The 72,089-nt window shown below is 36.2% G+C and overlaps 1 protein-coding gene across 1 annotated transcript; it reads left to right on the top strand.

Annotated features, from left to right (window-relative positions):
* Nucleotides 1–12,918: 12,918 nt before the first annotated feature.
* Nucleotides 12,919–40,322, top strand: LOC149181652 (protein AGENET DOMAIN (AGD)-CONTAINING P1-like). The gene is made up of 2 exons (XM_089414280.1): nt 12,919–12,993; nt 39,894–40,322. The coding sequence occupies exons 1-2, from the start codon at nt 12,919–12,921 to the stop codon at nt 40,320–40,322; spliced, it is 504 nt and encodes a 167-aa protein (XP_089270406.1).
* The last annotated feature ends 31,767 nt before the right edge of the window (nt 40,323–72,089 follow it).

Below are 72,089 nucleotides of genomic sequence, written 5' to 3'. Positions count from 1 at the left end.
AAAATATCATGCACTTAGGATATTTTTCCCTTTCCTGCCCATTTGACTAATTACCAATTTATTTATTAAATCCCTAAACAAAACTCGTTTCCCGTATATATTTAACTCTCGCAATATAAATTAACCCTACCACAGTTTAATCATTAAACTAAGGTTTTCTACCCCAGACCCACTAACTAATCGATCCTAAATTAAGTTAGTTAAAAACCCAATTAAATCATACCTGATACCTTAACCCTCGCCTTAATCTCGCATTAAACCAAAACCACTATGCTTAAATGCCCACTGGACCCCCCATTCCGTGAAACTCCATCGCCTAACCACCACACGGTCTCTCCCCTCCCCATCTGACAGCCTGTGTTGATTTTGGAAGGGCCCAAAATTCAAACATTACTCGCCCGAAAAGGGTTGTTTTCCGCTGGGCCCATGAGGCGGTGCTCAATGTATGGAATCGGGCAGCCTCCCACCAATACCGCCAAGCGCCCAAAAGTTGTGCGAAGCAAACCACTTACTGCCAGTCTGCTACATGCCAAAACAACTACTGTTCACCCCTCTACATGAAAAACGACCATTGTTCACCCGTACCTGCCAAATTGACTTCTACGCATAAAGCCAAAAGGCCCTAAATTATTGGTTTTTATCGTTTTTTAACTGTAAACTTCCATGCACGCACCTGTGAATGTCCAAGCTATCAACCCACGTACAATTGCACCCTGAAGACGCTACAAAGCTCCTAGATCACCTTCTAGCCTACTCATAGCCTTTTCAACCGTTCACAGTTGCCAATCACCTGGTTTAGACCCAGTTTTCTTCAAATTCTAGGTATTTAAACCATAATTCACTGAAAACCCTATCAATTTCAAAGCCAATTGTTGAGTGTTATTAATTGAAATTAAAGAGAAACTCTGATAACTTTCACCCACTCGGAATTGAACTACCATTACCTTAAAAGACTGAAAATTTACTTTCCCCATTCTCAAATCCACAAAAACGGAGAAGGGCTACCCCAATTGCCATGGATGTCAGACCAATTTCCACTCCTCATATGGACCTGGACCACCTCTCCCTCGCTGATAAATATTTCCAAATCAAGGATACCTCTGTCCATGAATCCCCTTTCAAATTATACTGCCGATACAAAGACCAATACCTAAACCATGCTGATAAAATAGGTCTTTGGGAGTCTAATTTTCCCAAGTATCAATTCCCTGAGGTGCACATCTTTCCAGAAATTTTCCATTATTTCCATGTGTTGAACTAATTTATTAACACAAATTAACACAAGTATTCATTATCAATCCAGGTTTGTAAAACTTGGAGGCAAGTCCACAATATATGGATATTAGGTATAGCCAAGCTTAGAAGATGAATTTTCAAGAACTAAAGAAGTACATATTACAAATATAAGCCTATATTAACAATTTCTAACTCACTTTTGCAATGAAAGAAAGATGAAGTGGCTCTTAACTTAAGAGATCCATTTGTGTCATTCTCTCTCAATTATCACTTAATGAATAGAAATTAGAAATCATGAATTAATAATAGCTTAAGATGCATAAATCAACAATGAAGGAGAATATTAACTTAAGATATCTTTGGGCATTTTTCATCACAATTCATTCATCATTATGCTATCATTTGAAAACTGAAAATACATAATAAAAACTGCTTGCATGTAACAAAGGAGAATTCTAGCTTTAATTTATCAATTCAATAGAAGGAGATTTCAACTTGAACACTTTGTTGTCCCATCTTACTAAAGTGATAAACAAACTAAAATTCAATAATATAAATCATCACACATCAATTCATAAGCAAATTTGAAATGAAGAAAGTAAACATATTCTAAAGTAACAAGTTCATGGAAAATTAAGCTAATCTAACAATGAAGTGTACTTAGCTTGGAGTGGGGGCCCTCCACCCTTGATTTGCACACTTGAGGTTGATATCAAATGCTGAAACTTCAGTCACTCATCCACAACAATGAACACAAAAATAAAAGTAGAACATGTTCTTAAAATTAATCTCCAAAATCCAAATGTTTTAGCATAAAATTATACAAAAATTACATATCATAAGCCTTCAAAGTCTTGGCTTAAATAGAACTTTATGAAACAAACTGATCTAAAGTCTCTCTAACAATCATATCTATTCATATACATATATCTAAGTCAAAGTCATTCAATCCATCCCAAGAAATATGGATAATCCCATGAAATCACAAAACTGCCCTATTTCCTAGGGATTTTCTGGGTGACTAGTCATATCTGACTAGCCTTGACTAGGCCTAATAAAGCTTGTTTTGACCGAACCAAGTGGAATTAGTTTAGTTCTAGTTCCCAAGCTTTCCATCCATGCATCTAACTTGAGCCCAAGTTTCCTACAAACATGTCATCCACATAGCTATTATGGGAATTTCTAATTCTGTCAAAATATGCACTTGAAATCAAATTTTCATAAAAACTTTAGAAATTGCAAAATTAAAATTAAATACCTGAATATGCATAAAATACATCAAAATTGGGTGGATATAATGGAAAATATATGGAAAATATAAGGATTAAGTAAGTTTCCTCAAGCAAAAATAGACCAAAATTAAGGGCCAACATCTCCCCCTCGCTGATCATCAAGCATGTCTTCATGCTTGTTGCTTCCTTTGGATGTTCTTACCCCTGCTGTGCATGCTATTCCAGACCCTGATGCCTTTTGCAGTGCTGCTTCTAACAAATAGTCCATCCCTGTGTCATGTTCTTCTCTATACAAAGTGGCCTTAACTTTTTGTTTTTCATATTTACATTTCCACATGTTCTTTTCCTTGACCCATTTGAATGCCTGCTTGCAAATTAGATCATTCTTCCTTTTTAATTTTCCTATTTCTTTAGTTAACTTTTCATTCTCTTTAACCAACTTGGCATTATTATTTTTACTTGCTTTGTTTTCTTCTTTCAAATGCTTTTCCAAAATCTTGTTTATTTCAAGTTGGTCTGTTAATTCTCTAATTTTGCTCGTGTAGTTCCTTTTCAAGCTCCTGTGTGTTTTTCACAAATGATGGTGCTGCCATATCATCAAAATAGTAATCTTTATCTAATGCTTCTTTCTCAATAATATCCTCTGCCTATTTCTCTGTTGAACATGTGTCCACAATTTGCACTTCTTTGTCCCTGCTATCTGTTTCAACTGGACTCTTCTTCCTAAACCTCCTAGGAATGGACATGATGGATGTTTCATTTTCATTCATGACTGTGTTGGTTTTCTTTTTAGCTCTAGTTCTGGGATAAAAAGTTGAAATAATCATACCCCTGGTTTCCGGCTCTACTTTGTTTTGTTCCTCATTGACCTATTCCTTATATTAGTTTTGGTTTCAAAACTCCCTCCAAATCATCCCCTGAGTTTTTACTTAATATTCTACCAAATTTTTTATCAATCCGTGATGATAAACTTATGCTTCTTTTGGCTTGTTTTCATTTTTGACTGATTCCATCATATTTAGGAGGCTTCTAAAGAGGAAATATGGTAGGTTTATCTTAACTTCTCTTTTAATGTGTTGAAGGAGTCTAATATGATATAGATGTGCCACACTGTATCCCCTATCACAAGTGAGGAATTTTTGAATAATCAAAACTAGTTCTCCCCATGGTTCATTGAATCACTCCCTGGGTATACCTTTGACTCTGTCAAAGGTTCCCTTTCTATTTTTCTCGAGGAAGAAAGTCCACGCTTTCTCCTTGAAGTGCAAACTCTTATGATAATTCTCTCCTATCATTGGAAGGTCCAATGCTTGTGAAATGAATTCCTGAGTCACGGGAATTATTATGTTTCCTACTCTTGTTTGCTTTTGAGTGTAATTGTTTACAAATTCTCTTGTTATTCCTTCACTGTGGCCACTAAATATTTGCAAGAAGCCTATGAGCCCTGCCTGATATAAATTCTCTATTATTTCCTTCCTCCAGTTTTCTATTTGGAATCTTGGCTTTATCCTGGTTGTCATAGTCTCTGTAAACCATTGGATATAAGATTATACTGTCATTAACTTCATCTTTAATAATGACAAATAACAAGTATTAATTCATAAAAACCTTTTTTGGTTCAGTTCATAGAAGCTTACCTGCTCTCTTAAAATAATTAAATCATTCTATTTCAGCCTCTGTCTCTTTCTTTGCAGCAATACTGTCTCTATTTCAACACCCTGTTCTGTTCATGCAATCAAACATTATTCTTTATACACCTCTGTAAAAAAAAATTGAACTCTGTTTTGAAATAGAAATATATAAAAAAAAACAAAAATCATGTTACAAATTTTTTTTTTCTTAATATAATCTCAGACTATTTTTTTATTCACTGAGTTTAGATTGAGGCACTATGTATAAATCGACATGCAACACTTCACTGCTCAATAACCAATATTCAGCACTTCACTGTTTATACAATCAACATATGACAATGAATGTAAATTTGGCTTTGCGCACTCAAATATAAGCCCAATACTCTGTTTTTATTGACCCATTCCTTCATGCAATCAAACTGAAACTCAGTTTTTTTTATCATACTGTCTGATCATAAATAAAAATGAACAAGTGTAGTTGCAAACTTGGCTGGCTATGCATTTTTACAACTACATGTTTTCAAAAATTTACTCAAAACTTCTCATTTCATTACTTCAACATGCAGTCAAACCATAATAAACATTCTATTTCATGGAGAACCTAGATCTGTCAGCCATGATTTATTTTGATTTTCTCCATCTTACAGCTAACAACTCATTCATTAACCTGAAGCTATGTCACCGTACACTATTTGTGCAATCAAACCCCCTGTGCAATTAATCTCACTATGCAAACACTTCGTTTCATTTAATAAACTCGACAATTTCATGGAGAAGTGAAATTGATTTACTTGACGTGTTGAAGAAGTGTCGAGATCCCTTGTTTTGTGGCCTAATTATTTGCATTTTATATCGTTTCCCATTATTGAACACCTCCATTTGTTGACTGGTGGCATAAACAAAACTTAAACAAATCATAGACAATCCATAATCTCGACGAAGAATCCTGATTTTTCCTCTAAACTATCCATTGCATTAAGGGAAATAGATTGGGTTTCTTTCTTATCTTGGATCTTCGCAGGATTTTTGTTAACTGATTCCACCTTCTCCCTTAATCTTCCCAGCTCACCCTACTTATCTCTCCACTTTCTCGGTGTTATATCTCTTTCTCCTTCCTCTGTTTGTTTCCTCTGTCAAACCATTTTTTTTTACTTCCTTTGATTGTATGCTAATGGCTTACAGTGGTTCCCTCGCCCATCGAGTTTTTTAGAAGAAAACTCATACGGAGCGGTATCTTCATGCCAGTTCCCACCATTTCCCGGCTCAAAAGATGGGTGTTCTCAATACCCTTGCTACTCGGGCCCTAAGGATCTCGGACAAGAAGAGCTTTGAGAAAGAAAAATACCATCTGCTTGATGTCTTTGTTGAGAATGGTTATAGGAGATACATGGGTTAGAGGGCTTTCCTTAAAGCTTCCAAGAATTCTCTGACTAAAAGGGAACCGAAGGAACGAATTCCAAGTGTCCATCTTCCATATGTTCAGGGGACCACTGATAGAATTGGAAGGATTCTCAAGAAGCATAGTATCCCTGTGACCTTTAGGCCCCTGAACACCATTCATATGTCCCTCAGGTCGGTGAAGGATCCTATCGACCCTAAGGATGTGAAAGGTGTTTATATGATCCCCTGTTCTTGTGGGACCCCTTATATTGGGGAGACTGGTCGCTCCATTAATCAAAGGATTAGCGAGCACGTAGTGGACCTTAAGCATAGGAGATCTAAGTCTTCCGCTTTAGCTGAACATGTTGAGAAAACCAATCATCATGTTTTTATTGAGGAGGCTAGTGTTATTGCTAAGGTTTTGAATTTCCATCATCAAAGATTTAGGGAAATGCTTGAGATTGAAAAGAGGCCAAGCAATCTCAATAGGGAGGATGGCTGGAAGATCAGTAGGTGTTGGGTCCCAGCACTCTCTTCCTAGTCGTTTTTCCGCCCCCTCTTTAGGTTATTTTTATTTTATTTATTTTTATTTTTATCTATCTATCTATCTATCTATCTATCTATCTATCTATCTATATATATATATATATATATCTTTTATTATTATTATTATTATTATTATAGAGTGTTAATTTTCTCATTTCTTATATTTATTCTAACAACTTATTACTTCAAGTATTATAAGGTCCTTTGTGACTATTTTCCATTTGAATACCTATTAGCTTATAATTTTAATAATACTTCTAAATAAACACCCATTTCAATTATTTTTATATATTTTATATTACTTCATATATTTATATTTATGCATATAATTTATTCTTATATTATAAGGTCCTTTATATAACTAATTTCCTTTTAAATTCTAATCAACTTATACTTTTTAAATAATTTTCTAACTAGCCTAACATCCTTTTGATATTATTTTATTTTATTCAGATATTATAAGGTCCCTTATGTAACTAATTTTCCTTTTAATTATTAATTAACTTATAATTTTTAATAATACTTTTAAATAAAATTATTTTATATATTACTTTATATATTTGTATTTAGGCATTTATTTTATTCATATATTATAAGGTCCTTTATTTAACTAAATTTCCTTTTAAATACTAATTAACTTATAATTTTTATAATATTTTTTGAACTGAATACCCATTAAAAATATTTTTTATATTTTTTATATTTTTAAGATATTGGTCCTAGGTATTACTAATTATATTAATAAAATAATTTTGACCCCGGTCCTAGAGTCAAAACTAGCCATTGGTCAAGTTATTCGTTGGAGGCTCTACTCAGACTATTTAACATGCTAAGCTAGATATGTTTCTTCAACTTGTCCTAACGATGAACCACACTAGTTGGTTCGAAACGCATCGAAAAATGGTATTCCATGTGATTTTCGCCGAAAAATTCTCACAAACTTGATATGGATCACAGAAGCCTGAACTTTAACTTCTACCATTCTCGCTGAGCCTCCAATGGCTGTGATGGCATGAGGTTTTGAGGTCTGTGGCTATGGCGGAGCTCTTTACTGATAAACACACATGGTTTTCTTTGTTTTTTCAAATGCATATTTGACTGTTTTTTATTTGATTGTCGTCCTCTGACCGGAATGCAACATGGCTTATTTCCTTTGACTTTTCCGTATTACATAGCATCAAATGTTCATTGCATTATAACTCAGGTTGATTCATTATGTCGCTGCCGATATACCTTATGATTCATGGTTGTCCTCTAATCCGTTGTGGGTGTCTTGCAACCAACCCGCAATACCATCGTGGCTTGACCTTGACTAGCATATATACTATGTTTTGATTTCCACGTTGGTTGCATGAATCATGGTTTTGTTTTTCACTTTCGCCATTACCTACGGCTGTTTGCATTCATCATTCATCACTTTGCATTGTATTTCCACCATATGAACCATACACCCCATCGTATTGCGCTTTTGATAACCTTACACCCCATATAACATAAATCATTTTGATTTGATTTGTTTAATGGCTTTTCATAATGCGCATGTTTTCTATTTATTGCAATGTATTTCCTTAATTTTAAAATGACCATTTTTTAGGTCATGTTTAAAATTGTTTCCATAGGACTAATGTTTATATGGTTGTGTAGGTTTCAACTTATCCCATTTGATCCCTTTTGCTTTGAGGAAAATTACTTAGGGTTATGGACTGTATATAGATGGAATGTAAATTGTAAATGTAGAATGTACATAGAGTTAGGTATATAAACATAGGATGTATATAGGATTAGGTATGGGGTAAATGTAGAATATAAACGTAGTATATACATAGGATAATGGGTATAAAATAATGGGTATAGGATGAAGGTAATGTAATGAATATGCATTCAGGTACTAATCTTAATTTTAACAAGCTCTAAAAATTTCTAAAAAAAAAATCGAATTTGCAAGAGAAAAATTTTGTACTCACAATACTTTACTTCCTTGACAATATTGGATGATGTCTTCAGCTCCTTGACAATATTGGATGAGGTCTTCTGATCAAATTTCTTAGATAGATTGAATCATAGATTTTATTTCTGCCTTATGTTCTAGCATTCTTCATTGATTCTGGTTTTTTGATTGCCGATGTCGTTCAGGTCCCTCTGCAATTGATTCATAATAACTCAGCTCCCAACTGTCATGCACATTTTTATGCAATATGTACATGTTTTTGCTAACATTTCAGGTCCCTCTGCAATTAATTCATAATAACTCAGGTTCCTACTGTCATGCAATATATACATGCTTTTTTAATATTTCAGGTTCATGCAATATATACATGTTGTTTTCTAACATTTCAGGTCCCCAGCTGTCATCAATTTCAAAAATATTTCAGGTCCCAACTAACATTGGTTTCAAAAATATTTTAGGTCCCAACTGTGAACAATACAAGTTCCGTCGTCAATTCAGCTGCACAACTAAGTTTCTTGTGCGACCTTCCCCCTTGCTTATCTGAAGACTTGTCCTCAAGTCATGTTTTTGTGGAAGATTTTCTGCAAAACAAAGCTGTTATATAAGTAGAACAAGAAGTTGTGAATTCATACAGTCTAAAACGAGTTGGTTTTCTTCTATGAATTCTTGTTTGCTTGGTGCCAGTTGCCTGGTTTTCACTAGCAAACTTTTTATTTTTGTTTTTTGTTTTTTTGTATAATTTTTTTTATTTTTATTTTCTATTTTTTTAAATTTTTTTTTACTCTTCTGGAGTACTAGAAGGTTCATGGCTGTGTTGTTCCATTACTTCCAGATCTCTCTCTTGTATCAGTTGTTTCATAAATTCGTCTTTGTTGATAGGCTTATTGTAAACTTTAAGCCTATGTCCATTTACCAAAAATGATGTAGATTCTTGATCAATTGTTTTGATTTGAACAACTCCATTGTCAAATATTTCCTCTATCTCATATGGCCCTAACCAATGTGTTGTGAACTTGGCCTTGAAATCTTTGAATTTGGAGTCAAACAGTAATGCCCAGTCTCCTTTGTTGAATGTTTTTTTCTTGATGAATCTGTCGTGCCATTTCATTCTTTACTGTTGTACCAATGTTGTGTGTTCTATTGCCTGTTGTCGATATTCACCCAGTTGGTTTAATTCCATTATTTGCTGTTGTTGTGCTTCAGACAGTTCTAGTCCTAGTTCTGCTGCCAATTTAAATGTGTGTATCTCAAATTCTATGGGCAGTAAGACTTATTTTCTATACACTAACTGGTATGGACTAAATCCAGTTGTGTTTTTCCATGTTATTCTATGTGCCCATAGTGCATCTCTTAAATTTTCTGACCAATCCTTCCTATTCAGCTGTACTATTTTTTGTCATTATGTTTTCTAGGACTTTATTTGTTGCTTCGACTTGTCCGTTTGCCTGAGGATGATATGGTGTTGATTTCCGGTGCTTTATATTATACTTTTCCGTAAGATCCCGAACAAGTTTTGAAGTAAACTATGCTCCCTGATTAGTTACAATCTGTCTAGGCACACCAAATCTCACAAATATTTCCTCAAAGAGGAAGGTGACCACTGTATTTTCTGTTGCCTTTGTGACTGCTTTTGCTTCCACCCATTTAGTTACATAATCTGTACATACCAAGATGTACTTCTTTCCATTTGATGGTGGATTTATTGGTCCCACAAAATCTAGAGCCCATTGCTCAAATGGTTCTATGAGAACTTGTGGTTTAAGTGGCATCTCATATGATACTATTGGTCTCCCTACTCTTTGGCAATTGTCACATCTCTTGACATAAGCCTTTGAGTCTTTAAAGATTGTTGGCCAGTAGTAGCCCAATTGCATCACCTTATAGGCTATTCACTTGTCTGGAAAATGACCACCACACGGTTCATCATGACATGCTTTCAAGATTTCTAATATCTCATCTTCTCTCACACATTTTCTTATTATTAAATCAGGATTAGTATAAAACAGATCACCATTTACCCAACTATATCTAGAGCTTTCTCTAATGATTTTTCGTTTTTGTTTCTTTGAAAATTGAGCTGGAAATTTTCTAGAGGTTAGATAGTTTGCTATGTCTACAAACCATGGTGTTTTTACCGTTATTACAAACAAATGTTCATCTAGAAAGTTATCTGCAACATGATTTGTATCATTGGGTGTATGTAATCTTGAAAGAAAATTAGCCACTTGATTGTCTTTCCCTGGTCGATCTTGAATTGTAATGTTAAATTCTTGCATTAATAGTAACCATCTTATTATTCTTCCATTTGTGATTGATTTTTTCATTAAGTATTTGATTGCTGAATGGTCTGTATGAATGAATACTTGGTATCCTATTATGTAATGCCTAAATTTGTTCACTGCATGTACTACAACTAACATTTCTTTTTCTGTGACTGTGTAGTTCAATTCTGCAGGTGTTAAGTTTTTGCTTATGAAGTATATAGCATAATTGAACAGGTTTTCCTTTTGTCCAAGTGATGCACCTATAGCAGTATCAGATGCATCCATTGAAATATGAAATGGCAAAGACCAGTTTGGTCCTCGAAGGATGGGTGCAATTGATAGTTTTTCTTTCAATATCTGAAATGCATTTTGACAATGATTTGTCCATTGGAATTCAACATCCTTTGCTAACAACTTGAATAGAGGTTGGGCTATTTTACTAAAGTTTTCTATGAACCTCCTATAGTAGCCTGCATAACCCAAGAAACTTCTTACCTCTTTTTGAGTTGTAGGTGGCATTAAATTCACAATGACTTCTATTTTAGCTGGATCCACCTTAATTCCTGATGAGGAAATATGGTGTCCCAAGACTATCCCTTCTGTTAACATCATGTAGCATTTTTCATTACGCAGGGACAAATTTGTCTCTATGCATCATTTTAAAACTTTCTCAAGATTATTTAAGCAATCATCATATGTGTTTCCATATACCGTGAAATCATCCATATAGACTTCTACACATTCATGGATTAGATCAACAAATATTGCAAGCACTGCTTTTTGGAAAGTTGCAGGTGCATTACATAGTCCAAATGGCAAAAAATTATATGCATAAGTTCGCCATGAGTAGGTAAATGTTGTTTTGTTCTGGTCTTCTGTTGCTATTCTAATTTGATTATATCCACTAAACCCATCTAGGAAAGAGAAAAATTTCTTCCCAGCTAATAAGTCTAGAACCTAGTCAATGAATGGTAGCAAAAAATGATCTTTTAATGTTGCTTTTTTTAATTCCTAGTAATCCACACATATTCTCCACTTCCTATTTTTCTTTGGTACAATTACCAATGGAGAAACCCATTGACTATCTGAAATAGGATAGATGAACCCAACTTTAAGTAGTTTCTGCAGCTCTTCCTTCACTATTTCTTTCATCATGGGATTCATTCATCTTTGAGGTTGTCTTACTGGTTTAAACTGTTCATCTGTATGATTGTGGTCCATACATGTGTTGGGATGAATTCCTTTCATATTTGTATAATCCCAAGCAAAAGTTTTTGAATATTTTTGTAGTAATGCTATTACCTCTTGTTCTTGTGACGATTGTAAATGGTTACCAATGTTCAAATGTTTTCCTGGATATATCTCAATTGTTTTTGTTGTTGAATTGGTAATTGTGTTTACAGGAAAAATGTTTGTAAAGGATTCTTGCAAGGATTGTATTGTACAAGTTTCGTGAAAACACTGATTCAAAAGATTACTTGCAGATTCATATTGAATCTCTCTAAGTTGCTCTCAAATATTTGGTTCTGAGATGAAAAGATCCATTAAATCTTCATTCTCTTCTTCTTCTCTAAGATCAAAGACTTGATTGATACTTAGAACTGATTTAGTTTGCTGTTGTTATTATTCCTCAAGCATTGACTCTAAAGAAGGTGATTGTGCAGGAGAATAAAGTGTAATGTGTTTCCTTTCATCTCCATGTGCAATAATCATACTTCCAGATCTGCATCCTATAAAGGCATCAGCAGTGGCTAACCATGGTCTGCCTAAGATTAGAGGATGTCCTCCCAAATTTGTTTTTGGCTGCAAGATGAGGAAGTCAATAGGATACTCCCATGAATCCAAAGAGACTATAATATCTTCTAGTATTCCTTCTGGTACGACTTTAGATCTATCTGCTAACTTTAGGATTGTAGAAGTAGATCTAATGTTGTTTAAATGTAGATACTTCATTGTCTCCATAGTCATTACATTTATAGCAGCTCCCAAATCTATCAATGTGTTTGGAACTGAGAAATTATTTATTGAAATAGTAACCATAGGGATACCAGGATCGATAAATTTTTCTACTGCTGTTTTTGTAGACATGAGACTTGCTAATTTGCCAATGAATTGGATTGTAGTAGGATCCTTATTCTTTTTACCAGTTTTCTTGATGCATAATTCCTTTATTGTTTTAGCATATATTGGTATCTCTTTAATTGCTTTCAATAAGGGAATTTTTACATAATCATTTTTCAATTCATCCAAAATGTCAAGTTCAGGAAGGTTCATTTCAATTTGTTGCTCTACAAACCTCTCAGGATAGGGTGGTGTTTGAGTTATAATAGTTTTTCCTTTCTGAATTTGTTTTTCTGAATGTGATGTTTTAGGTTGTTCTACTTTCTCATTTGGCTCTTCTATGATCAGAGGAGAATCCTTTTTAAGCACCTTTCCAGACCTTAAATGGACATCATTTATGGGAAGAATAGAATATGTTGAAAAATACGCTGCTTCTTCAACATTGTATGCAGGTTTATCCATTTTATTGCTTGGATTTGCCACTGGATAAGATGGTAATTGAGTTGGTCTGGGCTGGTTTGAAGGTAGTTGTAACTGCTGTGGTTGTGTTAGTAGTGGTGGAGAATTCTGTTGTGGAAATGGCATGGATAATGGATATGCAGAATTATGTTGCGGAAATGGCATGGATTGCGGATATTGTTGGTATTGTTGGTATGGAAATGGCCGTTGATATTGTTGTTGGTATTGTTGAGGTAGCTAATTTCCATAACCATAGCCCCTCCAACCTTGTGTAGGTTGGTTTTGATATTGTTGTGGAGGTCAAGCTTGCCATGGCATTGGAGTATTCCAAGAATTTTGAGGTGGATATTGATAGTTTTGTTGAGGGAATTGTTGTAGATTTTGTTGAGGAATCCTTGGTTGCCAAGGTATTATTGGTGCCACATAATAGAAACCTTTTGTTCCTTGCACTTCTTCCATTGGATTCATTTGCAATTCCTTCAACCTTAGACAATTTTCTGTTGAATGATTTTCTGTACAAAGACCACACACTTGAACACTATCCAAAGGACATTCTCTTAATGCATGTTTTTTGGGACAAATGATTGCTAAAATTTGTTCTTGTTCTTATTTCTTTTCGTTTTCTTTTAGAACATATACTTGTGTCCCTAATGTACTTAGAAGATCAATTTTGAAGTTTTCTAGCAAGCTTCCTATCTCTGCTCTTGTTACTCCTCCTACTGCTGATTTTGCTGCTTTTGAACTAACATCTCTCCTTCCAGTTTTTGATCTTCCTCTAGAATATTTTTGACATAAATCTACAATTTCATTAAATGGAAAGTTTGAAATATCACCCTTGCCCATTACATTCAGAATGTCAAGGTATTCATCCCTTATACCTTTGAGAAAGATTGTTCGAATGGTGTCTTGGTTTAGAGAGTGTTGTTTAGATTTTTGTAGATTATATGCAAATATTTCTAAGTATTCTTCTAGACTCTCGTCTTCTTGTTGTGTCATTCTGAAAACATCATCTTTTGAGTCCCTAGGCCTACAATAGGCTTGATATTTTTTAAGAAAGATTGATTTCATTTCATCCCAAGAAGATATTGTTTGCTCTCCTAAACCCATGAACCATTTTATAGTTGTTGCTTTCAATGTAGCAGGAAAGAGACGAAGTTTGTGTATGTCATCGGTGTATCCATAAGTTCTACACAAGATATCAAATTCAAACATAAAGGAATCAGGATCTTCCATTGACATTCCATAAAAATTTGGCAATACAGAAGGTGGAATATTTTTCATTTTCACATCTTCTCCTAATACTGCACTTGTATTCAATATTGGAAAGCCAAAAGTAGTTTCCTGATCACCACCATGTTCTTGTCTTTTCCTATCCTCTTCTGCTTTCCTATCATTTTCTCGTTTTTCCTCTTCCTCTCTTTGTCTTCTCCACTCTCTTTATTGTCTTTCATATTCAAGTCTTTGTTCAGGAGTAAGAATAATAGATCCATGTCCCTCTTCTGCCATAGCTTCAATTGTTTCAATGTCAACTTGAGGCTCAAGTTGTTAAAAAATGGATTGATCTATGGATTCAAAAATGCGCTATTTTTCTTTAACAATTTCTTTTTGTTTTCCTGAAGTAGGTGCTGTTGTTGAAGGTTGTTTTCTTTTCACCTCTCAGGCTAACAAAGTTTGCCTTTCAATTAAAGTTAATCTTTGTCCTGTTCTTTGTTTTTCTTCCAATTCCTCAATTGTTGGTTTACCAACAACTGGTGTTGTTAGCTTTGATGGTCCTACTTCTATTGATGGGGGGTTTTGTTTAATAAATCTACCTTGAGGATCTCTATTTCTAGGCATAAAGAAACATAACCAAAGGAAATATATCTTAACTAATTTTTTTTATTTTGTTTTATCAAAATTTTTAGTTTTTTTGTTTATCTTTCTATTTGACTATGCCGATAATTGCCTTCCCGGCAATGGCACCAAAATGTTGAGCTAATTTATTAACACAAATTAACACAAGTATTCATTATCAATCCAGGTTTGTAAAACTTGGAGGCAAGTCCACAGTATATGGATATCAGGTATAGCCAAGCTTAGAAGATGAATTTTCAAGAACTAAAGAAGATATGAGCCTATATTAACAATTTCTAACTCACTTTTGTAATGAAAGAAAGATGAAGTTGCTCTTAACTTAAGAGATCCATTTGTGTCCTTCTCTCTCAACTATCACTTAATGAATAGAAATTAGAAATCATGAATTAACAATAGCTTAAGATGCATAAATCAACAATGAAGGAGACTCTTAACTTAAGAGATCTTTGGGAATTTTTCATTACAATTCATTCATCATTATGCTATCATTTGAAAACTGAAAATACATAAGAAAAATTGCTTGTATGTAACAAAGGAAAATTCTAGCTTTAATCTATCAATTCAGTAGAAGGAGAATTCAACTTGAACACTTTGTTGTCCCATCTTATTAAAGTGATAAACAAACTAAAATTCAATAATATAAATCATCACACATCAATTCATAAGAAAATCTGAAATGAAGCAAGTAAACATATTCTAAAGTAACTAGTTCATGGAAAATTAAGCTAATCTAACAATGAAGTGTACTTAGCTTAGAGTGGGGACCCTCCACCCTTGCTTTGCACACTTGAGGTTGATATCAAATGCTGAAACTTCAGTCACTCATCCACATCAATGAACAACAAAATGAAAGTAGAACAGGTTCTTCAAATTAATCTCCAAAATCCAAATGTCTCAGCATAAAATTATACAAAAATTACATATCATAAGCCTTCAAAGTCTTGGCTTAAATAGAAGTTTATGAAACAAACTGATCTAAAGTCTCTCTAACAATCATATCTATTCATATCCATCTATCTAAGTCAAATTCATTCAATCCATCCCAAGAAATATGGACAATCCCATGAAATCACAAAACTGCCCTATTTCCTAGGGATTTTCTGGGTGACTAGTCATGTTTGACCAGCCTTGACCAGGCCTAATAAAGCTTGTTTTGACCAAACCAAGTGGAATTAGTTCATTCATAGTTCCCTACCTTTCCATACATGCATCTAACTCGATCCCAAGTGTCTTGCAAACATGTCATCCACATAGCTATTACGAGAATTTCTGATTCTGTCAAAATTTGCACTTGAAATCAAATTTTCATAAAATCTTTAGAAATTGCAAAATTAAAATTAAATACCTGAATATGCATGAAATAAATCAAAATGGGATGGATATAATGGAAATATATGGAAAATATAAGGATTAAGTAAGTTTCCTCAAGCAAAAATAGACCAAAATTGAGGTCCAACACCATGCAAACTACATACCCAGTCAAAGAGTAGTGATGTCCCCTGACCAAACCATACTTTTCACCGTCACTGCTGAATCAATCAATGAAACGCTGCAACTTCAACTAGGGAAAAACCTAACCCCTATTTATATTGGAGACCTTTTGGATCGATTCCCCAAGCTCACCATTGCAAAGCTTGTTGAGATGTTCCAAACCTTTATTGTAGAATTGAAGCATATTTCAAAAGATCCTCCCCCATATGTGTATACCATATTTTCTAAATTTGGCCAGGACATTGTAGTAATGATATCCAGTATCCTAGGATATACCACCAATGAGTATATAGATGAAATCATCTTGGCTTTCATGTACATCTTCACTCCAGGACAACCTCCTGCTATCATGTATGATTTTGCCAAGTTTATAGTTGATAGAATGCACGACTAGTTTCTTAGGATGAGTAATGAGAGAGTCTTCAATGTTGCATGTGGAGCATGATTTTTCAGAGGTCTTTGTTTTAGACAGATGTATATCCTAGGAAGTTTGTACACCCCGGGGGTCCAGGGGCCAGCGGTCCCCCGGCGAAGGCTCGGGGGCAGCGCCCCCCAAGCTAAAACAGATGTAAAATTGCTTTGTAAAAGTATAGTAATTTCTAGTCAATCTGGGCCATTCATTAGGTGGATGATCGGACGGTAGAACTTATGTTTAGTTTAGGGTTTTTGCCCTAGAAGCCAACCCCTCTCTTTGTATGAGGGCATTGTATTTGAGGCTGTGTAATAGATGTGTATTCTTTGAGTGAGAGGCAGAGAGGTGAGACTGTGAGAGAAAACAGAGGATATTACAACGGATCTGCTGTAGGTTGTGTCTCTTCATTTTGTTGGATAATAGAAATGAAGGACTGGCTGTTCGGGTGGACGTAGCCGAAACTGGGTGAACCACGTATATCTGTGTCTCTCTTGTTTTATGCGTTTTCTGTGTTTATATTTCTGCAATATTTTATGTGTTCCATTGCTCCATAATATATAATATTTTAACATTCAAGTATTCTTCTGTGTTATGTCACCTTTTTCTGTATTACCAAGCTGATAAATTCCCCTTTACTCTCCAAAAGCTTGATACAAAAGGTCACCCTAGGTCAGTGATTTTCTGGACTCCTTTGATACATAAGTATGACTCCCCATATCCATATACAGACTTCATAGATATTTTTGTACATCCTATTGTAACAATGCTGATAGGCAACCCTCCTCCAAGAATTAGTTCAGATATCAGGAGGATCCTGCAGATTTCAAAACAACACAAAGTGGGAGATTGATACTTGTACAAAAATCACAATGAAATTAGGATTTATGGCTGTGAGTTGGCCCCATATAAACTACCCAAATACCTCCCAATGAGGTTATTTTCTCTAGAGTACTACAAGCAGATAATCAATTCAGATGTGGCACATTTTGTCAAATCCAAAATGAAGGCCCAACTTAGAATCAAAGATCAACTAGGTCCCTTTGTGTGTAATAGCCGAGAAGCTGGAAAGGAAGCAGAGAAAATCCTTCAGAGACTAAATCTAAAACATAGTTTCATATGGAGATATGATCCCTTATACTTCATTTGCAACAAAAGATAGAAAAACAAGATGGATCCTTATATCCATCACAGAATCCCTGAAATAGAAAAAATGCCAACCAATTGGAGTGGGTGGAAAACACTTTAGAGGACAGAGATAGTACTGAACTTGCTGTGGAAAACACACTGATTGATCTAGAGAAATAGCTTGATGAAAATTCTTTCCTGCAGGCACCAAGTGAATCATAGGCACAAAGTGAATCATAGGCACAAAGTGAATCACATGTAGAAGAAGAATCCCAGTTCTAAGAAGAGTCAGAACAACCAGACCTATTAGAGGAGCTAACTCAAACAGGTATACCAAAGCCCACCATGAGTACTCCACTAGTCTTACAAACTCCCTTAAATGAGGAGCAAAAACTCAAAAGAAACAGTGAAGAGGCCACTACTTCAGGAAGAGTGACATCACAGGCCTATGTAGAGACCAACCTGGTTAAAAGACAAAGAAGAAATCATGTCCTTGAACAGGAATTCACAGAAGAGACAGTTGGGGCCACAAGCAAAAAAAGAGAAGGAAGCAGGCATGCCACTCCCTCTGGGGACACACTGGAACCTTCCACATCACACACTTAGATGTTGGAAAGGCAGCAGAGTGTTGAAGTGTCCTCATTCAGGATGCGAGCTGACAGAGACCATGACATCAGAGAAAGATACAAGGACATAAAAGCCATAAATGAGAGGCTAAAAGCCCAAACTTATGCACAGTACTTAAATATGGCCCCTACCAATCAAACAAGGCTTATGTCAGCCTCTGATGTTAAAGAAGGAAAAATGTAGATGACATTTATGAAGCCCACTACTTAGCAACCAAGAACAACAATAGACTTAAAAAAGATAGACTTCTAGGTATTGGCAAAGGACATTCATCCTATTGACCAGATTAAGTTGCACAAACAGACAGGGGAGATGATTTACTCCACCTTGACAGGGAAAGCCATTGCAGCCCACCAATTGCAAAACTCCCTGAATAACATATCATCTCAGTTCCAATTGGAGAAGGCCTCTTCACAGGCCAAATACACCAGAATCAAGTCCTTATAGGACTTAGTCATTGAGTTGGGACACGATCCCAAAGATGTAAAGGCCACTGAAAAATTGATAAAAAAGAAGAATGATGATATAGTTTCTTTGAAGAAGCAACTTAAGATTCCCTAATTACATCACCCACAAACAACAGAAGTTTTGGAGACACAAAAAGGACAAGAAGAGCTCATGGACTTAGTCCTGAAGCTAAATGACCAACTGTAAGAAACAGAGAAGGAGCTAGACACATTGATTCAGTCCAAACAAAGTGACCTGGCCACCACTTCTAGGACTACCATTCCCACTATTTCTACTGCCGTTCCTTTGGCACCATCATTGGCACCTATAGCTCCACCTTCCACATCACTTCCTATCACCACTGAATCCACAACATCAGGCACACCAACAAAGAAAACAACAGAGCTAGTTAAAGCCATGGAAGAGATGTCAATCTAGGCAACATAGCTCAAGAGGATAAAGGAGAAAGTGGCAAGCTTAGAAATTGACTGTAAGCTTGTCCAAATTCAACAAAGAGAGGAGACACAGAAAGAACAAAGAATGGGTGAGAGATCAAAGTCCTAGAGAAAGATTTGACACTGCAAAAACCATTAGGACAGACCAAAGAGTTGCTCTGGGCCAATATCATTGACTTTGTCAATGATATTTGGCTGTCAATTCAAGTAATATTTGAGCAAACAGAACTAGTGAAGGTAGCTACTGAAGCCATCCAAAAAGTAAGGGAAGAGTTGGGTGATATTCCTGAGGATCCCAATCGACTCATCCACTTCCTGAACAGCAAGAAAAGGTATGAGCTCCATGAGATTGACACAGAAGATAGGAAAAAAGCTATATTGGAAATCAGGAAGGTTCTCTCTAAGAGAAACCTTATGTTAAATTTGGAGGAAAAATGTAAAAACATGCAGGTAGCCATTGACAATTTCAAGGCTAAATTTCAGACTTTGAGGGAAAAAGGTCTTCCCAGTCCTATGGTCATCCATGATAAACTCATGACCCAATTGGACTACAGTGATAGACTCAAAAAATTGGAAAAGGAACAAGCAAACACTTCAGGTATCAAAGCCTTGCCAATAGGAAACATACTCTATGACACTTTTCAAAACCTGTTCTTTTTGGAGCATGAGATGAAACATTTGTTTGTCACCAAGCCTAATTTTGCCAAATACGCAGAGGCAGACAAGATTTACAAAAGGATGTTGAAGGTAAAATTACCTAAGGATGAAAGGTGGGAAAAAATTACAAATTTACCATGAAAATTCTTACATCAGAAAATCACCACAGTAAATCCAAAAGGTAGCCAGGTAAAATAGGTAAAAGACAGATTAGCAGGGTCAAAGAGTATTAGTGAAAGATTAAAAGTAAAGAATATTCCAGCGTAGAAATTCTACAAATATTAGACAACTTAAAGGGATACAACTCAACTACAACAACCAGCACAACCACAATAAAAGGGACAACATGATGCAGTTTTCCATATGTCTCTATCTTTATGCTTGAAGATATGTTGATTTCCTAGATTAAATCTTAGATTGTTATGAGATATTTTGTAAATATTTTTTGTATAAATACTTCACATTTCGAAGTATTTAGGGTGGATTCCAAGAAATTTCTATAGACGTTTCTCTCAAATGAAAGTTCTATTGTATCAATAACTGGATTGGCTTGTTGGATCAAGGAATAAAGATAAGATATTTTATAGGATTCTTGTGTGAAGAGAAAATCAAATAAGTATTATCTTATGTGTATTGTTGTCTTCCCTTATGTTTCTTAAAAATCATGTTTATTTCTCTGAAATCTGAATGTATAACTAGGAATGATATTTCAGAATTTTCTTAAGTACACTCTGTCTTGACTGCTTACATTCTGAATGTTTTCTACTAAACTATCTTAGCTAGGGAATTCTTAACTTCTCCTTAGCTTCCGTAGTTTTCCTTTTGGTATATGTAGAAAATGATTCTTAATTGCTCTTTGTTGATGATCACCCTCTGTTCCTCATTCTGATCCTAGTCCAAGGATTCTTAAGTGCCCTTTCACCCTGGTTAGAATCATTCCATCCATCAGCCCTAAAGATTTGCCTTTTGCTTTGCTAGCCTACCCTGTGAACATTCCCTTTAATGATCTGATCTAGTTATGCTATCCTTTTACTGACTCCATAGCCTAATGGCTTGAAGAAACTAACTCTATCCATCTGCTCCTAGAATTCTACCACCCAACCAAAATCAAAACCTCATGAGCACTAAGAACTAGCCTAAAATCCCATCAATACAAAGCTAAATTATAAAGAGGGATCCCTCTCTGGATTTAGGTTGGCTAGAACCTTAGTCTGAAGATTGGTTTGTGGTTACCTCGGTCTTTTCCTTCTTTTGATAACTTCTAGGGAAAATTTCTGAGTGATAACAGATCCTATCCCTCCATCAAAGGTGGATCTCTTACCCTATATTGGTAATTGGATAAGAACTCCCAACTTACCATACTTCTCTATATATTCCTAACCTTCTATGTGGTTGGGGGATGGCTTTTGGAGAGTGATTCTACCCTTATGTTGTTGTAGTGAGTGGTCATCATTCCATGAATTTAGTGTGATTGGAGGTGCATAATGCGACAAGGAAAGGACAAGTCATCAACTTGGAGGAGCTCTTCTACAAGATCAATTGCTACTTATGGTTTTAATCTCCTTCCATTTATAGTAATGCAAAGAATTCATTGTTTTCCTATATGTGATTCCTATATGTGATGTTGTTTCACTTATTTCAATACCATGTTGATCTATTGAATTAAGTACTTAGATGATATAACGTAGATCTTGTAGTTTCTTGGCTTGTGTTATATGACTGTGCAGGTTATAATTTTGGCAATCAGAGCTGGGATTAGAGCTTCCAATATGAAGAAGGAGTGAAGTGTGCAAAGGATTCTAGGTAGGCCTCACTCCATCATCTATTTAATTTAAGGAAAAACATTGTGTTCCTTGTCTCTTTATTGTTCTAGGTTAGCCATTGACCTCGGGGAGATACTTTTTTCCAAAATTGTAAATCCCATATAACAAATTCTATTATAGGGGGCTTTCTGTTATAGGCGCAGGGGGTGTGTTGGGCCTAAGAAAGAGGTTTTTACACAAAAATTGCAAAAAAGGTTCAATGAAATCACTTCCTGGGTCTGTTCTTTGTTAGATGATACAAAAAAGGCCTGTCAAGGAGGTAAACAAAAAAAATGGACAAGGATAACACCAAGGGAATGCTTCGTTCCCAACAGAGTCACCAATTTGTTATACAAGATTTACGATTGCGGACAAAAGTATCTCCCCTATGTCGGTGCCTAACCTAGAAAAATAGAGAGACAAGGAACACAATGTTTTCCTTTAAAGTAAATAGATGATGGAGTGAGGCCTACCTAGAATCATTTGCACACTTCACTCCTTCATCTTGGAAGCTCCAATCCCATATCCAGTTGCCAAAATTAGAGCCTACGTAATCAGATAACACAAGCCAAGAAACTACGATATCTATGTAATATCATATAACTACTTCATTCAATAGATAAACACGATATTGAAATAAGTGAAACAACATCAGATATAGGAAAATAATGAATTATTTGCATTACTATAAATGAAAGGAGATTACAACCATAAGTAGCAGTTGATCTTGTAGAAGAGCTCCTCCAAGTTGTTGAATTTCCCTTTCCTTGTCATAATATGAACCACCAATCACCCTGAATGCATGGAATGATGACCACTCACTACAAAAACATAAGGGAAGAATCACTCTCCAAAAGCCTACCCCCAACCAAACAGAAGGCTGGGAATATATAAAGAAGTATGGTAAGTTGGGAGTTCTTATGCAATTATCAATCTAAGGTAAGATTTCCACCTTTAATGGAGGGATAGGACCAAAGGATAATTGGTGAAAACTCCAATGTAGGGATGGATAGGATTCAAATGTTTTATCCAAGGTAAGTAGTTATAACAAGTTCTTGAAACTCCTAGAAGGTGAAGCTTCCGAAATCTCGATCATTCTCTCGTATTTCTAGAACCAACACAAGTGCAAAGGGGAGAGACATGCTCATGACCAACACATTCTATAGTGGAGCAACCTGCTGGTGAATGCACCCTAGTAGGTTTATAGGGAGCGTTCATCCTCAAACTAGCTTAGATGAAGCAATTTAGGGCTCAAACTCTCAGAAATGAAAGGTACATGTATAGGGATTTGTGAAAGATGGTGACATGGGGAAATAGGATGTTGATTGATCCCATTAGGAGGCTCACTAATTAGATGTGAGAAAATGGCCTATAACAACTATGAAGGCACATATATTCGATGTTTTCTCAGATTTTCTATTGTCAACAAATTTTGGTGCGCCAGAAACTAGCTGAAGGAATTAATATTAAGTGGTCAATTGGGAATCCATGCATTTATCCATACTTGATTCTTTGGAGGTGAACCTATGTGGAAAATAAGAGAGGAATAACCTTTCTTTACTAAGTATACAACACATTTCCACCCTCTTGAATCGCCCCCCTTCATATTTATTGGAGCACATCCTGCTAGGAAATGTTTTATCTTCAACTTCTAACTTTCTAGATATTGGGGGACAAAGTCAAGGTCCCATCCTTTCTAGTTCCCTTCTAGACCCCATAAAAAAATATCAATCAATGAATTTTTGTTTCTAAAGACCAACCATTCTCTCAGAGGAAGAAAGTCATGGTTGCTTTCGATGGGTTGGTTTCTTTGAATTCAATTTGACCAGAGATGAATATCCTTCCCACTCCTAAGAAACCAATAAATGTGTTCTTTTATCAGTCCCATTGATGCTACAAAAAATTTCCAAATAAAGGAACCTCCTTAAGTGGGTTTTGGAGCATCTAGGTTGGTTTCTTTGTTAATAGAGAAATACTTGTACTTGATGACTTATTTCCACCAATATTCTTTTCGTGATATAAAAATCCAAACCCAAGGCTATGTTTATAAGGGCTAGATCTCAAATCCCTAATCCTCCATGAGCCTTTAGGACCCTAATTGTTTCCCATTTGATTAAGTTGACCCTTTTCTTGGTAGTTCTCCCTCCTTTCCAAAGGAATTTTCTAATTCCCTTTGTTATTTCAATAAGGACATCTATTGGAAGCTATGATACCAAGTGTTGGGAGCTTAAAAATAAGGGGGTTGGGGGGTGAATCAATATTATGTTGGATGGATCACTTTACCCACATTTTGTCTTTCTTTACATTTAACTGAACCATTCATTGATTAACATTATATGACAATGTATAAGAAAAAAATAACACATGCATAACTAACTAAACCATTAACAACATATAAACATCAAGGTAGATAAAACAACATCACACTTGAGACATAGGATGCAAGGTGGAAACCCTTCTAGGTGAAAAAACACCACTAGTCTTGGTATGCTTCTTTATTAACAAAAATATCCAATACATGATATCACCGACCACCACTGGTGTGAAAGCCACAAATTGCGATCATGTGAGCAACCACTCACTCTAGGCCACTACTTGACAGAAGCTACCACTTCTTTCACTATGCAGGCCACTACCGGCTGGAAGCCACCACTCCCTCGACTATGCAGACCACCACCTGTTGCAGGGCACTACTTGCTTGATGCCCCAACACCCAATATCTTTTCCAGCCACCACTGGATGGAAGCCACCACTCCCAAGTTATTAGGCCACAACTCTAAGGAAGTCACCATTCCTTGAATCAAGAAGACACCATTTACTAGCAGGCCACAACTTGCCCATTGAAGGCCCCAACCTTCAAAACCTTGTGGACCACTCTTCATGCATTTTTGAACAAGGATCCATCTGCATCAACACAAACATTTTTAGGCCATGTTTCATCCCATTTTCATACTGGACCCACTATGATTCTTCCGCTCAATAAATGATTTTTTTTTCTTCTTAGAACTCTCTTTGTAGTACACAATCGACCTTTGGTCTCTCAGTCAACAACAACTCAAAAACATGCTTATCAAAACCAACCAACCTCATCAACATCACTCTGATTCACACAATAATCAACAACATCAATATATGATAATGACTCAAATACCTTAGTAGCTATCACTCCATACCTTTATCAACAACGTATAAAAATTACAGGGCTTATGGAAAATGATACACAACACCACCTCACCAATACAACACTCGTACTCAACATATATATTTCTCATGACAACACACTATTAGTTTTGGTCTAGCACCAACAATATACTCCTGCACAAACCTGTCACTTCAACATTAACCCCTACAACACACTGTTAACCATAAATAAACACAACATCCACCCTCGCAATCAAAATAATGTCAACTCACAATCCTCAACAATATGCTCTATTAAAACTTATATATAGGCACAATTATTGGTATTTGTCATTCCATTGTGTGCAAAGGGTCTCTGATCTTCCATATGCACTATGCATACAACACAACAACATATATTATCTAATAACTATAGGTACAATCTGTTGAAAATGGCAACAAGAAAATGCTAAAAATAGAAGTGCTAAAAATAATAGTGCTAAAAATAACAGTTTGAGTACTAGTTCTGGATTGGGCAACGGGGAATGAAAAATGGAAGTGATAAAAATAGAAGTTCTATTTTTAGCAGTTCAAGATGGAATCCTATTTTAGTCAGTCCCTGGACTAAAAATAGGGAGTAAAATTCGAATTTGATATCAACAGCAGTTTGAAAATTAATTAATTAATTCCTCTTGAGTTAATTAGTTAAGGAAAATAAAACTTGAAGTCTATGTGAGGACATGCAACAGTTTCTCCTTTGATTGAGGAATTTATCCATCAGTTAAAGAGATAAGAGTGAGTTGTAATATTGATCCTAAATCAGTTGATTTAGTTTAACTTTGTCAAGTCTAGTTAGATTAATTTAACAGTTTGTTAAATTAATGAGAGTTCAGTTAGTTAATGCTTGCATGCATGTAACTACTATATTTCAGATAACTGAGTATTGACTTATTGGATAAATCATGCATGTCAGTTCAGAGAAAGACCCAGTTGAGATCAGAGGAGGGACAATGTACTATCAGTTGGATGGATTTTTCCTATAAAGGAAAATCATCCAAGCAGAAGGATTAGGGTTCCTTGAGGATTGTGCAGTTTTACAAGGTGTGAGATCAGTGTGAGAGATCAATGTTACACTTGGTAACAGGAAGATCACCTAGGAAAAACTGCGCAAAGAAATAAGAGGCTTGGAGGGTATAGGAGAAGGCTTAGGAGAAGGCTTAGGAGAAGTCTTGATTGCCTGTGAGCATCCAGGAGGATTGCACTAAGAGCTGGCTAGCTGCGAGAGCTAAGGCTTTGTGTAATCTTGATGTATTTCCACCTTCATCTGTGAGGATTGTACTGAGAGTTGGCTAGCTGTGTGAGAGCTAAGGCTTTGTATAAATCCTATGTATGATAAGACAGAGAGTGGGGTTTTAGGCTGAGGCTTTCCCCGGGTTATATCTTCTGTGTTATGTGTGATTGATTTCTCCATATCAGTTATATGTGTTCTTATTGATGTTGCTTATGTTTGATTAAGCTTCCGCTAAATTGTTTGTAGAAGTAGATCAAGTGTTTTGCTTTAGTATATTGCATTACCTGGTGATCTACAGGTGGGAAATTCTACATGGTATTAGAGCTAGCTGATTTGTAGAAAAATTCTACATGGTATTAGAGCAAAGGTGATCAAAGGAGAGAACAATATACTGAGAGGAGATTTCAAAGTTTTGAGTTTTGGGTTGAGAGTTTGTAGAGAAGATCTGAAAATTTATGTACAAAATTTTTAGAAACAAATAGCAGATTTGGATTCATTGCGGAAAAATACCCAAATTCAAAAAAAAAATCGGCTGAATCGGAGTTCGGATGAGGGAGATATCTGATTTAAAATTATCTTTTTTTCCAGAAAATTTCATGACGGTGGGAAATATGAAACAGATTGGTGTGCTAGCCAAGAACCTGTATGCACTTGAGGTACAAGATGCATGCAAAGCCTTGAGGAGCAAGGCAAAGGTTAGATACTTGGTGGTTGAGAGGGAGAGTAAATTACCTCTCAACATGCAGCCACTGAAGAAGTTTCAGATGATTTTGGAGGAGCCACGATTGGTGAAGCAGCTTTAGGAGGTTGTGGAGCAGCCACGATTGGTGAAACAACTTTAGGAGGTTGTGGAGCAGCCACAACTAGAGAAGCTGAGAAGAGATCAAGTAGAGACATCTACTCATGCAGAGACCTCCAGTAGGGGGAAACTTCGAGCCAGGTGGGAAGAGGGATCACATGCAGCCATACCTCCAGGTAGGAGGTGGGGCAATGTGGAGTGATCATCCTAAGGAGGAGGGGTAGGATCCTTGAGGTACCCAACCTCTTTGATTTGAATTTGCTACAGGAGCCCCGATGAGGAGTAGCAAGACTGAATAATTGGGTAGAGACAGATGAAGATGGAGTAGCAGAGAGAGCTACAATGCAGGAGTCGCAGGATTGTATAGAGCTAGCAGGCTACAACAATGCGAGAGGCACAGGAGTGTTTCACCAATGCAGGATGGCACAAAGAGGTGTGCAATGGTGTGAGATGCATGGAGTGTTGCAGCAGCTTAGAGTTCAGAGAGGGAGCACTTGTCAGCAGTAGGTAGAGCATCAACATCAGAGTATGTTTCTAGCCAAACATAGAGGTCAGTTGGGAGTTCTTTTTGTTCCAAGAGTTATTGGAGCAACCACGCTTGGTAGAAGTGTTGCATGCAGAACCTTCCAAAGGTACAAGATTGGATTCGAGGTTGAAGCCTTTCTTGTTGAGAAGGAGTATTGAAAATGGCAACAAGAAAATGCTAAAAATAGAAGTGTTAAAAGTAACAGTTTGAGTACTAGTGTTGGATTGGGAAACAGGGAATGAAAAATGGAAATGCTAAAAATAGAAGTTCTATTTTTAGCAGTTTAGGATGGATTCCTATTTTAGTCAATCCCTGGACTAAAAATAGGAAGTAAAATTCGAATTTGATATCAACAACAGTTTGAAAATTAATTAATTAATTCATCTCGAGTTAATTAGTTAAGGAAAATCAAACTTGAATTCTATGTGAGGACATGCAACAATTTCTCCTTTGATTGAGGAATTTATCCATCAATTAAAGAGAAAAGAGTGAGTTGTAATATTGAGTTGTAATCAGTTGACTTAGTTTAACTTAGTCAAGTCTAGTCAGATTAATTTAACAGTTTGTTAAATTAATGATAGTTTAGTTAATTAATGCTTGCATGCATGTAACTACTATATTTCAGATAACTGAGCATTAACTCATGGATAGCTCATGCATGTCAGTTCAGAGAAAGACCTAGTTGAGATAAGAGGAGGGACAATGTACTATTAGTTGGATGGATTTTTCCTATAAAGGAAAATCATCCAAGCAGAAGGATTAAGGCTCCTTGAGGATTGTGCAGTTTTACAGGGTGTGAGATTAGTGTGAGAGATTAGTGTTACACTTGGTAATAGGAGGATCACCCAGGAAAAACTACGCAAGGAAATAGGAGGGTTGGAGGGTAGAGGAGAAGGCTTAGGAGAAGTCTTGATTGCCTGTGAGCATCTAGGAGGATTGCACTGAGGGTTGGCTCGCTGTGAGAGGTAAGGCTTTGTGTAATCCTGATGTATTTCCACCTTCATTTGTGAGGATTGTACTGAGAGCTGGCTAGCTGTGTGAGAGCTAAGGCTTTGTATAAATCTTATGTATGATAATATAGAGAGTGGGGTTTTAGGCTGAGGCTTTCCCTGGGTTATATGTTCTATGTTATGTGTGATTGATTTCTCCATATCAGTTATATGTGTTCTTATTGATGTTTCTCATGTTTGATTAAGCTTCCGCTAAATTGTTTGTACAAGTAGATCAAGTGTTTTGATTTAGTATATTGCATTACCAGGTGATCTACAGGTGGGAAATTCTACACAATCACACTATCTCACACACATTATATCATATATGACTTTTCATGCTTATAAGTTCCAATCGCCCAACAATCTCTAGTTGCTTGATTTTTCTACATACACACTTTCTCTACATCCTAAGCTACCACAATGCAAAGGCTTACTCCATATGCACCCTCTTAACAAAAAGCATCTCTCTATACTTCACACAAGTAAGAGGATACATGATTTGTCTAACTATGGAGTCTATTCATGATATGGAATTTAAAAACAATGCCTAGCATCATCTAGATCGACCTCATCACCCCATTAAACCTTCTCATTAATGCATTCATGACTATTTACTAGAGGTTTTTGGACCATATCAACTATTCATTAACCACATAAACCAAGTCAACTCTTCCTTCAATCCAATCGACCATTACAATAATCACCAATATTACTAATGCATTCATACTCGCTTGGAGGACCAAATCAACAAAACATTCTTGGACCAAACCAAACAAGCTATTACATCGCTTTACCTTGGGAAATTCCTCAGATCATGCCCATGGCATTATTTTAGTAGCTACAATAAAATTCCATTAGCACTAAATTGGTAGATTGCAATAAGTGACACAGGTATAGAGGGCGAAAACCACAATGCTTAGTTAGTGCTGCTTGGTGACACTATGTAGACCATGGCATTGTAATGAAACATGGGAAATTCAAAGGCTTATTTGACCCAAATCTCTTCCAACTTCTCCCATCCTCCTTTAAACATTTTTGTAGCACCCGTACACTCTCTAGACACTTCCAAAACTCAACCCAACCATTTTATCATCAAATCATTAGTGCATCAAGCATGTTGACACCAATGCCAACACATATGGCTCCATGGTTGACATAAATGCGAGCACCATGCTTCCAACAACACCAACAGGGGATAAGAGAGTAGTGAATTTGTACAATGAATGCGAAGATTTATTTAATTAGGACCAACCTTCCCACCAAATTATTCCAAATTTCACTCCACTAATTGAGTAGAGTGGGCTTTTAAGCATGTTGGGATTCCCAAGTACTTAAAATAGTCCCAAGAATTAGTTGAGGAGAAGTCCAAAGCTCAACCCAACTATATTTTTAAGAGTTTTCCAATATTCCAAGAATATATTTGAGACATATGCTTGTTAATATGCCCTCTTGGTGCCAATAGAAGGTTATTCAAAACAATCTAGAATATTCTTACTATTATTATTAAATAACTCCCTAGCAATAAGGTGTCATCCATGAAATGAGAGTGGTTGATGATTTTTAGCTCTATGACATATCTTATGCTCAAAATATTATCCCTTCTTCTCTCTAATTCCAACTAACTACATAGAGATTCTACCATAAAGATATAGTGGAATAGAAAGAGTGGGCATCCTTAATGCAAGCCTCTATATGCCCTAAAGAATTTGGAGGATATTCCATTGATCAATGGCGATATCCATGGGTTGGAGATACATAAGGAAATCCATTGGATGAACTTGTTGTCAACCCAAAATTTCTCCAAAATCTTCAACAAAATCTCATGACAAACTCTATCAAACACATTTTCTATATCTAGTTTGATGAGCATTCCACTATCCTCTCTAGTTTGACTAGAATGCAATTTCTCTTGAACTAGCACTATGTTGTCAATGATTTTCCTCTTGCTTACAAACCTTCAATTTTTCAATATAATTTTGGGAAGGATATGTTTTATTTTGTTTCTCAATTTTTTGGTGATTATTTTATAAGAGACATTACAAGTGAGATTGGATGAAATCTAGAAAAGGTGGAGGGATTGTCCTCGTTGTGAAGTAGATAAAGAAATGAAGAATTAATACCACCTCTGATACAATTTTGATTAAGGGCATAATCCACCATCCTTACCAAGTAAATTTAATGAAATCCCAAAAAAATGATGAAAACTGGGTTGAAAACCCATCTAGCGTTAGTTCTTTATCGGGGATTAGAGAAAATACGACCCACTTTACCTACTCTTTTGATATTTAGTTAATTAGGGTTTCATTTTTCACCACAAAAATTGGTCATAGGGATTTGATCTATCATGAAAGAGAACATTGTTGCTTTGGGGAGATTCAAATCCTTATACAACTCGTTGTAGTGTCTTATTACCTCTTCTTTTATCCTAGAGAACTCACTAATTTGAATGCGCCTTGCTTTGATGGATTTAACGTTATTTTTCCAAAGGATTTTTTTTGCTTGATTGTGAAAAATCTTGGACTTCCAATCGCCTACCTATAGAAAGAAACTTATCAGTTTTAAATGCAAAAATTCCTCCTCCTCGTTAAGATGTTTGTGGTATAGATCAAATTCTCATTGTTCTTTTTAAAGGAGCTCCATGGTTACTTCCTCATGTTCCATCAAAGTTTGCAAGATTTCTAGATTTATTTTGTGTTGTTGAAGTTTGATGTTGTAATCCTCTATATTTTCCTTGGCCCACTATTTGATCGTTTCCTTTTTTATTTTTTATTTTTTTCTCCGAAATATAAATTAGATTCCGCTTCCCATAACCTCCAAGATTGACTCACTAGTTCTATAAAACCCACTTTCTTTATCCGTATTGGGAATAAATGGAACACGAGTGGCCCATAATCTAAATTTTTCCTTATCTCAAGGGACATATGGATGTGATTAGAGCTACTCCAAGGAAGAATCTGAGAGGTAACTGATAATTATTGTATGAGGAAGGTACTGACTATTAAAAATATTTCCATATGGGTTGTGATGTGTCTAGGTCCCGTCCTTTTATTGCTTCAACTATACTTGTTGGAAATATGATTTACATCTATCAAATCTAAAGTCAAAAGAAGATCCTCCATACTTTCTTGGAACTAATGCATTACTTGTGAGTCCCCTTTCTTTCCATAGGGGTAAATAGTAGTGTTAAAATCTCCCCTCAAAATTAAATCACCTCTAATATCTGAGTCCCCCATGGAGATTAAAGAGGACCAAAATACTTTTCTTCAAGAATATGAGTAGGAATATAAACATTAAAAACAAAAAATACCTTTTTGGAGGGAAGAAGAAGCAACCAAAAACTAGCCAATTAGGGGAGGAGTGAAGATCTACTAACTAAAAAAGGGAGGAGGTCCAAAGAGTGCAGAGTCCCCTAGAGTTTCCACAAGAGCCCATTACTCTTAATTCACCATCTTTCCACAAATTTGATAATTTTTATAGGGTCTCCTAATCCCCCAAGTTCATCTCCACTTCAATGTAGATTCAAGAACATGGTTGCGTTCTGAATGGTTCAACCAAATGATTTTTTTTCCCAGTGTGTTTCCAATACTCTTAAAAGTCTCTTTGTTCCAACAATGTAGAGGAAGTGATGGGAGATTAACCCACATTGGAACCATGAAAGGAACATCACATTTTGGGTTGAAATACAGGATCCATCTATATAGATATAGATCTTGGCCCCCCATGAAGTAAGGCTTTATACAAAATATGAGACCTATATAGGATTTGTCCTCAAAGAGAAAAGTATAAAACCCCTTGCTACATAAAGCTATAGAGACTTGAATTTTAAGCGACAATTTTTATCAACCCAAGATCTCAAAGACCTTGAATATGGACATATGCCCATAAAATGACCAATTAGGCCCCGATATGCTAGCTTGAGGTCCATGGGTCTCGAATCATAGGCGTGGATTTCTACCTTCATGATATTATCAATTTTTTTTAATAAATTTTGAAGGCTTTTCCTTTTGAAACTATGGCCTCCTTGTGACCATTGCATTGAAAGTTGCTATAATGGGGGATGGTGGAGGGGGGGGGGGGGGTAGGGTAGGATGCATGCACATGAGTCCCACTTGATCATGAAACCATCAATCTATAATGATTAGGCACAAAAATACATGATCCTTACCGGAATAGGCCACAAGGGTTCAATCAAGCCACACAATATAAATATTAAAAAATATTAATATTTTTCCTGAGAAAAAAATCCCGCATTTTTATTCATATTTGAAATAAAATACATTTTTCATATACACACGAAGATGTGTACATTCACCTCGATCTACCCAGATCCATGTTTGGCTAAGTAATAAAACATATACATATGCTCATAAAGCATAACAAAAAGTTCATCCCACAAGGACCCAAAATTAGAAATAAAAAACTAAAAAAGAAAATGTAACTATAATGCATGGGGGGAGATCAACCCATGTAGTTTCTTATCTTCCCTTTCTTTCCTTCCCTTTTCTGAATCTGTTGCCAATCCCTAGCTTTGGGCTCCACTGGCAGTAGAGCCATATCGTTAATGAATGTATCTAAGGTGAGCTCTTTGTATCAATAGAGCTATCTGAGATGTGTACATGCTTTGTTCCCATCATGCCATCCTCATATTAAAATCCATTAATTAAGTTCAATCTAATAATTAAAAGAATAATTGTTATTCTTACTTTTTAGGTTTTATTTAGTTATTAACATATTACTATGGGATTGAATTTTTAAAAATTTAGTTCATTTTAAGTAGTACATCTGAAATGGGAAAATGTTTAAATTTATTTATAAATATTTTAATATTTTTAAAAATATAATTTAAATAGTTAAAAAAAATATTTATTCATATTCAAATTATTTTTTTTTTCCAAAGGAAAAAAACCATAATTTTATTTTAACCTTTGAAAAAAGGAAAAATATTACATTCTGTAGATGTTATTCACATTCAATAAGAGAAAACTCTCGTCTTGTGTGCTTAAAAAAAGCTAAAAAACATAAAAGAAAGAGAAGTTAAGTGTTGTAGTAATCACTTAAAATCTTTTTTTTTTTTTTTTTCTAGACCTTCTTCCATCCCCCTAAGTGTGAGTCAATTGAATCATTGCCAAGTCTCTCACATATTCTTATGGTGGAGGTTCTTTGTCTAAATCATAACTTTCTGAGGCATGAACTCTCTTTTTCCCACCATCTCTTCCACTTTATGTGCCACATTTTTCTGCTATTCAGGTTCATGGATTTCTTCTGATACTAAACCATTCTACCTATGGGTTGCATTTCCATCACGTACTTAAGTACTCCCTTCTTCTTGGTTTGATGGGTTCTCTATGATTTCCCCATCTTCATCCTTGATCATGAAGGGTACAAAAGGCTTCCATCCTTTTGTTTTGTGAAGCTAACCCCTTTTCCTTTTTGGTTTTTTTTTTCTTGGGGGCATGTGTCCTATAAATTTCCTATTTGGTAACATGAGAGGCATTTGAATGGATTATTTTCATAATCCAGAAGTTGAGTCCACTAGAAGGTTTTGTGTTTTAGTTGAATTCGGTTAGGTAGACCTTTACTTAGGTCTATTTCCACACAGATTCTAGTGAAGGTAAACAACCCTTTCTTCATTCTTTTGGAGTCCATCTTTTTAAACTACCCAAAAGTGTTTTCAATATCCTCGAGAACCTTGTGATGACAAAAAGGGAGGGGAATATTTGATAGCCTCACCCATACTGACATTGTTGAGACCACCATTTTTATGGCATAAAAAATAAGGAACCAAGGGGTGATGAAAAGCTCTGCATTTCCCTAAAACCAATGCTCTTCTTTCAAAATTCTCTCCAAATCCTCCCGGGCATTGAAATGAACAGTGATAAAAACATATTTGACATAGGTATATGTCACAGTTGTTGGTCTAGGTTGTAAAAACCCATTCATGAAAAGCATTGGACCTGGATCAAAACCCATTGAATCTACGAACCACTTCCTTAGATTGAAGAACATAAAAAATTTGATTTACCCCTTTTAAGTTTACCTCCATGATGGGATATTTTTGTTGTTGTTCAATAATGTAATGACTAGGATTGTATTGTGGGATATCTTATGGCCTATAACCCTTGCCTCCTCCCACATCCTTGTAGGAGACTGATCCTCCTAGATTCCTAGACCCTGAAGCACCCCCTTGTAACTTTGAATACAAGAAAATGGTGGAATTTATTGAAATATGTTAATCTTGCAACTGAAATAGATCCTGAAGTTGCTTCCATTAATGAAGAAGACACTATATATCGGTATGAAAACCCAATCGATTCTCTATATTATGCTTGAGATTCACCACATGATCCAAACCTAAGACCCAAAAAAGGAAGGACTTTCCATTTATGGTCTTAGTAAAAATCTAAAATCCTCCCCCTATGACAACTCTTTCAAATCTCCATCCAACCTATATCGGTAATGGCAAGGAGGTTTTTTGTAGTGGATCTGTGCAATTCTGAGAGTTGTTGAGGTTATGTAGGCATGGATCTAATCTTGGAGCCCAAAAGGACCGAAGGAATGGGGCTATACATACTTGATCCAATTCGATAGCATATGTGGGCTCTAAATAGGCACACAATAGATTAGGTTGTAGCTCATAATAATTTTGAGGTGAAATCTTAGATGTCCTAAGATTCACAAGCTTTGGGGCTGAATACTTCAGAGCATTTTGGAGATTATTCGAGCCTAGGGCTCGATGCATATAAAAGGAGTTATTTTAGAGGCATATGATTCCTTCATCCAACCATTTCTCCTACTCCTCGACACTTCCCATCAATTTGTTCTACATATTCAAGGGTCTCCAAATCGCCAAACATTCAACTCTCTCTCAGTAAGTCAAGCAAAGATCTTGATTTTCTTTTACATTATGTCCAGATTTTTCTTTTCATATTCAAATTCTACTTTGTAGAATTTATCTATTATATTTTTTTAATATCATTAATTAACATAATTAAATTATAATCTTAAACAAAATTATAATTTAGATATCTGCTTTCTAGATCCATCACATAAAAATATTGATTGCCAACATATTTCAAACCAACAAAAGCACCCATTCAAATTATAATTCTATTTAAAAAATAAATATATTAATTTTATTACTCTTTTAAAAACTCTGATACCTTCTTAATTTATACACGGTATCACACCACTTTAATCTTCCCAAATCCTTGCGACACATAATTAATGTATATTAATATAAGTTTCCTAACCAAAGATTAATGTTTTGAAACATATTATTTACATTATATTAATATTAGGAAGTTAGCCCCATTCCATTGAACATTATGAAGATGATATTTAGTGAGGAAATTGAAGTATAACTAAAAAATATTATTTGCATTATATTAATATTAGGAAGTTAGCCCCATTCCATTGAACATTATGAAGATGATATTTAGTGAGGAAATTGAAGTATAACTAAAAAATATTATTTGCATTATATTAATATTAGGAAGTTAGCCCCATTCCATTGAACATTATGAAGATGATATTTAGTGAGGAAATTGAAGTATAATAAAATTAATATATTTTTCTTTGAATTAAGAGAATTGATAAATTTATGATTTATTTTTTAATCCTGAAAACTTTTTATACACTTATCACCAAAACAAGAAAAAATCTTTTTCACCAATTTAATATCTAAATTAATAATAATTTTAACATCAAATTACTTCGATTTACCTCTCACACATATATATTAAATGTAAACTATCTAACCTTGAAGAAGAGAATATTTTTCAGTTCCTTTTAATCAATAATTTTAAGGGTAACAATGTAAAATATAAGGGGTTGTGGTTAAACCCATGCAACCTAATGGAAATATTCACCTTCATAACAACATGGGTAAAAAGGACACTTATTTCCAATTTTTATATATTAATTGATTCAATGATTTGAATGTTGTTTGATGAATTAATTGCATTTAAAAAATGCATATAGAAAACATATTAATTTTGAAATCAACTATGGTGAGTAGACAAATTTGATGAGACAAGAATTTCAATCCTTTTTTAAATATTCAACTTTTATGTCATATTTTTTTTATGCTTTTCCTTATTCTTAGGATTGATGAAGAGTTGCAATTTTTTTTAATGGTGCTAGTATATGGAGGAGTATAAGGTTGTAATTATGCTTTCTTTTAGATAGATATAAACTCTCAAGTTAACCTTACCTCATAATTTAATGATTGTATAGTCTCCTTCTTCTCTAGTTGGTGTACTTCATTGTGTCCATTCTCCTTAATGCAATCTTCTAGAGTCTCTTTTTTCTATCTCCTAGTTCCTTCTCATTTAAAACCTTAAAAAGTTTTTTAGGGGTTGTTATTTGGGGAAGAGCAAGTGTTTTGGTTATGAGGGTAGAGTTGTTGGTTGGATAATTTTTTTTCTATTAATAATTTACGTTAGTTTTTCAAGTTGCTTAGACCAATTTTTTTGGTTTTTCTTGCATTTGTTGCCAAAGTTCCCACACTCATCAAAATATTGCACTTGAATAGGAAATGCTTTTAGTCCAACTCTTAATGATGAGACAATCCAAGCTAGCTTCAATTGTGCGGTTCTAGATATCCCTTTTTCATGCTCTATTTAGACACAAATTCATGTGCATAAGTACTAGTGTGCCATTTAGATAAACTTTATTCAAAAATACTTCTAATGTTGTTTCTGATGATTTGAAAGGTTGGATCAACTCAAAATATTAATGATAGGGGTGTGGGAAAAACCCACACTAAGACCATCTTAGAAAAGTTCTCTTTGTGGTAAAATTCAAATACCCATTAGTTTAGATACAAGCCTATAGGGCCTAGAAGGTATGGACCACTTAAAAAACTCATATCTCTATCTTCTTTTTATTGGAATAGGAAAGCAATATAACCCTATCGACAAAAGAATAAATTTATTGAACCCTACATTAAAGGGAGTCAACATTCTTGCATTAAGATATGTAGGATTCCATTATCCCATTAACTTACAAATAAGAACTTTCTTAGTGAATAAAGAGACTTGTGCTATAAGAGATACAATGATGACTTTTACTTCCACCATTATTAGGATATTCCTCACAAATTGTGAGCAGTATGGTTCAAGGAAGGTTATGTGCTTTGTTGTATCATAAATAATAAATGTGTAACCTTCCTTTCATAAATTGAGTCATTGGATGGTAGTTCCATGACAATGAACTCTCCATTATGAGTGAAAGAGGAGGCTTGTGGCTAGGGCTTATATTGGCCTAGCCATAGACAAGCACAATTTGGCCAATTTTCATTTTTTTCCCTTATCAAGATTTTATCAACATTTAGCTAATGATAGGGAAATCATACTCGGACTAAACCTATTCTAATGATATCATAATTTTTTTCCAAGGAAAATCTCATGGGAAACCAACAAGAGGGTGATCTAATAGATGAAATGGTACATGGAAACAATAAGTGCAAAGGGAAAGACTTCCCTAAATTTCACATATGGAACCCAAAGTAATATATATATATATATATATATATTATCGTAACAACTAGTTTATCCTCTACAAACATACATAATTACATAGGGGACTTTGAAAATGTGAAAAATAGATAACAAAGGCATATTATAATGTGACCTATTTAAACTACAATATGAAAGTTATCAAGAGGGATTTGAGGAGTAAAATTTGAAGATAAAACGCGTCAAGGAACAATGCATGCTAGAAATGAAGAAAAATATACTTAGCTTGAGGGAATGGGAAGCTAAATCTCATGCCTCCATGACTATTTCAATAGGAAGCAAGTAGAAATTACCTCAACTTTATAGCTTCTACAAGACATAATTGGGTGCATAAAAGCTCATTGTAACCTCTCTTCAAAGGTTATGCTCCCTCCCCTTCTTGACTCAAGTGATAACCCTATAGTCTCCACATCATATGGCATACCTAGTATTGTTTTGGAACATATTACCACTTTGTGTGATAATATCTCAAATATTTCTAAACTACATGCATAAGAAATTAATGTGCCTGTTGACATTGACATTGGCTCCACAAGTATGCAAAATGAAGCCTTGACCTAGATGGACCTAGAAATCGAATTCACAATTGCCATTAAATTTCTAGTTTTACTTTAATATCCTAGTACATTTTGTTGAGTACTATTTTTATTGTGTTGTTATCTTAAGCTATATACATGGATATTTCTCAATAGATGGAATTGGATAGGTCTCCACAATATATTTTTACATGGTTTATTCTTAGTTGTGGATTCTAGACTATCACTGGCCTTAACTATATAATGCTTGTGAACTTCTAAAGCGTAATAGTTGGAACTTTTTGAATATTAAGTATGCATGTTACGACAAAAAAAGATGCTTTGAAAATCAATATGATATATGGGTCTCTTTTGACCTCCATAGGTAACGAGTGGTGAGCCCAGAGGTTTTATATAAGGCTAATTCAAGGGCATGTAATAACTTATTTTGGATTTCATTATGCTCCCTAATGAAAAGGTAATTACATCTTTGGTGATATTTATAATTAGTGTATGATATCAAATAAAAAGGAAATAATATCAACCACAAATATTTTCATGATAAATCAACTATGAGAAGATGAATTGTTATTCTAATGTGAGCCCCTTCTTGTGTAACATGCATAATATATATTGGTCACACTTTATGTTATGATTAGTGTCCATATTTAGAGAGAATCATTAGTGCATCTTCATCTCAGTCTTAGTCTCCATTATTTTGAAGGACATTCGACACATTGGTCTCGAAAATCAATGGCAGTAGCGAATCCTGCTTAATTATTTGGTTAAGAATTTGGATTTTTGGTTAATGTTGTGCATGGTGTTAGAGCCCTCTTGGGTGGGCAGGTTCATTGGCCTCGCCTTTCTACTCTCAACACATTTTGAAATTTTGATTGTATTAGACATTCCCTCACGAAGTCTATATCTATTTTGTTATAACTAAATAAAGAGTTCTATTTTGTCAGTGACAGATAAAGAGTTGAATTGGTAGAGTGAGGTCATGATTGAAATCTATTTCGTTACAACCAAATAGAGAGTTGAATTGGTATAAACCTATCATAATTGAAAGAAACGTAAGGAGGCCTCATAGCACATCACAAAGAATGAAAGAAACGTAACGAGGCCTCATAGCACATCACAAAGAATGAGACCCTATAGGAGATCATCCTCATGTGATGATCACGATGATGAGATGTGGGAAGATTGACCGTGTGGAACATGCTCCTCACGTTATTTCAAAAATATTTTTCAATGGATGTATTTGTTGGAAGACATTAATTCCAACCACCTACATTAATGTAGTTGCTAGATTGTTCTACAGAATTCAGCAGGTAGTTTCTAGAATTCATTGACAAATGGGCAAGTTTCTTGAAGAAGCCACCCCCATCAAATTCCAGAAAGATCCCTGCCATGTATAAATACATGTTCAGTCATCAAATAGAGATAAGTTCTAATTTCTGTTTTTTATGTGTTTAACTGTGTGCTCTCTGATTTGGTATCAGAGCTTAGGTGAGATGAAATTCGAGGTTGGTTTGCAAGTAGAAGCGTGCAGCTTCCAGCGAGGTTATGAAGGTGCCTGGTTTGAGGGCATCATATTGTCGTCCGATAGGGACCACTGCAATGTACTCTTCGAACAATACAGAAATGAAGATGGGAATGGGCCTCTGGTGGAGAAAACAGAGTACCATCTATTAAGGCCACGCCCTCCTCCGACCACCTTAAGAAATTGGGCGGTTGGCGATCTGGTGGAAGCAAATGAAAATGACGCCTGGTGGAGAGGTATTGTGACGCAGGTTCTACCTGCCCAGCAATACCATGTTGTATTTCCAGATACCAAATCAGAGAATGTATTCCACCAATCCAACATGCGTGTAAGGCAGGATTGGGACAATGGAAAATGGCATGTTGGATTGGTGGAATACATTCTCTGATTTGGTATCTGGAAATACAACATGGTATTGCTGGGCTGGTAGAACCTGCGTCACAATACCTCTCCACCAGGCGTCATTTTCATTTGCTTCCACCACATCGCCAACCGCCCAATTTCTTAAGGTGGTCTGAGGAGGGCGTGGCCTTAATAGATGGTACTCTGTTTTCTCCACCAGAGGCCCATTCCCATTTTCATTTCTGTATTGTTCGAAGAGTACATTGCATGGTCCCTCTCGCAGGACAATATGATAGCCCTCAAACCAGGCACCTTCATAACCTCGACGGAAGCTGCACGCTTCTACTTGCAAACCAACCTCGAATTTCATCTCACCTAACCTCTGATACCAAATCAGAGAGCACACAGTTAAACACATAAAAAACAGAAAGGCGAAAAAAATGTGTTGAGAGTAGAAAGGCGAGGCCAATGAACCTGCCCACCCAAGAGGGCTCTAACACCATGCATAACATTAACCAAAAATCCAAATTCTTAACCAAATAACTAAGCAGGATTCGCTAACTGCCATTGATTTTCGAGACCAGGATTCGCTAATTCCTTTAAGCGAAAGTGTCATTTTGTGCTTCCTGCTGAATTGTTCCCCCGCATTTACCAATATTTAAGCTTGAAAATAATTTCCTTGCTATGCGTGAACGTTCATTAATCCAAAACCCTGTTCACGGTTGTCGGAGTAGTTGTACAAGCCTTTGAAAACTAGTTGAGTTCCAGCTGCAAATTGAATGTGGCGAATTACATATGCAGACTTCCAACGAGAAGAATTATGTATCCATGCTTCCAATGCAACGAAATGCACTTACAGTTGTCAACAGAATGATAATATACCACTTTTGCAAACACTTTCCACACGGTTTTAAGCCACACAAAGCAAATTCAACTTGTTTTGGTCGTTCAATAAAGTTTAACGCAGCAGCAGTCAATAAAATTTAACGCAACAACAACCATGTCATAGCATTAATACAGGTTTTGAACCAGCAATACTCACAACATCAATGCTAATCCATATCCATCATAAATTCAACGCAGAGAGATGAATACATATACCCAATGCACCCAGAGATATTTGCTGCCAACACAGATGTAATTCGAACCATTCAATGTAGAGCTTTGAAACAACATCCAATACTACTCTTCAAAAACTCAACACTCCATTTCCAGTCAATGACGCTCCCTTTCTCACCGAGAGCTCCATTCCAACGCAGTCAAATAGCACGACCAACGATTAATATATTCTAGTGACATGACCAGAGATTTAATGTTTTGCTTCAATGACTTTCACAGGAACTGCTTCAATTCATTTCTCAGGACTTCAAATAAAATCACAGAAAATGCACCACGAGTATGGACTTGGAATTAATGCACAACTAAAATGCAGAGGTAACGTTTGAACGGGGAATGGAGAAACTTCCATTGGTTCGCAGGAATAGGTCTGAGTGGGAGCATGAAACTCACAGAGAGTGTTAGAGCGTTGCATTGGTAGAGAGGGACAGGTTTGACAATATTCCTCTTTGTAGTCGCTGGGGCAGGTTTGCTCACAACAAAGGAATGACAGAGCTGATAGAGGTAACAACCTCTATTTTAACAAATGCTCAGAAATGCATAATCAAGAGGAGAGCATTGGTTTACAAAAGTTACAAAAATAGGTGGCTCACACTTGAGCACGGTAGGAGATCGCCTGCTGATACCATGTTAAACACACACATGGGAGCAACAAAATATTAAAGATAAGCAAGAGAGTACATCTATTACATGACAATGATATACATTTATAGTACATTCGTGTGACCATTGGGTTCCACATCCCAAGGCCTTTTGGACTTCCTTAGTCTATTTAGCTTCCACACTAACCCTTAAAAGATTAGGTGTCCAACAATTTGTAAAATAAAAGAACAAAACTGTTATGTAATTTATAAACATATAATTTATAATTCTATCAAATAAAAATTTATGCAATAATATAGAATAGAATATTCAGATAATGGTTGTTTGCAAAATAAAAGAATATAAGTGTTATTTGTAATTTATAAACATATAATTTGTAATGGTATCAAATAAAAATTTACAGTCAAAAATTTCATTTTTTTTAAGTAGATATTTTTAATTGGAATTTTAAATGTATTATATAGAATAATAGATGTGGTTGCGGTTTTGTTTAGTTTGGTTAATGAATAATTAGAAATTAAGAATACAAGTGTATATTTTGAAAAAATATTTGCATACACTTGTTATATGGTTATTGCAAACATATAATTTTTGGGAATGTGGAATTGATATAATTCATTTTATATGGAATTTGTAAGGAAATCTAATATTGAGTATCATACCATTTATCATGTAATTGGTTGTATGGATGAATACAAAAATTCTCAATATGCTATTCTAAATGTAAAATTACATGATTTTATTAACAACATTTATGATTATAATTGAAAATATTTTTAAGGTAAAAAATTTAGCTTGTTTTCAATATTATTTATTCCTTTCAAAATTTCAAAATATTAGAAAAATAAGCAGTTGTCTATAACGCGACTTCAGTATTGAACTTTGAATGACCAAAAGTCGTTTGGGAACTTTAATGTCTGCCCAACAACGTTTTCTAAACCACAAATAGATAACCGTTAATGTCTGCCCAACAACGTTTTCTAAACCACAAATAGATAACCGTTGGATGGTGTTCACATAGAAGAAAAGGAGAAAGTTATTTTACGGAGCTATTCGAAAAGGAGTCGTCTAATGAGGTGGAGGAATTGCCCGGACAGTCAAAAAAGCTATTCGAAAAGGAGTCGTCTAACGAGGTGGAGGAATTGCGTGGACAGTCAAAAGTGACCGGAATCCGGGCAAAAAAATATCAATTTTTTTTTGTAGACACAGTGTTCGAATCGTGTTTTTGATGGTGGAAATGGATTCAGCACCATCAAAAACGTCAAAGACACCTAAAAATTTGAAGTTTAACAACTTTAACTTGGATTTCCAAAAATCCTTGCCAGATTTTCTCTAAATATGACCGGAATTTCGATAACTTTCCGAACAATTCCTCCAACTAGTTAAACTATGCCATTCGGAAATTTAACATTCCCTTAATTACCAAGATAGTTGGTATCAAATGACCTACCAAATTAAGGGAACTTAATAAAGGGATTATAATAAATAAACAATTCTTATAAAAGTTAAATTTCACATTTATTTTTAAACACCAGGAAAATTATATTATTAAATCTGTTTCTATAACCTGGGCCACTACTAGAGGATTGAAGGATAAATGAATAGGAGATATTTTGACAAAGTTTAGAAACGGTTTGGAATGGAAATAGAATTTTCGCATTTATTTTTCAACGCCTGGAAAATTCATGTGTTTCTATGAGCTGGGCCACAACTACAGGATTGAAGAATAAGTGCATAGGAAAATTCATTTGTTTCTATCAGCTGGGCCACAACTACAGGATTGAAGAATAAGTGCATAGGAAAATTCATCTGTTTTTATCAGCTGGGCCACAACTACAGGTTTGAAGGACAAGTGAATAGGAGATATTTTGACAAAGTTAAGAAACTGTTAAGAATGGAAATAGAATAAATAAAGTTTTTGAGAGTTTCTAAGTTAAATTACAAAAACATCTCACAAAAACAAAACCCTTTACAGAAGAATTTAGAGGAAAAGTAAAATAATTACAAAATCCTTTATAGAAGAATTTAAAGGAAAAGTAAAATAGTTTTTAATTTTTAATGATTTTTTGTTTTGTAAATTTGGTAGAAAAAAACATTTTCATTATGTTTACTTTCTCATTTTAACTAGGAAATAGTATAAGATTTGAACCTAAAATATTAAATTTGCACAATCATTATCAATTAAACTACCCAAAACAAACGATTAATAACCACTCTTACATCCAAAAACATGACACAAAATAACTCCAATAATAATTTTTTTTTCCTGTGACAATCTTCTTCTTTCCTCATTGCATCCCTGTCATCAAAGTTCTCGTTATTTTCCTCAAAAGTAAAACTACTCCAAGGGTACACTCTAAGAAAGCAAACATTTCACCTGATTTTCTCTCACATAATTGACTAGCCATACCACCTTTGTGCATACTTTTTGTGATGTTTGTCACCAACGTACATACTTTTTGCATCCGTGTCATCAAACTTCTCCTTATTTTCCTCAAAATGTAAACTATTTCAGCGGAACAGTACATGAACGCAGACATATAACCTAATTTTCTCGCTGTAGTTTAAACATGCTGTTTTTTTCTCTCAAAATCATAAAAATTTGAGTAATATTTTAATAAATTTTAGTAGAGATTTTTATAAATTCAAGTTATAATTATTAAATTTCAAGATTTTGGATGTTCAGAATTTTTTGAGGGTGCTTCAAAAATATGATTTAAACGTGCTTTTACATGCTAATTTTTTTTGTCCAAATTTTAATAAAAAATAACCGTCCAAACAACTCCTCCGCCTCAATAGACTTATCCTTTCTGAGAGACTTGTCCAATTTTCTCTCACATAATCGACTATCCACATCACCTTGCTTCATACTTTTTATTTTTGTGATGTTCGGTTGATATATGTTCTTAATTGATTATAAAAATTATAATTTCAAACTCCACGATATATATATATATATTTACCAAATAATGGCAATGAAATCCATTAAGCACCCACTTCTTAAATTGCATATTAGTTTGCCATCACCTTTCTATATTAGTTTACATGTAGCACATGAATCACTATAAATGGCATATTCCCAAACAAGTGCTCTTACATTAACAAACTACACTTCATGAACGCTTTGGAAATAACTCGAGTGTAACTTGTTTGATGGCATCTCTTTACAAGGTTGATGAGGGCAAGTCGAGGGTAAGTAACTTGTTTGATGGCATCTCTTTACAAGGTTGATGAGGGCAAGTCGAGGGTAAGTCTAACAGGCCTTATTTATTTAATAATTAGATTATAACACTTGGATATTGAGTTTTTTTTTTTTTTTTTATCGTTATGGTGCTTTTGATTTGTAATAATAGACATATCAATCCACATAGTGAATGAGTTATTTAGAGCCAATCGTAAAAATTATTATAATATATATATATATTTTGATTTATATTTTTTTAATAATATGTATTTAATAGATATTTATATTTATTGGTAAACTACAACTACTTTATATTTCTATGTATTTTTTAATATAAAAAAATTTATTTGTTATAATAATATATTTTATATGGAGTTTATTATGTATCTCTAAAAAATAAATTTGACTAGAGATGATAATAATAATTCATCTCTATTTTGGATCGGATGCTAAGGGATGCTATGCAGGCACCACCACTTAGTGCAATAATTATGTGTGACATGCCCTCTCCACGTTAACTCATGCGGTGAGGTGGTACATATAACAATTTAATGCAACATGGGAGGTGGTTGTCCACATATTGACAGACTAGATGTGGTTTATGGTGTTTGTACACAATATTGTGTTGGATGTGATGGCCTCCATGCCGAATCCATCATTCCCAAAAATCCCTTGCAACGTTGCCATTATTTAGGTCCAAATTCATGGCAAGCCATGCCTATTTCTACTTTGGAACTCAACGTTTCAATAGCTCTTCCTATTTGCTTGGATGCTTCTTTTCTCGACATCAATAGTTTTAATTTCCTGGGAGATGGGTCTCTCTTTGGCATCTTTGATGTCTTTGGGTGATCAAGGTTCTTCTGGAAGTGCTTTGAACTATTGGTAGATTCGTCCTTGAAATGACAAAGTACAAAGCCTACATTTCTCATTTTCAGCAGTAATATTGAAAGATTCACATTTGTCTACAAAACCACAAAGATGATCTAAGGCCAAAAAATTATGCTCACCATCAAATTTCAAATTAGACAATGACTCAATCTACTTCTTGGACATTCCCCTAGTAAGTTTACATGAGCTGAGAACATGACCCAATGTAGGAATGCATAAAGGAGCCATAATTATTTAAAAATGTAAAAACAAGAATTTACACGGATAGACTAGCTCAAGGCTCTCCTTCTAGCACCAAAAATGTTGATCGGCAAAAATGTCCTTCATCAACATTAGGGGAGACCACCCAGTCAGGAACTTAAAGCAGCTCCTTCTCCAGTGAAGATGGTGGTTTTGACTAGTTATGGGTCCAGTTACCCTGCCATCTAATACTAACCTAAAACTAATTTAATATTAATCTAACCTAAACTAAGATTTAATCTATCCACATCATAGTATGTTACATTTCCTTTATAGCGATATTTAAATATGAAAGTTAAAGAAATAAATCAACACAAAGGTTTGATCGATTTAAAAAGGTTGATCAAACCGCAATTAAATGATTTATTTGCTTGTTTGAGAGAGGACTTGATGTAGAGATAAATATACAAATGCAAGGCTAACCTAAAACATAAAATCCTATCTCAAACTAGAATGGGATATCCCTCTCCTAATCTAAAGGCAAGCTAAATAAAGTAGGGGGAAGGATTGGTTCATGAATGAATTCAGAATTAATATTCGATTATGAATTCCAAAATAGTTTGTAAATGCATAAAAGGTTAAAACAACTATGTAAATGAATCTACTTTAATAAATAGTTATTAAGGTAAGTCCACCTACAAGCCTGAATTCATATTAAACATAATTCATTATAAAATTTGTATTAATCAAAAGAAATAGTTCATTTCAATTAATAGACATAAAAGAAAAATACACATGTAAATGAATAATAAATAGATATCACTCACCACAAGTATAATTCAATGAATTAAGTATGATTTCGATCTCATTCTTCCTTTTGGAGATAGCTCTTGCAAGACTTCAACAACATATCACAATTGACTCAACAATAGTGTTAGAGATCAAAGAAACATACTACTCAAGATGTAGATCAAAACCAATTATAAAACTTTGACAAAAATATGAAAATTCATCATTCCGGTAATAGTACATAAGAATGGAAATTTATTAAATAGTGCTAATTCTTATTACAAAATATGTAGTCCTTGAGTAGCTGAGACCCATAATCATATTGCCTGCAATAGTGCTAAGCAATGAGAATAGAGCCAAAAACCTATGTTTTCTCTATAATCGACCCTTTTGTACATAACAGTAGTGCTATTGCACAAATCGAATAACTATAGAGAATCCCCCTTGAGTGGATCATGAACTCCCTCTCTTTGCATCAAATTCGAGGGTATTTATACAAGATATACAGAGCTGATATCCCCCCTTATATCTCTCAACAACTGAATCTGGAGGTTTTCTTCAACAGGCCGAAAACATATTGTTTTTGTTGAATACAGGCCAAATTTAGGAAATCGTTACACTAGTCGAACCAATTGACTCTGTTGTTGGCTGAAGGATCCATTAGTTGTTATTGGTCATGGCTTGTTATGGAGTTCGTTACAATAGTCGAGATAATTTCAGACAATATTTTCTACATGGTAGGGGACCTTTAGGAACATGGACCGAGAACGACATTATGTCCTGATACACAAATCACAGAGGAGATGAGAGCTTTATTATTAAAATAGTGAAAACATAGATTAAACTATAAAGATTCGTTAAACTATACTTATGCCAATAGACCTTTTAAAATTAATTAAGTGTATTTTACTTATACGTGGCAAGAGCTGAGCGTTATCATAGGTAATCTCATTAGAACTTTTAAAATGAGACAAAAAGAAATAGTTGTGATATTAGGAAGCTCCGATATGGAGCGGATGTGATATTGTATTCAACTCCCTTTAATAGCTTTATCGAGTCCATTATATCAGAGCCTTGTATCGGAGATTTGATATCGAGGGTTTTACAATTTTTATCATTTAAAAGTTCTAATATATAGGCAGACATGATATTTCAATTAAACCATCGTCAATACACGTATAAGGTCTGACTTATCGAAGCCTGACATATATCAAAAGTCGAAGGGGGAGGCGCATTGGGATATCGACAATTAGAGAGATATGAATATCGGAGATCAGAGATGGGAGGAATATGATTATAAGAGATCGGAGATCGGGGGAATATGATTATCTGATATTAGAGAACAGAGAGTTTGGCATATCGAAATATCGGCAAGGAATCATATCATTTTTTTCTTTAATGTGTCTCGAAAGGAAATATCCAATATGCAATACCTTCGATATGTGAGAGCATAAACAATGGCGTGGAATGTGGGCCCTTTACTCCAATAGTTGATTATCATATGTTGTATGACCTAGCCACTTTATAATATGTGTTTATTGAAAAGAGCCACATTAATATGATGGACCAGACTTTGGGTTTATATGATTTAATATGTCTCTTTATATTGCTCGGGCTTTGGGTATCAGAGATTTCCAAAAGGATTCTTCTGATATCAAGTCTTAATTCCCAAAATCTCCGATATATATTTAATAAATATGCCACATTGTTTAATGATTAAGGCTTAAAGTCTATGCACACATGTTGGTTTCAGGGGCTATTTTATTCACTATTCTAGTTAATTAAGATGTTTAAAAGAAAAACTTATTTACAAAGTTTATTAACAAACAAACCTAATCAAACATAGGAAAACTATAAAAAAAAACAAGTGTAAATAAAAAGAAAATTAGACTTGAAATGAAGCAATCACACTCAAAGCCTACATGCAATGCCAAAAGGGTCCCCATGTCTATTATGATAGAATAAAATGGGGGTGTTTTGTTTTCACTACAATAGGTGGATGGAGTTCAACTCATACAACTGATGGATCCATACCAGGGCCCAAGATTTACCAAGCTTGTAGATGATGCTGATGAACCCAATTTTTTAGATCAGTTGTATCAAATCACTGCTGGGAAGAGGGAGGATTATATCAACCCCACAATGGTTAAATCCATTAGCTGGAGAAGTATCCAAAGTACACAAGTAGGGTTAGATGTTGTGATGGAGGATTGGTAGTAGGTGGATCATGAGCTTAATTTGCGATATCGTGCAACTGTCAGGTGCCCCTGATGGATCGGTACAGAGGTACACTATTATCCCTTTTTCAATGGTATTGAATCCGTTGTGAATTTTATTCAAGTTGACTTCTGAATAGAAGAAGGTAAAAAGATATCTTTGATGAATGTTGCTTGACAAGCGATGCCTACAAGATGGTGGGAAGCCCATCATGACCAATTTCATTATTGAGATACTATTAAAAATGTTATGATTTATATATTCTCACCTTTAGAAAAAACCTCCAACAAGATTGCTATCTATGATGAATGTACTAGCCCAAAAAATCACGTCTAGAATTTTTGTTCCACCTTGAAGGATGATGGTGTACCAGTTACGATGTGGATGCATCAATTCATTCATACATTGGTACTATTCTGCAAGACTGATACTTGAAGGAGGAGATGAAAATACAAACAACAGACTGGGATGCAATGATTGATCTGTTCTGCAAATATTTTTCATTGCATGAGACTGATGAGAAGATAGTTGAAGGTCTCAAAGCTATCAAAAGGGTGTTATTCCCATTTGGGAGTGCTCTGGTGGAATGCAGTATATATGGAGATTTTTTATATCAATATGAGTCAAGGTTTATTGAAGTTGTAGGTTGTGGTAAAATTAATAGAGAACCTGATGATGATTTAAAACAATTAAGGAATTTATCATTTAAAGAATCTAAGTGGGAGAGGGAGACAAAAGATCACCATGTTAATGATGCACCACATTTTTAACCACTCAAGTTGAAAAGGTTAAATATTGGAATTGAAGAGAAACCAAAACTTGATTCTATTAGTGACTACTGATATGGTCATACTCCCAAAGAGGTATTTTATTTTCTTATGAAGATTTATTTCCTGCTTCCGTTTTTGAATTAAAAGGCATTAAATGAGAGATTGGGGAGATGAAGGTAGGACTGAAATCGTATATGAAACCATTCAAGCATCAAACTTACATGTTAAATCCAAGGGTTAAAGAGAAAATGAAGAGGGAAATCGACAAGATGCTGGTTGTCGGAATTATATTTTCTGTTGATGAGGCTGAGTAGATAAGTCCCATTTTTATCTAATATAAGAAATATTCATAGGAAACAAGGGTGTTTATTGATTATATAAGTCTCAACAATTCTTGTGTACATGATTCATTCCCCACTCCTTTCAACGATGAAGTTTTGGAAAATTTTGCAGCCAATGAAGATTAATATTTTACTGATGGATTTTCTAGGTATCACTAAGTCAGGATTGCAGAGAAAGATCAGAAGAAAACCACATTTTCCACTAAATGGGGTTCTTATGCATACAATGTTATGCCATTTGGACTAAAGAATGCTCATGTAGTCTTCTCACGAGTTGTGATAACTACTTTCCGAGAATATATTCATAATTTTTTTGAGGTCTATATGGATGACTAGACAATTATCATTTGTTAAATAATCATTCTATCTTGCTAAGAGTTATATTCAATAGAAGTAGGTGTAGAAAATCTGTGTGTAGGTTAACCTAATAATGAAATATAAATCAAAGCAGAATACTATAACCTACTTCTACTATCAATTTGCGGAAGCTTAAAGATCGAGCTGAACAATATAACCAGAAGAAGAAGAATCAATGCACAATACACAAGAAAATACTTTGGGGAAAGCCACAGCTAAAAACCCCACTTTTTTATGTATTGGCATAAACATTTATACCAATACATATTTTTTTTTAAGAATTTCATTTAAGAAGATTATTAGGATTTTTAATCAAGACTAAAATCTACTTATAAATCATAAATAAAATCACTAAAATTATAAAAATTTCTAAGAACAAACGCTGATATAAAAATTGGTACTAATTAACATAAAAACGATCATTAAAATCAAACTAATTAATTTACTCTAGTGTAAGAACAAAAACAAAATAAAATTAATTATCAAATAAAATAAAATAAAAACAAATATAAAATAATTAATTAATTATAAATAAATAAAATCCTATTAAGAGGATTAATAGGATTTTTAATCAAGACTAAAATCTACTTATAAATCATAAATAAAATCACTAAAATTATAAAATTTCTAGGTACAAGCACTAATATAGAAATTAGTACTAATTAACATAAAAACTATCATCAAAATCAAGCTAATTTATTTACTCTAAAATAAGAACAAAAACAAAATAAATATAATTATAAAATAAAATAAAAACAAATATAAAATAATTGATTAATTATAAATAAAAATAAAAATAAATAAGAATCTTATAATTAAATATTAAAAATAATTACTAATATTAACATCAACACTGATTATCTCTCAATAATAGGAAATAATAAAAAATCTTATTATAGAATCATTTTTTTTAATAATTAAATTAAATCTAAATATTACAAAACAAATTATGATAAGGTCGGCTTCCAGTCCCTTTGCATCTCTTAACCCTATTTATTCAGTCCAATGAGATCTGTCTTACACAACTACTGATTTATCCTGATGATGAGCCACAATGGATGGCTTGAAACTTTGATTCAAACAATCATGGATGCGAGAACTTTGGAAGAAAACTACACACAAAGCACTAATCGCAGAAGCCGCAAAACAATAAAAACCCCACTATCTGTATTATCATACAAAGTGGAAATACATAAGAATTATACAAAGCCTTGGCTCTCACAGCTAGCCAGCTCTCAGTACAATCTTCACAGATGCTCACAGACAATCCTAGCTTCTCAAAAGCCTTCCTCTCTGTCCTCCAAGCTCCTATTTCCTTGTGATGTTTCTCCCTGGAGGTCCTCCTGTTACCAAGTGTAAAACTGATCTCACACACTGATCTCACACCCTGTCAGAATTGCATAATCCTCAAGGAATATTTCCTTTTGCATGCATGAGTTTTCTTTATAGGAAAACACATGCAACTGATAGTACACTATCCTTGACATTTAGTTCAACTAGGTCTTTCTCAGAATAGAAATGCATGAGTTACTGATGAGGGAATCTTCAGATATCTGGAGTACACTGGTTGAGTGCCTGTATGCATCAACTGATTGATAACTCACAATTAGTTCCTCAAACAGTTTGGAACTAGTTTAACTAGACTTAACTTAGTAAACTAAGTTAACTAATTACAACTCAAATATAACTCAATATTATCTCCTTAATTAAGGGATAATCTCCTTAATTTAAGGGATAACTGTTGCATGAATTCAGAAAAACTTCTAACTTCAATTTCTCCAACTAATTAATCCATAATGAATTAATTAATTATTTCCAAGCAGTTAGTGAGACTAAATTCTATTTTAATTCAAGGACAAATTAAGATTGGAATATTCTTGTTGCCACATTTCAACACTCCCTCTCAACAAGAAAGGGATTATCTGCCACCCCGATCCTGTCTCTATGGAACTCAAATTTACACTTTGACAATGCCTTTGTCAAAATGTCAGCATCTTTCTCCTCTGTCGAAATATACTGAAACAACATGATCCTCCTCGCTACACAGTCTCTGAGATGATGATGTCGGATGTCGATGTGCTTGGACCTATCATGAAATACTGGATTCTCAGAGAGTTTGATACAACTCTAATTATCACAATAGATCACAGTTGGATCCATCCTCAGATCAAACAAACCAACTAGGATTTTTCGCATCCAGATGGCCTCACATGTTGCTTGACTTGTGTCACACGGAACGAGTCGTTCTTGCGGATAAGATCGACCTCCCTAGTATCTAAAGATATCTAGTGACAAGCAAGCCAATCAAAAACTATCTTTCTCTAAAAATGCAATTTATAAATAAAGGCAAACAAGTGTTTTAGGCCTACCTTGGGTCCAATGCAAGTTTTTGGAAGCCTCGCTCATTTGATCCAAATGAGCTCCCCTGTAGCGAATATGCAAACACAAAAAATCAAACAAATTAAATAGCACCTGAAAAACCAATGTAATAAAGCATACTTAACATGATGATCAAGGAATTCATGAAACAAATGACATAAGACAAAATGTTGAGAAAAATGAATCTGATTGTATTAATTCAAATCAAAGAAGAACTTTACAACCTGTGCCTTGATGCTGTACAAGCTCCTCCCAGGGTCTAACAAGAAGTCTCCTCTACTTTAACAAGTTTCACTCTCTTCCCAGTGAAGCAAAAAGGTATGTGATCTCTCCTCTCAAGCTTAACTAGGAAGTCTCAATTCCACCAGCATTTACCCTAAAAAATGTTCAGCTTCTAACCTCTCTAGCAACCAGCCCAATGCCTTAATTTATAGTGCAATGGAGGGAAGTTACTAGGTCCTCCTTCAAAGGGATAAAGCCCTCCTTCAAAGGGATGGCTCCTCTCATCAAGGGATTAGCTCCTTCTCTTTTGGGATGCATGAACCACCTAAGAGCGAACCATCCACGTCAAAATTCCTTCTAGAATCATCTAGAATTAACCCAAAGTGAGTTTTTTAGAATAAACTTGCGCCTTTTTGACTTTCACAGGGGTCCGCACCCACTCCTTTAGAGATGGAGCGGGCAGGTCCGCAGGTAATGTGAACAGGGGGTGCGGGACTGTAGGCAACAGTGAGAGAAATTGCGGAACCAGAGCTTTGTTGATTTTTAATGTCTTTCTCTCACTTTCAAAGCTTGACATGAAGAGCTGAGGTCTGAGACTTGCTTAGGAGGACTGTATAAGTGATGATAGACCCATATTGACTGCAAATAGTCATGGTGACAATAATTTTGTGTAACAGATTGCCCCCTAAAGTGCGAAGTCTATAGTAGATGAGGATTTCGTTTATCATCTAGGAAGAGTGAAGTACTTTATCATTTCAAGGATCATCTTGTGGAGAGCCCAGTTGGAACCTGTAAAAACATTCAATGCAAAATATATATATGAGATCATATCATCGCTGAGGTAGGCATTCCCATACTCAGATCAAAACTGACTAGAAAACTAACTACTGCTCTGATATAGGAATGATATTGTAATACATCACAAGTATAGACACATGTAGACACAGTATGGACGCAACCATCTGTTTATGAATAGTCCACAGTATAATGAATACAAAATTCCTCGCAGCCTGGATGGCGGAAACTAGATCTAGGGTCTTCATTTCTACTTCCTGAAATAGTACGATTCTATCCATGCGAATGAATGTGTTGAAGTCGAACATGGTAGAAACCACTTGATTACCGGTCGATGATGTAAACTGTTAACAAGTGTGAGAGAAACCACCAGTAATGTCAATGGATCTCAAAGTACTCAGTACAATCCATGAGATGTGAATATATGTGTTGATGTCGAACATGTCACAGAATCCTTTGAACGAAGGTCAATGATGCAACCTATCGTCGAAGGCGAGAAACTTGCCATTGAGGCATGCAGATCCCAAGGTATTGACGATTTCTAGATCATGTTTCTAGATAATGAGCTGAAGTCGATAGAAAGCGATCCGTCGTAGGCAAGCCCACAACACGAAATCATAGATCAAGTTTGAAGAAATTTAGTTGCAAGCACTAACTCAGGGATGGTCAAGATGGATGACAGATATTTTGCAGATGAATGGCTTATTTGCAATGACCTCTTGAACACATAACGACACACCAAATGGTTTGGTGACAATTGACCCAAAGTTAATACCCAGAAACCAGCTGAAGACTTTCAATGTGGTTTGATCAACTGTTAGGCAAAGGATTTCCCAACTAAGGTGAATAAAAGTGTTGTGTTCAAGAGTGGTTACAAAGTATGACAAACAGGCTCATTTTTCTCTCTTTTCCCCCATCATTTCTAGCAAGTACCTCTTTATTTTTGACAAGCTTGAGGAGGATAACATTTGCTTGATTATAAGCTCATCCTTCGGATGAGTCCAACTTAGTTTAAATTCAAACCCTAAGAAGGAGTGGTCCGTTCTTGTTTGTAATTGAACAGCTCCTTTACTGTTAAATTTTAACGAGTCCAGTATAGGAGAAACTCGGCGTTTTTCAATTTTAGAGAGTCTGAAAAAAGTTAAGAAGACTCCACGGTTGACCTTTTTCATAAATTTGTGTCTCCCAAGCCTAAAAAGTATAAAATAATACTTGAGAGAATCGCTTGATCATTACGACCAAGGAGTACTTTTCGTAATTAGTGCCTCTGATCCGAAAAAGTAAAAAAGCGATCAATGACACGTCGTTTTATAACTAATATCGAATTTGAAACGACAAAAATCCGGCAATCTTTTCATGTTTTTATGGTCAGAAAAAGAGCTGTAAGTGGACCGTCATTTTAGTTCCATTTTAACGAGTTTAAAAAGAAAAACTCGGCGATCTTTTCATGTTTTAGGAGTCAAAAAATAGTTTAAAGGTGACTCTAATGCTTTTTCGTCGAAAATGACCGATTTCGCCTGAAAAATCCGTTATCCTGAACAAAAACTCAAACATTACTCATACCTGTTTAAAATGGATAAAAATGCTGCAAAAATTATCTTTCTAAAGTGAAACATAAACAAATTAACAACTCATTTATTCAAAAAACTTATAAAAAGGGCTTTCATCAATTCATTTTTACCGTTGAGTTTTGGGTGAGAAAATAGAGCTTTTGGTTAGAAACTTCCCATGAATATTGCGGAAAATATGTCCGTTGGAATCGAGTGCCGTCTCCTCCAGGTAATCCACATCATCCTACTCTTCAATTTCATCCATTTCAAATTTGTTTTTAGGTTTTAATTTCATTTTTTAGAGGATTTTTAGGCTAGAAACCCGCGCACGGGGGCCCGCAGGCACAACACAGGTAGCCTGTGGACCCCGAATTTTTCACAATGGGGAAAAAGTCAGGGGTCCGCACCTGCCGTCAAGGCAAGATGCGGACCCACGCACTGTCTCTAACAGAGGGGGTGCGGTCCCCGTAGCAAGGGTTTTTAACCCTAAATTTCTCAAAATTCACCCAAAAAATTTGCTTTCAGACATTCTAATTCGCCTTTTTGTTGGATGTAGAGTATACGTCATGCTTGATTGGAAAGAACGGGAGCATGAGGACGTAGATCTTGCTGCGATAAATCATCAACCTTCGATCGATGCATTGAAGGCATGTGGCTTGTACAAATTCTGGGCCATACCTGCCATGAGGGCCCAGGTGGACTTCTTGCAGTGGCTGGTAGACAGGTGGAGGATACATGACCAGTGCTTCTTCATTGGTGGTCACCAGTTTGAAATGGAGCTGGCAGACATATACTTTTTGACTGGTTTGCCTAAGATAGGTGAACACTTGACTCTATTCGGGACTAGGCCAGGTGACCAGTCTGTCAATAGCCTCCGGCTAGAGTTCTGTAACAACCAGACTAGAGACAAAGGGATATACATCAAAACCATATCCCTTCCTGAACTCATGGTAATCGCGTTTACTTTTACCAGGCTTTGCGGGAGTGCAACACTACATATAGCCACTGGATCCCAAATGCGGATGGCAGTTGACTGCTTTCGAGGCACCATCTTCAACTGGTGCGATGCTGTGTTGGCTAATGTAAAAGGCCAACTGACTAGAGCCAAGAATGAACAACTAAAGACCTTTGGATACGGTGCTTTAGTTGTGAGCTTTGGTCTGGAGAGGGTCCCAATGTTGGTCCCAGAACACCTCACTGTTGGAGTTGGACTTCCTCGAGAGCCCAAACTGATGCGATGGGTTGCAGTTATGGATCGTCATCCTGATGAGGGGACAAAGGTCGTTCGATTCGAACCTGAGTATTTCCATTGGTTGGAAAACCAGGTTTTTGCTATTCATGACTTTCCTTATGCTGGGGTAGATTTTCGCGGTGACCCACACATGGCTCTTCCACCAGGAGAGTAATGGGATGACTCAGGTAAAATCATTTTCAACATTTTCCTAATTTATATTTTTTTGTTTTTTATCTCGTCCCAAAACTGATAGTAAAAGTTTCAAATGCAGATGTGGGTCCACAACGACTAGCCGCTCTCTGGCCCTATGAGAGGAAACAACCAGCTGCAGTGGCACCAGCCCCACACGATGAATCAACGGAGACCTTGGCCGAATTGGAGAGCCATCTAGAGCATTTGACAGGAGACATTCCGGAGACCGGCATAGATGAAATTCCTCTTTGACTACAACGCTATGTGATTGGGGTCCCAGGACCTTTTACGAGGTTCCTTTGTAAGGTGGTCCGTACAGTGGTTTCTTATCGAGATCATCACCAGTGATAAGATCGCCTATTATAGACACATATGACATTTTTGCTTTTTGTACTATCATTTTTGCCGATCATAAGGTGTTTTTCAACCTATGATCAAGGACGATGTATATTTTGACACACTCCTATATTATACTATATTACTATTACCGACTTATCTTGTAAAACATGTTATGGAATGTTTTTAAATTTATTTGTATGATTATTGCAAATGTCTACTTAACATTCGAGAAGCAATTGCATCTGCTAATGTATTTAAAGATCTTGGAATATGCTGATATTCAATATAATCAAATTCACGTTCCAAGAGACGCACTCTAAAAAACAATCTCAATAACACTGGAATTCTAATGGCATATACTCTATTAAGTTGTAATACAATGAGTTAAGAATCTAACCTCACTATCAAACTCTGAATCCCAAATGAAATAGATTCAGATAATAACTCAATCACTGCAATATACTCTACAATGTTGTTCGTTGTTTGACCGAGGCTTACCCCATGCATAGATACCAACTCGTTAGAGGGCGAATAGATAACCCAAGCTGCAGAAGAAATGTTCCGTGTATTACGACAAGCACAATCAGCAAAACCAATGTATGTTTGGGAAGGCGTCGACATCTGAAATATCAAGAGTAAAACCAAGATAAATAGGAATAATGATGAAAAACACTCTCTAAGCTAAGCACACTTTTTAAACTAAAACACACCAGCTAGGAAGAAAACTAACCTAACTAAAAATCTCCACACCCATTTTTTAAGCATAATACCTCTTCAAGTAAAGACCATTTCTGGGTTTACCTAAATAGACCCCGTCAAAGTCTACCAATTCATAGGCCCCTTTTTCCAGCTTTTGCTTGACAACATAAGGACCATGCCACATAGGTACGAATTTTCTAGCGCCTAATTTATCATTTTCTTGATCGTACAATAAGACTAGGTCTCCTTCTGAAAAATTTCGAGGGGTCACATTTCGATTATATTGAGCTTTAATACGTTTTGCATGAGTTTTGATCGCCAATGCAGCATCACGTTGATTCTCATCTAGCTGAGCCAAGTATAACAAACATTTTTCCTCTTCGGAAGTGGCTGGAAGTAACTCGATGGCCATTTGAAATGACGAGACCATAAACTAGTTGGAAAGGAGTGAACCCTGTTGACGTTTTTACTGAGGTTCGATACGCCCAAAGTGCTGAAAATAGCATGTTATGCCAATTCGACCTATGAATCCCAATGATTCGTCGGATCATTATGACTAGAACTTTGTTGATGGATTCAACCAGACCATTAGCTTGTGGATAATATGGAGTTGAACTATCGTGATGCAAGCCAAGCTGGCTAGTAAGTTCAGTCATCATAACGTTTTGAAATGACGCCCATGATCAGTGATAATCGCTTGTGGAACACCAAACCTAGCAATTATATGATTGAACACGAAAATCGCAGCTGTTTTGCCGTCTGCCTCAAATGTAGGCATCGCCTCGGCCCACTTGGTAAAATAATCTACCGCAAGGATGATATACGCATGCCCCCCAGTCGAGTCAGGGTTACATGTAATAAAATAGATACCCCATTTTGCAAACGGACCGACGACAATTATAGGGTGGAGAGGAGCAGGTGGAGCGCGCATCTTTTGATCAAAAATTTGGCAGTTGTGGCATTTTTGGACCACGTTAATACAATCTTTAAACAAAGACGGCCAAAAGTAGGCAGCATGCAATATCTTTTGGGATGTGGCATACCCAAACATATGACCGCCACATGCTCCAGAGTGACAGTCATTTAGAACCCTTTCAGCTTCCTCATGAGTTAAACAACATCGAAAAACATAGTCTGCCCCACGACGATAAAGAGTATCTCCAATAATTCTGAATTGTTGGGACTGGAATCGTATTTTTCAATGTTCCGACCTTGAAATTTTTGGCCGAAAGGATTGGGTCTAGAGATAAACGATGATATCCCCATACCATGGACCTAAAGCACTGATTAGAAACAAGGATTCGTCCGCAATGGGCTCCTCTGCCACAGTTTCTATGTCAGCACGCGGGAAGTCACACATTAACTCCGCAAAAACTAAAGATTTCTTCGACTTAGACTTTTCAAATTCCAAGTCGAACTCCTGCAGGATCACAATCCATTTAGACTACTTGCCCCCTAGCAATTGCTTGGTTAAAATATAGATCATAGGGTTTCAATCAGAAATTACTGTAGTTTTACGTAGTAAAATGTAATGACGAAAACGTTGGACAACTTGAACAGCTGCCAATGCCAATTTCTCCACATGTGAGTATTTTAGCTCAGTTGGATTTAAATTTCGACTAAGGTAATATATCACATGTTCAGTACCGAAGTCATCTTCCTGAGCTAACACCATTCCAATGGTGGAATGGGAGGCGGCGAGATACAAGAAGTAGTCCTGGTTGTAGTTGGGAGGATGCAATAACGGTGCATGTGTCAACGCGTATTTTAGTGCATCAAAAGATTTCTCAGCTATCTCATCCCAAAAGAATGGAGTATTCTGCTTCAACAACCGGGTAAAACCCTTTGTAATCTTGGTGTAGTTAGGAATGAATCGATGTAAAAAGTTTTCTTTCCCTTGCAAACTTTGGAGTTGGCGAAGACTCGAAGGAGGAGGCAATTTGACAATAGCTTCAACCTTCGAGGGATCGACGCGAATGCCGGCTTTTGAAACAACAATCCCTAGTAACCGACCCGTTTCTATACAGAAAACACACTTGTGTGGATTCAACCTAATCTGATAATGCCTACACCTCATAAAGATTGCTCGTAAATGGATGAGATGATCAGTTCGATGTAATGAATGAGCAGGCAAATCATCGAGTTAGGGTTGCACAATGTGCTTGATATCATGAAACGCATAAGACATGGCCCTTTGAAAAGTTTCCCTGGCATTCTTGAGCCTAAAAGGTAATTTGCAATAAGCAAATGTCCCCCATGGACAAATGAAAGTCGTTTTTGGTTGATCGGCGGGTAGAATATTGATTTGATTATATCCGAAAAACCATCCATGAAGGAAAGTATTTCACTGCCGGCACAATCATCAATGATTTGATCGATATAGGGAGTTGGGTAATTGTCTTTTGGACAGGCTGGATTAATATCCCTATAATCGATACATATTCTTATTGTCCCTTGCTTTTTGTTAACAGGAACAATATTCGATACCCAATCCATTAACGGAATCGGATAAATGAAACCTGATTTGAGTAATTTTTCAACTTTTTCTTTAATAGCAGTAACTTTTCTCGGGTGGATCTGACGCAAACGTTGCCGGACGGGTTTAGCATCCGGGTATGTTTTGATTTCATGAACAACAATTGTTGGGTCAATTCCTAGAATTTCCTCATAAGACCAGGCAAACACGTCGTGGAATTCTTGAAATAGGGCCTTATATGTTTGAATTTCATCTTCCGTACACGAGGCACCTATATGAATGTTTTCAACAATTCCAGGCTTAACCGAAATATCAATAGGAATTGTTCGAGAAATGTTTCCCAAATTTAACTCAGAATCAGGATTTTTGATTGGATTCTGAGGTTCCTTGACATATTCAGTCGTAAAAATAGATGAAAAATCATTTTCAAAACGATCACTCTCGGGTAAAAACGAAGATCTATGATGAAGATCTTCCCATGGTAAATCATCGACACATAGGATTTCACGAATTTGCTCATCAGTGTGAAGAAGTTCGGAAAATGTTGTTGAATCTGAGTTTGATATTGAAAGTGATTCCTCATGGACCACATTCATTAAGTCAATTTTGGTTGAAGATGGGTCGGAAAGTGACTGCACGGCCTGATACACAATTTCATATGGACTCAAAGGCATAACATCACCAAATGAGTCTATCTTAGATTCAGAAGGTGCGATCCAAGGATCATCATAAACAATAGTGTCTGACGAAATCGTATGAATGGTTTTAGTAGAAGACGATGCGTTGATAGGAGGAAAATGAAAAGTTCCCAGTAAACCGACATCTTTAACTAGTCCTACTCCAACATCCTTATACGGGATAGTCGTTTTGCCAACATGCTGAATACTTTCAGAAGTGGCTGGGTCAGATGAAAAGTAAGTCAGCTGGTCTATAGTTACGATCTTTTTGTTTCGAGGGAACTTTATAAGCCGAAAGACCGATGAAATGACAGCTGTCATAGCGTAAGACCAACTACGACGCAAGAGAAGGTTGTAATCTAGAGGGGCATCAACCACCTCCACATCTAGATTAATAGTTTTTCCTTCAACCCCTATAGGTAGATCCTGTAGAATGCCAAAAGGATGAAACCCACGGCCATCAAAGGCCTTTAGAATCGTCGGGGATTGATTTAGTGAAGGAGAACCAAGCGATCTCCAACACTGTATCGACATAATACACGTTGAGGATCCCTCATCAATCACAGTCTTATAAATAGGTCTGTTTTTTACTAACAATGGGATCTAGAAAGCCATTTGATGAGGTAAGCACGGTGTACTATTTTCTAGATTGAAAATTATAAGGTTTGAGTCCTGAGCGTCAACAGCTCCTATAGCCGACAATAATAATTTACGCTTTGCTGGGCATGATTGCAACACTTCCAAAGCCAACATTGCTGAAGGTGAAACAACCAAATCTTCAACAATGTTATACTTCTGAGCCGCTCTCGCATGTGGATTGAAATCTGACTTTCAAAGTATACCCTTTGTGGGCCGTTTGATTACTAAGTCTGGGTTAGGTTTCTCGATCTGTAGCGGATCGGAACTGGTAGCTGAGGTTGATGGGTTAGAATGAGAAGATTCTGCTTCTTTACCATCAACAGGAATTTTACTTCCATAATCATGTGATCGAGTTGCAATCCTAACATGGGACATCATCCTTATGGGTTCTTCAGAGGCATTTGAGGAAGAACCTATCATCTTACTGTCTTGACTTGGAGAAGGATCCTTCAAAACAACAGGCGTTTGGGAACCTTTGACAATTTTTGCAACCTCTGCACGATGTGGGTAGTCTCTTGTAAAATTCTCTTCGTCACAAATGAGACAAGGATAACAAGGTTTGCGTTTCTCATCATTTGATTCTGCTTTTTCTGGTTTCTCTTTCAAATTTTTATCTGTTTTATTTTTCTTCTTCCCTTTCTTCTTACCGCCGGATTTTGATTTGGCTGTAGATGACTCTACAACATGAATATCGATGGAAATTTCCACGAAATAATCTCCTATCGGGGAATCTGGAAAGGTTATGATAGGAGAAGAATCCTTGGAAGACTTCTTCTTACTTTTGGTATTAACTGTACCAATCATACCATCAGTGGCATGAGACCCTGAAGGAGCTGCAGTGATTTGATTTTGCTTAGGAAGATTGGGGGTTTTCTCGTGTAATGTACCTGACTGCATATAAACTAAGTGAAGATATTGTGCTTGAGCAATTACTTGCTCCTCAGTAACGACTCCGGCCTTGGCCACATCCTCAGTGATCTTTGGTAATAAAGATTTTACAAACCATTCGGCTAAGATCTGATCCGGAATAAAAACTTTCACTAAACGACGTCGACGTCTCCATTCATGAATGTGATCTGAAATGTAAGTGGACGTTGACTACTTTAATGAAGTTAGTAATTCTGTGCCACTGTCATATCTGACAGGCAACTGAAAATGAGTTAAAAATGAAGTAGCTAGCTGACTGAAATTATAAAAAGTGGCTCGCGGTAACTCAATGTACCACTTGGCCGCAAGACCAATTAGAGTGCGCTGGAAAAGCCTTAAACAGATTGAATCCTCTGAAATGGAATTAGATGCACACCAGAGGTGATAAGTCATCACATGGTTCGACGGGTCCTCTCCTGATTTTCCTTCAAACTTAGGAATATCACTAGGCAACTTATTCGGCATTGGCAGCCAAAAAGGAAGATAGTTAATGGGATCGTTCATAAGGCGTGATAAGTCAGGTAAGTCCAAAGTTGCGATAAATGGTAACTGACGATTAGGGTCCCTAAAACTTTGGATCATGAGACCAGCCCCAGGAGGAGGATATCCAGGATAACTAGGAATTGGAATTTCATTTGGGATATTATATCCTCCCGGAAAACTAGGATTAACCGGACCGTACTGGGGTTGTTGAGGTTGTTGATATGTATACCCAGGGTACGGTTGATACTGATAGACTGGCTGCTGCACAGCAGGACCGAATTGGTACTGTCCCTGGTACGGTTGTGTTGTGCCCTACAACAACCCCCCATTTCATAACAATTTTTATCACAAACAATTAACATATGAAATGGGTCCCTTTTATAATTTTAATTGGCATTAACAAATTTGTTCGAAAAAGGTATGATAATCAAATGAATTTGTGAATAAAAGCCTTTTTGAACAAATAATAAGCAATTTTTGGTTAAGTCCGAAAAAGCAATCGCCAAATTGTTTGCTACCTTCGTTCTTTCCGATGCGATATCGCTATCGGCCATCGGCGATAGCCAATGCACACACACAAAAAGCACATGCCTTTTCCCCGATGCGACACGATATCGGTGATCAACTATCGGCGCTACTTCTTATGAAAAGTGTTTTAAGCTTCGACCCGATGCGATATCGCTATCGGTAGTCGGCAGAATCCCATACATCTTCATAAGACGTTCAGATCTTTTCCCGATGTGATGTGATATCGCTATCGGTAGTCGGTAAATCAATTGATATACATTTAGGGATTATGTTCGCACGCTAATATGATGCAATGTCGCAATCGGCATTCGCCAAGATCTCTCCCAAATGATAATGTCACTCACACCCCCGATGCGATGCGATGACGCTTAAATGATGACCAGAATTCCTAAATGGTGATTATTTCAAAGCTTTAAAGTTATATTTAAATCTGATTTGACAAAAGCACAGATTTCAAAAATGCCGTTAAATAAAGTGATAAGGTAATGCATGCGTATTTAAAGCTTTGCCCCTTCGAATTAACGAACAATTACGATTAGACCTTTGAAAAAATCTGTTGCACGCTTAAAGGGGTCATTCGGTTTAATAACTTAAGTAATGGTCATTTATGGAGCTGCAGGCTGTAAAATCACCATCATTGCATCTGCGGTGCCTTCTCAAATCATTAGATCCGCAGCCACTTTTAGAATTAATCTCACCACGCTTCAAGTTATATATCTATCCCGTTATGGATCGTCATTGTTATTTCCTTGTTACGATTTCTCTTGCATTTGTGTAGAATTCAATCGTCGAGAGAAGTCTGAATATGATGGGAAAGAAATTCAAGAAGGTGGCAGGTTCTACTGCGACACCTGTCTCAGGCCAAGCTGCTGTAGTTTCAAAGAAAGGCTTAATCTCAGACACTACATGCACTGGTCTTCCTAGCACTACATGGCAAGGTACATACAATTTGCTAGAGGCAGAGCAACCAGAAAAGACAGTAACTGAGGCTAGTGTGGATGAATTAAGGAAGTCCGAGGCAACTCTCAAAGATTTGGCCGACTCCTTTCTGCACAGAATAGCAGCCAGAGAACAAGTCCTGCCTTATACTGATGTGGTACGCTGGGCAATTGAGGAAATTACCCTCACTGATAGAACCTTTCATACAAAGGATGGAAGGATTTTCGGTTCCTTCAAGCCTGATGACTTGAGACGAATGTATCATTTACCTGAACCTGAGCTAGTCTATAACAGAGCCTTTGTCGAGAAGTTCGCGAAAGAGAATGAATCACCATCCGAACCTCTCCGAGATTGGAGGCAGAATCCAGCTAGACACAAGCATGATATGTCGGGTAAGTACTCCAATGCTTCTTTGGCTTCACCTTATTGCTATGCTGGAATTATGATGTGTAGATTGTGGGGATTGCATGACTCTGCAAATATCCATATTGATATGGTCCCTTTAATGGAAGCGGCCGTCAATAGTATAATCATGGATTGGGCCACTATTCTGTCTGATAAATTGGTCATAGCTATTCGTGAGTTTAGGGCCAAAACCAGAGTCACCGAGAGGAAAATCCCACCCTTCTATTACTCTGCCTACATTATGGATACCCTGTGTTTTAATTCTGAGTTTCCTGTCCTTGGTTGGAGATGGACCACCCATGACCCAACACCCATTCACTTGTACCATCGTAAATTATGGAAACCCTCTCACAAAGACCATTTATATCAAATTTGCAATGGTTTCATGGTGCCCGTTCACTATTCTATTTTTGATAGACCTATCCCAAGAATTTCCTATGAAGCTTCTTTTGACCTACCAGCCGTAGCCCATTGGTTCGGCGAAGAACATTTTACCTATATTAGAGTTTTCGGAAGCAAGGCTAGGCCACATGTCCTCCCCCTGTACATCCCAGATAAATTGTTAGCCCGGGAAATCTCCTACCAGATTATGTCTGAGGGTGTCACACAAACTCTCAAAGAGGAGAAAAAGAGAGGATGGCCCTCTTTTCCTTTAAGAATTGGAGTTTATACGCTGCTAAATTACAAGCATGCAGAGAAGGAAGCAGCAAAACTCCAAATGATATACCTGGCTTCTATTCCAAATAGACTCTATGATCCAAAAAAGACTGCTTTCATTGCCTTGGAACAGGCCAAACTATCAAAGGTCGTCCATCAGGAGGATCAGTTTGATGACCTGTTTGTGAGTGCCGATTCAATAAGCCAAGTCAGACAACTTGCTACATTGAGATATGAAGATGTGGAGTTAACTGAATTTAATAAACTTAGAAAGCAAAGGTTGCAAACTTTGCCTCTAGATTTATTATCCACAACCCCAACATCCTCCTCAAGCGAGTCTGGTCAGCAGCAAATACACCTATCTCCTGTTACAACTAAAGAGTATGATAAACAACAGGAGGAAAGGCAAAATAAGCTGCAAGTAGAGAAGCATAAAAGGGAGCAGATAGAAAGGCAGCAAAAGGCACAAAAGGATCAAGAGCAACGAAAACAAAAGGAGTTAGAAGAACAAAGGAAAAGAGAAGAAGAAGAGAAAGCAAAGAAAGAACTGGAAGATAGGCAGAAAAGGGAATTGGAGGAACAGCAGCAAAGAGCACAAGAGGAGCAACAGCAGAAGGCATTCGAGGAACAACAGAGGATTGAAAGAGAGAAAGAACAGAGTAAAGCCCACACAGAACAAAGTGAGCAAATCTCTACTGATCCTGAACTGATTAAAGAATGGAACCAATTCGATTCCATTATAAGTGGTAAGGAAGCCTCCAAAGACTCAGACGCCTCTAAAACAAATAATGCTCCTGATACAACTTCTTCTCCGGTTCTAGAAGGAACCAGCGGCCCACCCATGGTACAGAATATTGAGGTAATCACTCAAGACCCATCCGATCAAATTGATCTTCAGGTAGAGGAAATTCCTCCCCTAGACATTTTCTAAAGCCCAAAGCATAGAGCCGTTGTAAGGCGCTCTAGGAAAAGACGAAGGCTTGATCAACCTTCTATTTCACCTGAGAAAACAGTCACGGGCAATGTGGTCTGGAAGGGAGAATTAGATCCCTCTGAAGATCTGACAAAGCTATCGCAATTTGCGGGAGCTTATTCAGCGGCAACTATTGACAAAGCCTCAGAAGTAAGTCTTCTTTTGAAGACTAAAGAGCATGAGATATATGCATTGCAGGCAGAAGTGATTGAGGTAAGAAATAAGGCAGCGCAGGTAGAGGAACAATTGCTGGCCCAACAGCAAGAAAATAACTTGTTAACCCAGCAAATCGAAAAACTGAGGATAGACCAAAGTGACATTCAGAAAGCAAAAAAAATTTCAGAGGCATTATCCCAGTTAAAAGCATCGAATGAGCTGATGATAAAAGCTAAAGATGAGCAAATAATTCAGCTATCAGCTCAGCTCGAAGGTATCAAGGGCGCCCAGAGTATTGATGATTTCAGAGCAGAGGCAACTCGAATAAACAGCGCATTGATATCTCAAATCAGGATCTTGTGCCAACAACTTGTTGACGCTGAATCACTATGTGAAACATCTACAGCAGTGTGTGAACAAATAGAGAAAGCCAGGAACAAGCTAGATCAAGCTGAAGATGATATAACAGAATATATTGAATGGCAAGACACTCCAGAAGGGAAAGCAGCAAACTTGTCCCAAATCCATGTAACATACAAGGACATACTCTTCATGGAATGGAACACACAGGTGATGAAAGCAGAAAGGGCAGCCTCAAGATGCAAAATGATTGCCAGCAACATGATCAATCTAGTCAATGATACATTGTATCTGGCAAACATGATTTCCCAATGCACACCTGGAAATATAACAACAACAAACATGCTGGAGCACAGGAATTACCCTGATCTGGAGAAACAAGGGCGGTTAATCGCCGGAATAAATACTTTAACCGCCGATGCATACTGGCTTTTTCTGATTAAACCACATTCTCAAAGGTCGGCTCTTAACTGTCTAACAGATGCTCTCCGATACCTGATTGCGATATTCAAGATGCCACATATGATGCACAGCTGACTTCACGCCTCAATACTCCACCAGAAGTAGAGCCAATGCTGGCGATATGTCAGCGAAGGAGTAAAGGCAAAGAGACCTCTGAATGAAGCATCGCCGCCGACTGCCAAATCACCAGAATACAAGATGATGTTTGTTAATGCCGATTTAGTAGTTTTTCAGTTTTAGATATTTAGATATTTTAGATTAGCATAGTATTTATAGATCCTTTCATTGTTTTGGAAAGGGTCGTAAAATTTTGTAAAAGACTTAAAGACTGAAGTTTGCACTATTGTGCTTCAGTCTATATTCTTTTTGAAACTCGACCATTGGTTCTTAATTTTGCTTAGAAGGCTGTTTTAAGTAAATTGTGCACTACTGTCGTTTGCTTGGAATGCTTTCTGGTTTGAAGGAAGAACCGCGACATAGTGATTAATATACTGGATTGATCAAACAGCTTACATGGTACTATTATCTGTATCTGTTCTCTTTTCTATTATATGAATTGCTGTGTTATTACTTTTGCTATTGTTGAATACATGTATGCAATATAACAGCAAGTCTTCATTTCATATCACTATTGAATGTTTTGTGATTTGTTATCTCTCTTACTCATACGTGTAACAATAATATAAATGACTGAGTGCAGTAATTCGCTATTATCGCTCTGCATAACTAATTATGCAGAGCAATCTTAAATGGTTTAAATATTTATGCTTATTGTTAGTGTCATCTATATGCCTGTCATTAAGCATAGATTATCAAACGTTGCATTCTACGAATCGATAAGTCCCGGGATTAGCTTATAGTTATTATATTTCTCTTGTAGTTTAGTTATTTATTTATTATCACCTTATATCGTAGATCATTCATCCATCCCGTTTACTTATAATCTTTGGGAAACTGGTCCCATTATCCCCAGTCGGAGCCACTATTCCAAACGGAAAAGGAGCTGCACTAAGTTCCGGACCGGGTGGTTTCCCCGATGTTGTTGCAACGAATTTCGGGGCATCAACATTTTTGGCGCTAGAAGGAGGGCCTCAACTGTGAATGGCAAGTAGGTCCAAATCTGAAAACCATTCTAAGAGTAATTCTCCCTCCAAATCCTCTTCCCCTTCTCAATCACATGCTGGTTCTCCGGCACACAATCGAGAAAAAGAGGAATCAATCACCACTGCTCATACCCATCATATTTCAGAACATTTAAGTCTTGAATCCCCTGAAGTTCAGTCTCTTATCCATAAACTTCAGAGCTTCTCGATTTCGCCTCAGAAATCTGAAGTATCACAAAGCAGTGTGACCTCGCAGTTAAACTTATCCCATCCACTTACCAGACTTCAGAGCGAAAAACTCGGTATTGAACCTACTGAGTTCCCTTTATCGAAAAGGAAAAAGGCTAAGAAGATTACTGAAGTATCTGATAGTGATGATCTTTCTTCCATATCCTCCATCTCCACTCCTCCTCTGCGAAGTCAACCATCCACTCCTCCGTTACACACTGTTGTTCATCAGGGAATAAGTACTACAACATCTCAAACTACTCACTCTTCAACAACCTCTTCTCCTCAGTCATCTGGAATCCCAACAGTAGTAACAACTATTATCGCCAGCATAATGGCAGATCCATGGACTACGCCAGGTGCAGTCAATATGCCTGCACCATTGCATGATCTACCTGATGCTCCCGAAAAATGGTTGCCTAAATTTAATCCAGATAACGGAACACAAGCTGAAGAACATATTAACAATTTCATGTTAGTAGTTAATTTAAAAGGAGTGACAGAACAAGATGTTGTTGTCAGGCTTTTCCCTTATACCCTGCAAGGATCGGCAGGATCCTGGTACTTCTCCTTACCTTCTGGTTCTATTACCAGCTGGACCACATGCCAAGAGAAATTTCTTACCAAATATGGAGATGACAGGTCTCTAGCCACTTTAATAAATGACCTCTCCAATTTGAGAACAGAGCATAGGGAACCAATAAAGGAGTTTAATGCTCGATTCAACAAACTCCTAAATAAAATCCCCACCGCTTCGAAACCAAGTGAACAAATTAGGAGCGAATGGTACATTACTGCCCTCCCTTCCAACATAGCTATTTTTGTTGACAGGGCTGGCAAACCTACCTTAGCTGAAAATATGAAGGAAGCACTTGCCGTTGAAAAGTGTATTAATGCTCTAGAGAAGAAAGTTGCCTTGGAGGATAGAAAATCCAAAAAAGTTTCATTTAAAGAAGATTCTAAGAAAAAGACCCCAAAGGACCCATACGACATGGAAGGTTTACAAAAAGTCCTCAAAACATTGTCTAATGAAATGGTTGAGATTAAAAAACAGGTGGCTGAGACTTCAAACAAAAGACCATTTAGAACTTTCAAGAAAATTGAAACAAAGCCACCCAATTTAATATCTAATGCAGACTCAGAACAGGATGAGGAGGAAGAGGAAACAACTTCTCAAACAGATGATGAAGAAGAAGTAGTTGAATGTCACGGTATGTGGGATTTTATACTCCCAAACTCTGACACCGAGAATCAAGAAGAAGCATTTCCTGTTACTACGAGAAGTAAAATCGCTTCTGATCCTGCTCAAACAACTACAAAAAAGAGGAGTGCAGGTGCTGCCACACCAAAGGAAAAAGTTCTCCCAAAAAAGTCGCCTGTAGCAGCTCCTCAAAGCCAGCCTCCAATTTCTAATTCTCCTTCGACATCTAAGACACTAGTGGTATCTGACTCCATGGAGTATAATATTGTTGATGATATGAAAAAGACTAAGGCAAACATAACCATGTTTGAATTAAGTAAGTTAAAACATCAGCAGAAATTACTCCTAAGAGAATTTAATGCTGTCCCCTCTTCTCCTCTTCCCAGTTCAAAAGCTGCTAATGATTCAGGACAACCCCCTCCAGATATGGTCAAAGCTACCGATTCAGTTCTGATCGGAGATAGATCCAATTCTCATACCCCACCTTTCTTGCTCACCTACGAAATCTATAATCGAAATCTGCATAACTGTTTAATTGATTCAGGGGCTTCATCTAATATTATGCCAGCTTCAGTTTGTTCTAAACTGAACATAGAACCCCAGAAGTCCGCTATTCACATTGTACAGTTAGACAGAACCAAAGTACAGGTTATAGGAGAAATTAACTCCGTGACTATCAGGTTGTCTGCTGATCCCAGAATAGTACAGAGAATAGATATTTTGATTGCTGACATACCTGAATTCTATGGTTTAATTTTGAGCAGAGATTGGTCTGAGAAACTGCATGGATACATTTCCACGGATTGGTCGCATATGTGGCTCCCCTACAAGGGTAAGCCAAATCAAATAAGGATCGACCGTGAGAAACACATGACCCACACAGTAACCGATTTCGAACAAGAAAACCAGCCTGTGGCCTTCAACAACAACATTTTGGGAAATTATTCCTCAGAATCATTCTTTGGCAACTTTGTTGCCCAATCTTCCCCTTTTTCAGTTAACCATTGTACATCTCAGGTAGAAAATTTTTCACAAACCAATTTATCCAAATGCTTCAATGAAAATCAAAAGGATGTAAATATTTTTGTTGATTCTCCTTTATTTTGGTCTTTGTATTTTGATGGCTCTAAGTCCAGTGAGGGCTCAGGAGCAGGTTGCATTTTGGTTAGTCCGCAAGGCGAAAAAACAATGCTATCCTGTCGATTAGAATTTGAATGCACCAATAACACGGCCGAATACGAAGCTCTAGTGCAGGGACTATATAAGGCAATTGACCTTAAAGTCCAATATATAAAAGTATTCGGCGATAGTGAGATCATTGTTAAGCAGGTAAGAAATACAATTCATTGCCTTTCAAGCCACCTTAAGCATTATCAGTCGCTAGTGCAAGATCTTACTTCGCATTTCTCAGCATTCAACATTTCTTCAATTCCTAGATCACAGAACTCAGCAGCCGATTTACTAGCCAACGTAGCTTCCAAACTTCTGCCTTCCGAAGACTATAGTCTTGATAGATTTTCTATAGAATTAATTTTTAGACCTTCAGTTCCTGATAACATCACCAACTGGAGGGTTTTCAACCATGACGAGGACATCTTGCAATTCTTAACCTCTGAAAAGTCTTATGACAATCAAATCATTGAAGAAAATGAGCATGATTCTCAGATGAAAGAAACATCTCAAGATAACGCCATTCCTAAGCCTGTAGTAAAGCTCGAAGACCTCTATGACATTAAAGATAGGT

This window comes from Pinus tabuliformis, chromosome 3_2, assembly GCF_031772625.1.
Source record: "Pinus tabuliformis cultivar Carrire ecotype Pingquan chromosome 3_2, CPIR1, whole genome shotgun sequence".
NCBI classification, from domain to species: domain Eukaryota; kingdom Viridiplantae; phylum Streptophyta; class Pinopsida; order Pinales; family Pinaceae; genus Pinus; species Pinus tabuliformis.
This window is presented reverse-complemented; position numbering and strand designations above follow the sequence as displayed.

What these genes read in the sequence shown, in the direction of transcription:
- LOC149181652 (XM_089414280.1), top strand. Translation starts at nt 12,919, where the DNA reads ATGGCATGGATTGCGGATATTGTTGGTATTGTTGGTATGGAAATGGCC. An exon ending in TTGTTGTTGGTATTGTTGAG is followed by an intron (nt 12,994 to 39,893) that starts GTAGCTAATTTC and finishes ATTTGGTATCAG; the next exon opens with AGCTTAGGTGAGATGAAATT.